The sequence below is a fragment of the Oncorhynchus masou genome, chromosome 17, assembly GCF_036934945.1.
Source record: "Oncorhynchus masou masou isolate Uvic2021 chromosome 17, UVic_Omas_1.1, whole genome shotgun sequence".
In the NCBI taxonomy this organism is placed as follows: Eukaryota; Metazoa; Chordata; class Actinopteri; order Salmoniformes; family Salmonidae; genus Oncorhynchus; species Oncorhynchus masou.
This window is the reverse complement of record NC_088228.1, coordinates 18,929,645-19,001,733: the sequence shown is the minus strand read 5'-3', so window position 1 is coordinate 19,001,733 and position 72,089 is coordinate 18,929,645. Positions and strand designations below refer to the sequence as shown.

The 72,089-nt window shown below is 42.2% G+C and overlaps 1 protein-coding gene across 1 annotated transcript; it reads left to right on the top strand.

The window, feature by feature from the left end:
• Positions 1–65,857: 65,857 nt before the first annotated feature.
• LOC135558646 (frizzled-8-like) lies at positions 65,858–68,321 on the top strand. Its single transcript, XM_064992619.1, has one exon. It carries the CDS (start codon positions 66,184–66,186, stop codon positions 67,933–67,935), a length of 1,752 nt encoding a protein of 583 aa, XP_064848691.1. The 5' UTR covers positions 65,858–66,183; the 3' UTR covers positions 67,936–68,321.
• The last annotated feature ends 3,768 nt before the right edge of the window (positions 68,322–72,089 follow it).

Genomic DNA, 72,089 nt, shown 5'->3' with positions numbered 1-72,089 from the left:
GAATTGAGGATGTTCTGAGGGCAAAAGGGGGTGTTCCTAATGTTTGGTATACTCACTGTACAACAAGAAACAATAAGAGTGAGCTGCACTAATAATGTGTATTTTGCTGATGCATGTTTCATACAGCAGCTAGTTTGTTTTGCACCTTTAGCCAAAATAAATGCACTATGGGATGCGCATGCTGAGCAGTATCAACAGTGGTTCGTGTAGAATGAATCCCCCAGAGTTTTATCTGTCTGTGTTTGTCTCAAATGGCACCCTATAGTGCACTACTTTTGACCAGAGCCTTATGGGTAGTGCACTATAAAGGGAGTAGAATGTCATTTGAGAGGCATGCTGTCTCTCACTGACTGCAGCACCATCTCCCTAACACTGTTTCTCGGTCCCTGGACACTGAAGTACTGATGTACTTCACACAGGTAGGAGAGGAGGCCTGTTGCTGCTGGTCCTGATCTGCTTCATACAGATGGGATGGGGGATTGAATTATAATTTCAGTTTGGAGGGTTGGGGGATTCTTTCTCTATTCTCTGCATTTCTCCTTGTACTGCCTCTTCCCTTCTCTCTTTCACTCCCTCTCTCCTTCCCTCATTCTTTTCTGCCCACTCTTTCTTTCTCCTTCCTCCACTCCCCATATCCTTCATCCCAGTCCCTCCTCCTCCCTCTCCTCTCTCTTTCCATACCCTATCTCCCCCCGTTTTTCTCTCTCCATTCCCACTCCCGTCTCTGCCTCTCTCCCTCCTCCCCCTTCTCCTCCCTCTGAGAGGCTGTGCCTCTGCTTTGTGCTGCTGTTCAGGGTCAGTGACATCACGGCAGGAGGCTTCAGTCTGAGAGTGTACCTGGCGGCTGGAGATGTTATTGGTTTCCCCTGACCTTTAAGACGTCCTGGCTACACTCCAAATGACAGCCTATTTCCTACATAGTGCACTACTTTTGACTAGGGCCCAAAAGTAGTACACTGTGTACAGAATAGGGTGGCATTTGGGAAGGAAACGTTCTCTCAGCAGCCCACCTCAGCCTCGGCTAGGCAAAGCCGTGAAAAGACTCTTCTCTCCGCGGCTCCTCACACACTGCGACTGAATAGAGACCGTAAGGAGAGTCCTTAACCTTACGGCTAAATAATTAATGCATTTTAAAAGCGATGCAGTAAGGTCTTCATATGGCTGGCTGACTGGCTGATATGGCTGGCTGACTGGCTGCTGTTACAGCTGTCTTTCAAGAGGGCTGGCTTAGCCTACTACTCCAAATATCCAATAACAGTGGGTGGCCAGAGCTCAGTTTTTATACAAAACAAGATACATTTGTCAGTGGGAATTATTCAAGCAATGTACAGAGTTTGTGGCTCACGGTCTCATTTTTTTTATTATTTTTTGCGTGTGTTTGATAACTCATAGAATCTTTTGCGAATATACTTTACATAAACAAACATATGTGGACACCTGCTCGTCAAACATCTCATTCCAAAATCATGGGCATTAATATGGAGTTGGTCCGCCCTTTGCTGCAATAACAGCCTCCACTCTTCTGGGAAGGCTTTCCACTAGATTTTGGAACATTGCTGCGAGGACTTGCTTCCATTCCATTCCATTCAGCCACAATATTAGGCCTGGCTCACAGTCGGCGTCCAATACATCCCAAAGGTGTTCGATGAGGTTGAAGTCAGGGCTCTGTGCAGGCCAGTCAAGTTCTTCCACACCGATGTCATGATATACTGTAGAGTTAATATTTCCCTTCATTGGAATTAAGGGGTCTAGCCCAAACCATTAGTCCTCCTCCTCTAAACTTTGGAGTTGTACTTTCACGGTTGAGCCTTTGTTGCTTTTAGACTTCAAAGTGTACTTACACTTGACTGGTGCAGCTCGAGCAGGAAGAGTTGACAAACTCTTCAGTGAGGCCTTTCTACTGTCAATGTTTGTCTATGGAGATTGCATGGTTGTGTGCTTGATTTTATACACCTGTCAGGGATGGGTGTGGCTGAACTAGCCAAATCCACTCATTTGAAGTGGTGTCCACATACTCTTGTATATATAGCGTATTTGGTTCATAGAGATAGACATCTTTGTATCTGTGCCGTTATTTCTTTATTTTATCTTTATTTAACTAGGCAAGTCAGTTAAGAACAAATTCTTATTTTCAATGCCTAGGAACAGGGGCAGAACGACAGATTTGTACCTTGTCAGCTCAGGGATTTGAACCTCTAGCATCTGTGACAGCATGGGCAATGCCATTGAGGCTATCTCTACTTGGAACATGACTCCAACAGGGTCACTTGGAGAGATCAGCCAATGAAGTTGGAAGTCCCACACAGTTGACAATATTAAAATGGTAGACACCCTCAATGGCGCTGCCCATGCTAATATAGCCTTTTGGTCACGAGAGCCTTCTATCATTCTCTGTGATCTAGTTCCTTGACCAATGGAGTGGCAGAAATACAGTAATAATTTAGTGACTAAAATATTAGTCAAACACCTATTTTTCAGTGGCAATTGAAACTGACAAAAAACCTATTACTAAATGAAAATGAGCCAAGACTAAATTATCTCCGTGACTAAAATCTGACTACTAAGGGGACTGGACAAGAGATTTTCAGTGAATCAGAATTAATATTAGCAGCACAGATGCGCAGCACAGTTCTTCTGTTCAGCAGCAGCACACACAGCCTACAGCAGCTGGTGAGCTGGGGGAGCAAGTGATGTGAGTGGGCAGACAGGCTCTGCTTTGGCTCCGCCTCCGACTATACACGTCGCGCAGGTTGACTCTCTTGCTTCTTTGAAGCTAACCAGTAACAATCAGCCTTTCAGTTAGCTACCTTTTGCCTGGTTAAGAAACACAAGCTGGTTTACAATAGCGACATTTTGTTTAATACTAAACCAACAGTCTAGCTATGTTTTTCTCTACCTTGAGGATAGAAAAGTAGGCTGTCTTTGAATTTGTCGTATCACTCAACCCTTCTACTTTCCCCACTGCATTTAATAGCCAGGTTCTGGAGCCAACATAGCCAATTAAGTCTCCCTATTTTCCTCAAGAAAATGGATGTTTCTAGCTCCTTAGATTGAAAAGATATGAGCCATAATACCGGCACTACGTTTTTTTGTCAGGCTGCATTTTACATAAAAAAAACGGGGCTACTTGTGGACCGGATCGTTAACCATTTGTTTGGGCTACACCTTGTCAGTCATGTTACCTCATTAGCTTTCTATAGCTGACAACCTGGGGCGCATTCATTTTGCAACATTCGGATAAAAATATGCTACGAAGAACAAACATGCCTCTCTGACATGTTGAATAAGGAATTGTGTAGGCTCTTTTCATGGAATTTCTATCTGCAATGTTCGACAACGTTTTGCAACTGAACGTGGACCTGGTAACATTACCAGTAGCCTATATACAAACATTTGGTGGCACAGAAAGGAAGGGAAAGAGATAGCAAACAATTTATTGACTAAATTCCTCTTGCAATGACACTATATCTGACTGGGTAAATACAGTTGAAGTCGGAAGTTTACATACACTTTAGCCAAAAACATTTAAACTCAGTTTTTCACAATTCCTGACATTTAGTCCTAGTAAAAATTCCCTGTCTTAGCTCAGTTAGGATCACCAATTTATTTTAAGAATGTGAAATGTCAGATTAATAGTAGAGAGAATTATTGATTTCAGCTTTTATTTCTTTCATCACATTCCCAGTGGGTCAGAAGTTTACATACATTCAATTAGTATTTGGTAGCATTGCCTTTAAATAGTTTAACTTGGGTCAAACATTTTGGGTAGCCTTCCACAAGCTTCCCACAATAAATTGAGTGAATTTTGACCCATTCCTCCTGACAGAGCTGGTGTAACTGATTCAGGTTTGTAGGCCTCCTTGCTCGCACACTCTTCTTCAGTTCTGCCCACAAATTTTCTATAGGATTGAGGTCAGGGCTTTGTGATGGCCACTCCAATACCTTGACGTTGTTGTCCTTAAGCCATTTTGCAACAACTTTGGAAGTATGCTTGGGGTCATTGTCTATTTGGAAGACCCATTTGCGACCAAGCTTTAACTTCCTGACTGATGTCTTGAGATGTTGCTTCAATATATCCACATCATTTTCCTGCCTCATGATGCCATCTATTTTGTGAAGTGCACCAGTCCCTCCTGCAGCAAAGCACCCCCACCACATGATGCTGCCACCCCCGTGTTTCATGGTTGGGATGGTGTTCTTCGGCTTGCAAGCATCCCCATTTTTCCTCCAAACATAACGATGGTCATTATGGCCAAACCGTTCTGTTTTTGTTTCATCAGACCAGAGGACATTTCTCCAACAAGTATGATCTTCGTCCCCGTGTGCAGCTGCAAACTGTTGTCTGTTTTTGTACTGGCGGTTTTGGAGCAGTGGCTTCTTCCTTGCTGAGTGGCCTTTCAGGTAATGTCGATATAGGACTCGTTTTACTGTGGATATAGATACCTTTGTACCCGTTCCCTCCAGCATCTTCACAAGGTCCTTTGCTGTTGTTCTGGGATTAATTTGCACTTTTTGCACCAAACTATGTTCATCTCTAGGAGACAGAACACGTCTCCTTCCTGAGCGGTATGATGGCTGCGTGGTCCCATGGTCTTTATACTTGCGTATTATTTTTTGTACAGATGAATGTGGTACCTTCAGGTGTTTGGAAATTGCCCCCAAGGATGAACCAGACTTGTGGAGGTCTACCATTTTTTCAGAGGTATTGGCTGATTTATTTTGATTTTCCCATGATGTCAAGCAAAGAGGCACTGAATTTGAAGGTAGGCCTTGAAATACATCCATACAGGTACAACTCCAAATGACTCAAATGATGTCAATTAGCCTATCAGAAGCTTATAAAGCCATGCCATCATGACATCATTTTCTGGAATTTTCCAAGATGTTTAAAGGCACAGTCAACTTGGTGTATGTAAACTTCTGACCCACTGGAATTGTGATACAGCGTGAAATAATCTGTCTGTAAACAATTGTTGGAAAAATTACATGTGTCATGCACAAAGTAGATGTCCTAACTGACTAGCCAAAACTATAGTTTGTTAATAAGAAATTTGTGGAGTGGTTGAAAAATGAGTTTTAATGACTCCAACCTAAGTGTATTTAAACTTCTGACTTCAACTGTAGTTTATTTTGAGGTAATGTGGATCCAGTAACTCAGGCTTGAGAACCTGGACCAGGACTCGAGCACTGGGACTCGGACTTGAGCACAGGGGACTTAGTGACTTGACTACATCACTGGGCGAAACAGTCATTAGCTCCTGTTCAAAGTTATTCGTCCCCTTTCTACTTCTGAACATCAATGTGGCTGCGGCGTCGGTGGAACATTGATAACAATGGCAATGAAGCTACCATACTTTGCGGCACTATCTGGTGATTGAACTGAATTAAATTGAGAAACAATTTGTCTCTCTCACACTGTTTGTTTTTTATGCAATGTGCAATATCTATGCAGGCTGAAAAAGGAATGTACATGACCAGATAATTATTATATGTTTGTCATATTTCTGCTGTTAAGTAGAGAATAGGATGTTATGCTGAAAAATATGTTGCTAGGACTTTGCTATGTATGTTGGCTATGTATGTGCACATGGAAGTGGGAGATCGATTTGATTGGTTTGCAAAGCTACCGGCTTCTAGTTTCACCCACCCAAAGTGAGAGGACTGCAGTGTGGAGATGACAGAGGGTTCCCTAGTAGTGATGGTGACTTCATTTATACACTGAGCTTTTAGCACCCGTATCATCATCAGAAGAAGCATCACCATCAAATCTGCTCCTCCCTCGTACCATCCAACTCAGCTGCCAGTAGTATGGTCCTGTGTGGCTCAGTCGGTAGAGCATGGCGCTTGCAACACCAAGCGTCGTGGGTTCGATTCCCGCTGGGGCCACCCATATGTAAAAGTAGTGGCCCCAGCCGACATGTAAGTCGCTTTGGACAAAAGCGTCTGCTAAATGGGATATATTATTATTATTATTATTATTTATAGAGGCCTTCACCAAGAGCAGGCACCACCTGAAGCTGTATATCTCCCATGTATTAATGTGAAAGCCTGCTCCTCCCAGTCTGGGTTGGGATGAGATGGAGAGACAGCCTGTGGGTGAGTATTAGCAGTTATTTACTGAAAGCACTAATCTCCTGTCTGCTGGGTGGAAACTATGTTGGTTCCTGCATCAGGTGCTTCCACAGAGACGCAACAACCCTGGTCACATAACTGTGTGGTCCTCCGCGGCTGGGGTTTTCTCCCTCTGTCTCAGGCAGCTGAACTACGTAACGGAAAGTTCTGGCAGCAACGCTTTCCTCTCTAAACACAAGAAGCACAACCTACGGTCCAAAGAAAACTGCCTCTGTGTAACTGAAACCATCAGTCACAATCCCCCGAAGAGCCAGAGAGCAAAGTTATACAGAAGTTCCCCACAGTGTGCATTTTACTACCCAATAGAAGAGCATATTTGGGTTTTTAAAAGTGATATATAAAGTTCAACCTACAGTTGAAGTCGGAAGTTTACATACACCTTAGCCAAATACATTTAAACTCTGTTTTTTCACAATTCCTGACATTTAATCCTAGTAATAATAAGGATCAGCACTTTATTTTAAGAATGTGAAATGTCAGAATAATAGTGGAGAGAATTATTGATTTCAGATTTTATTTCTTTCATCACATTCCCAGTGGGTCAGAAGTTTACATACACTCAATTAGTATTTGGTAGCATTGCCTTTAAATTGTTTAACTTGGGTCAAACGTTTCAGGTAGCCTTCCACAAGCTTCCCACAATAAGTTGGGTGAATTTTGGCCCAGTCGTCCTGACAGAGCTGGTGTAACTGAGTAAGGATTGTAGGCCTACTTGCTCGCATACACTTTTTCAGTTCTGCCCAGAAATCTTCTATAGAACTGAGGTCAGGGCTTTGTGATGGCCACTTCAATATCTTGACGTTGTTGTCCTTAAGCCATTTTTCCACAACTTTGGAAGTATGCTTGGGGTCATTGTCTATTTGGAAGACCCATTTGCGACCAAGCTTTAACTTCCTGACTGATGTCTTGAGATGTTGCTTTAATATATCCACATAATTTTCCTGCCTCATGAAGCCATCTATTTTGTGAAGTGCACCAGTCCCTACTGCAGCATAGCACCAACACAACATGATGCTGCCACCCCCATGCTTCACGGTTGTGATGGTGTTCTTCGGCTTGCAAGCCTCCTCCTTTTCCTCCAAACATAATGATAGGCATCATGGGCAAACAGTTGTATTTTTGTTTCATCAGACCAGAGGACATTTCTCCAAAAAGTATGATCTTTGTCCCCATGTGCAGTTGCAAACCATAGTCTGGCTTTTTTAAGGTGGTTTTGGAGCAGTGGCTTCTTCCTTGCTGAGCAACCTCACAGGTTATGTTGATAAAGGACTCGTTTTACTGTGGATATAGATACTTTTGTACCTGTTTCCTCCAGAATCTTCACAAGGTCCTTTGCTATTGTTCTGGGATAGATTTGCACTTTTCGCACCAAGTATGTTCTTCTCTAGGAGACAGAACGCCTCTCCCTCCTGAGCGGTATGACGGCTGCGTGGTCCCATGGTGTTTATACTTGCGTACTATTGTTTGTACAGATGAACGTGGTACCTTCAGGCGTTTGGGAATTGCTCCCAAGGACGAACCAGACTTGTGGAGGTCTACAATTTTTTTTCTGTGGTCTTGGCTGATTTATTTTGTGTCAGGCAAAGAGGCACTGAGTTTGAAGGTAGGCCTTGAAATACATCCACTGGTACACCTCTAATTGACTCAAATTATGTCAATTAGCCTATCAGAAGCTTCTAAAGCCAAGACATCATTTTATGGCATTTTCCAAGCTTTTTAAAGGCACAGTCAACTTAGTGTATGTAAACTTCTGATCCACTGGAATTGTGATACAGCGAGTTATAAGTGAAAAAAATCTGTCTGTAAACAATTGTTGGAAAAATTACTTGTCATGCACAAAGAAGATGTCCCAACCGACTTGCCAAAACTATAGTTTGTGGTTGAAAAACAAGTTTTAATGACTCAAACCTAAGTGTATGTAACCTTCCGACTTCAGCTGCATATTTCATTTTTATTAATAACTGAAATTAGTTTCAATTCAGTTTCATTCAGCTGTTTTCTAGGCAATGTACATTTATTCAATGTTGACAAAATAACGGAAGAGCACATGGACATCTACAGTACCTTCGGAATGTATTCAGACCCCTCAACTTATTCCATATCTTCTTTTGTTACAGCCTTATTCTAAAATGGATTACATTTTTAAAAATCCTCTGAAATCTACACACAATACCCCATAATGACAAATCAAAAACAGATTTTTAGAAATGTTTGCAAATGTATATAAAACAAACAGAAATACCTTATTTACACACCTGTCTATATAAGGTCCCACAAAACCAAGCCATAAGGTCGAAGGAATTGTCCATAGTGCTCCGAGACAGGATTGTGTCGAGGCACAGATCCGGAGAAGGGTACCAAAAAATGTCTGCAGCATTGAAAGCCCCCAAGAAGAGAGTGGCCTCCATCATTCTTAAATGGAAGAAGTTTGGAACCACCAAGTCTTCCTGGAGTTGACCGCCCAGCCCAAACTGAGTAATCAGAGAAGGGCCTTGGTCAAGGAGGTGACCAAGAAACCAATGGTCATTCTGATAGAGCTCCAGAGTTCCTCTGTGGAGATGGGGCAACCTCCCAGAAGGACAACCATCTCTGCAGCACTCCACCAATCAGGCCTTTATGGTAGAGTGGCCAGACGGAAGCCACTCCTCAGCCAAGCGTCACGTCTGGAGGAAACCTGGCACCATACCTACGGTGAAAACAGGATGGTGGCAGTGTCATGCTGCGGGAATGTTTTTCAGCGGCAGGGACTGGGATACTAGTTGAATGGAGCAAAGTGCAGAGAGATCCTTGATGAAAACCTGCTCCAGGGCGCTCAGGACCTCAGACTGGAGCGAAGGTTCACCTTCCAACAGGACAACGACCATAAGCACACAGCCAAGACAACTCAAGAGTGGCTTCGGAACAAGTCCCTGAATGTCCTTGAGTGGCCCAGCCACAGCCTGCACTTGAACCCTATCGAACATCTCTGAAGACCTGAAAATAGCTGTGCAGCGACGCTCCCCATCCAACCTGACAGAGGTTGAGTGGATCTGCAGAGAGGAATGGGAGAAACTCCACAAATACAAGTGTGCCAAGCTTGTATCGTCACACCCAAGAAGATTCGAGGCTGTAATCGCTGCAAACGGCACTTTAACAAAGTACTATGTAAAAGTGTCTGAATACTTATGTAAATGTTATTTCAGTTTGACATTTTTTATAAATTAGCAAACATTTCTAAAAAACACATTTTGCTTTGTCTTTATGGGGTAATGTGTGTAGATTGATGAAAAAAAAATCTATTTTAGAATAAGGCTGTAACCTAACAAAAAATGGAAAAAGTCAAGGGGTCTGAATACTTTCCGAAGGCTCTGTATTCAGCAGCTAGTTGTTAACATATTAGATAAGCTATGCGCCCCCTCAAAGGATAGCTCACCCAAATGACATATTGGTTGTCTTACCTTGTAAGCAGTCGAAGGACAAGGTATGACATCAATCCATGCTTTGGTTTTGTTTCCCTGGCCACTGTTTCAAATGCTTTTTAGCATATTTTCTCTTAAACACACAAGGACTAATTTGTTAGGGAGTGAAAGATGGATAGCGATACTATCTTCAGCACTAAGGTTATACAGGCCTCCAGGTAATACTGCTGTGACAGATTTATATACCACAGACCAGGGAAATGAAAGGAGCACAACATGTGCTCTCCAACTAGCCCAGGACATCAAGTCGTTTGGAAGGAAACTCCCTCATACCATTAATATCGTTCTGTTTTCAAAGAACAGTCCCTTAAAGTTACAAAGGCACATTTTTCTTAACCATTCAAATGTAAGTGCTCTTTGTTGGGGAATATTGTGCATTTGGACTGGTATGTTACCAAGAGATAAATAGAGAAGTCAGTGCCCTCATTATGATCACAGCATTGAACACTAACATGACATTTGTTACTGGAATACTAAAAATAACTAAAATCACTAACATTACTGTATTTCCCATTAGACTAAAGCCACAACCTAATGTGCTTGAGGATAACAACAGATACTACTGAAGTGTGCGTGTGTGTGTGGCATATTTGCACATGCGCCTCTAGCTCCCAACAAGGATAATCAGAGGGACTTTTCATTATGAGAATATTCTCATCTGGAGCCCAGTAAAAACAGGTTAATAAAGGGAACTGCACCGCTGATTTGTCCTCATTTTTTGGCTTGCTCTTCAAGAAATGCTGGCGGCCATGACAGAAGCCAAACATGAGATGGCTTGGGGGTGGGGTTGGATGTGGGTGTTTCTTGGGTGTTTCATTGCCACCAACAAGACACACAAATCTGTCAGAACATTGCTCGCAGCTGTTTGACCCCGCTCAATCACAACAAACAAACCTCCTGCAGGTTGAGTTCAATAACTACAGGCAGATGGTGAGATGTATGGTGAGATGCAAACGGAAACTTTGACTAGGTCAGTAGCCTACAGAGCAATATGAGAAGAATGCTATTGCTGAGTTTCTGTAGATATTCTAAACTAAGAGTTTTGATAACTTTTAAACGTAGTAACAGGTCAATGTAGAAAAAACAACCATTTACATAATACCATAGAAGCAGTGTTCTGCTAATATAACAACCCTTTACATAGTACCATAGAAGCAGTGTTCTGCTAATATAACAACCCTTTACATAATACCATAGAAGCAGTGTTCTGCTAATATAACAACCCTTTACATAATACCATAGAAGCAGTGTTCTGCTAATATAACAACCCTTTACATAGTACCATAGAAGCAGTGTTCTGCTAATATAACAACCCTTTACATAGTACCATAGAAGCAGTGTTCTGCTAATATAACAACCCTTTACATAGTACCATAGAAGCAGTGTTCTGCTAATATAACAACCCTTTACATAGTACCATAGAAGCAGTGTTCTGCTAATATAACAACCCTTTACATAGTACCATAGAAGCAGTGTTCTGCTAATATAACAACCCTTTACATAGTACCATAGAAGCAGTGTTCTGCTAATATAACAACCCTTTACATAGTACCATAGAAGCAGTGTTCTGCTAATATAACATAACAACCCTTTACATAGTACCATAGAAGCAGTGTTCTGCTAATATAACAACCCTTTACATAGTACCATAGAAGCAGTGTTCTGCTAATATAACAACCCTTTACATAGTACCATAGAAGCAGTGTTCTGCTAATATAACAACCCTTTACATAGTACCATAGAAGCAGTGTTCTGCTAATATAACAACCCTTTACATAGTACCATAGAAGCAGTGTTCTGCTAATATAACAACCCTTTACATAGTACCATAGAAGCAGTGTTCTGCTAATATAACAACCCTTTACATAGTACCATAGAAGCAGTGTTCTGCTAATATAACAACCCTTTACATAGTACCATAGAAGCAGTGTTCTGTCAGAGTAGTCATACAGTGCATTCGGAAAGTATTCAGACCCTATGACTTTTTCGATATTTTGTGACATTACAGCGTCATTTTTAAAATTAAGTTACTTTTTCCCCTCATCAATCTACACACAGTATCCCATAATGACAAAGTGAAAACAGGTTTTTAGCACATTTTGCAAATGTATATACAGTTGAAGTGGGAAGTTTACATAAACTTAGATTGGAGTCATTAAAACTCGTTTCTCAACAGCTCCACAAAATTCTTGTTAACAAACTATAGTTTTGGCAAGTCGGTTAGGACATTTACTTTGTGCAAGACACAATTAATTTTTCCAACAAGACAGACAGATTATTTCACTTAGTGGGTCAGAAGTCTACATACACTAAGTTGACTGTGCCTTTAAACAGCTTGGAACATTTCTGGAAATTATGTCATGGCTTTAGAAGCTTCTGAGTCAATTGGAGGTGTACCTGTGGATGTATTTCAAGGCCTACCTTTAAATTCAGTGCCTCTTTGCTTGACATCATGGGAAAATCAAAATAAATCTGCCAATACCACTAAAAAAATGGTAGACCTCCACAAGTCTGGTTCATCCTTGGGAGCAAATTCCAAATGGCTGAAGGTACCACGTTCACCTATACAAACAATAGTACGCAAGTATAAACACCATGGGACCACGCAGCCGTCACACCACTCAGGAAGGAGACTCGTTCTGTGTCCTAGAGATAAACATATTTTGGTGCGACATGTGCAAATCAATCCCAGAACAACAGCAAAGGACCTTGTGAAGATGCTGGAGGAAACGGGTACAAAAGTATCTTTATCCACAGTCAAACGAGTCCTATATCGACATAACCTGATAGGCTGGTCAACAAGGAAGAAGCTACTGCTCCTACACCGCCATAAAAAAAACTACGGTTTGCAACTGCACATGGGGACAAAGATCGTACCTTTTGGAGAAATTTTCTCTGGTCTGATGAAACAAAAAGAGAACTGTTTGGCAATAATGAACATCGTTATGTTTGGAGAAAAAATGGGGAGGCTTGCAAGCCAAAGAACACCATCCCAACAGTGAAGCACGGGGGTGGCAGCAAACCTGTTTTGGGGGTGCTTTGCTGCAGGAGGCACTGGTGCACTTCACAAAATAGATGGTATCATGAGGCGGAAAATTATGTGGACATATTAAAGCAACATTTCAAGACATCAGTCCGGAAGTTAAAGGTTGGTCGCAAATGTGTCTTCCAAATGGACAACGACCCCAAACATACTTCCAAAGTTGTGGCAAAATGGCTTAAGGACAACAAAATCAAGGTATTGGAGCAGTCATCACAAAGCCCTGACCTCAATCCTATAGAAAATGTGTGGGCAGAACTGAAAAAGCGTGTGTGAGCAAGGAGGCATACAAACCTGACTCAGTTACCCCAGCTCTGTATGGAGGAATGGGCAAAAATTCACCCAGCTTATTGTGGGAAGCTTGTGGAAGGCTACCCGAAACATTTATAATAATAATATATCCCATTTAGCAGACGCTTTTGTCCAAAGCGACTTACAAGTCGGCTGGGGCCACTACTTTTACATTTGACCCAAGTTAAACAATTTAAAGGCAATACTACCAAATACTAATTGAGTGTATGTAAACTTCTGACCCACTGGAAATGTGATGAAATTATTCTAAAATGATCTGCCGAAATTGTTGCAACCCATATTACTAGCCTGTTCAACCTCTTTCGTGTTGTCTGAGATTCCCATAGATTGGAAAGCTGCTGCAATCATCCCCCTCTTCAAAGGGGGAGACACTCTAGATCCAAACTGCTACAGACCTAAATCTGTTCTACCCTGCCTTTCTAAGGTCTTCGAAAGCCAAGTTAACAAACAGATCACCGACCATTTCAAATCCCACCGTACCTTCTCTGCTATGCAATCTGGTTTCAGAGCTAGTCATGGGTGCATCTCAGCCACGCCCAAGGTCCTAAACAATATCATAACCGCCATTGATAAGAGACATTACTGTGCAGCCGTATTCATCGACCTGGCTAAGGCTGTCGACTCTGTCAATAACAACATTCTTATTGGCAGACTGAACAGCCTTGGTTTCTCAAATGATTGCCTCGCCTGGTTCACCAACTACTTCTCAGATAGAGTTCAGTGTATCAAATCGGAGGGCCTGTTGTCCAGACCTCTGGCAGTCTCTATGGGGGTGCCACAGGGTTCAATTCTCAGGCCAACTCTCTTCTCTGTATACATCAATGATGTCACTCTCGTTTCTGGTGATTCTCTGATCCACCTCTACTCAGACGACACCATTCTGTATACATCTGACCCTTCTTTAGACACTGTGTTATTAACTAACCTCCAGACAAGCTTCAATGCCATACAACTCTCCTTTCGTGGCCTCCAACTGCTTTTAAATGCAAGTAAAATTAAATGCATGCTCTTCAACCGATCGCTTCCCGCACCTGCCCGCTGTCCAGCATCACTACTCTGGACGGTTCTGAGCTAGAATATGTGGACAACTACAAATACCTAGGTGTCTGGTTAGACTGTAAATTCTCCTTCTAGACTCACATTAAACATCTACAATCCAAAATTAAATCCAGCAGGTATATCTCACTGGTCACCCCCAAAGCCAATTCTTCCTTTGGCTGCCTCTCATTCCAGTTCTCTGCTGCCAATGACTGGAACGAACTGCAAAAATCACAAAAGCTGGAGTCTCTTACCTCCCTCACTAGCTTTAAGCACCAGCTGTCAGAGCAGCTCACAGATCACTGCACCTGTACATAGCTCATCTGTAAATAGCCCATCCAAATACCTCATCCCAATACTGTATTTATTTGTTTATCTTGCTAATTTGCACCCCAGTATGTCAACTTGCACATTCATCTTCTGCTCATTCTACCATTCCAGTGTTTAATTGCTATATTGTAATTACTTCGCCACCATGGCCTATTTATTGCCTTACCGCTCTTATCCTACCTCATTTGCACATGTTGAAAATATATTTTTCTACTGTATTATTGATTGTATGTTTGTTTATTCCATGTGTAACTCTGTGTTGTTGTATGTGTCGAACTGCTTTGCTTTATCTTGGCCAGGTCGCAGTTGCAAATGAGAACTTGTTCTAAACTAGCCTACCTGGTTAAATAAAGGTGAAATAAATCAAAAATAAAATGAAAGAAATAAAATATTAAATAAATCATTCTCTACTATTATTCTGACATTTCACGTTCATAAAATAAAAGGTGATCCTAACTGACCTAAGACAGGGAATATTTACTAGAATTTAATGTGAGGAATTGTGAAAAACTGAGTTTAAATATATTTGGGTAAGGTGTATGTAAATGTCGGACTTCAACTGTATATATATAGATATATAGATTTAAAAAAATACAATTTTTTACATAGAGTTGAGGTGGGAAGTTTGAAACTGTTCAAACGTACACATCACGCAGACAGCATCGTAAAGAATGCGCAGCAGCGCCTCTTCAACCACAGGAGGCTGAAGAAATTTGGCTTGTCACCAAAAGCACTCACAAACTTCTACAGATGCACAATCGAGAGCATCCTATCGGGCTGTATCACCACCTGGTACGGCAACTGCTCCGCCCACAACCGTAAGGCTCTCCAGAGGGTAGTGAGGTCTGCACAACGCATCACCGGGGGCAAACTACCTGCCCTCCAGGACACCTACATCACCCGATGTCACAGGAAGGCCGTAAAGATCATCAAGGACAACAACCACCCAAACCACTGCCTGTTCACCCCGCTATCATCCAGAAGGCGAGGTCAGTACAGGTGCATCAAAGCAGGGACCGAGAGACTGAAAAACAGCTTCTATCTCAAGGCCATCAGACTGTTAAACAGCCACCACTAACATTGAGTGGCTGCTGCCAACACACTGACTCAACTCCAGCCACTTTAATAATGGGAATTGATGGAAATTTATGTAAAATATATCACTAGCCACTTTAAACAATGCTACTTAATATAATGTTTACATACACTACATTACTCATCTCATATGTATATACTGTACTCGATACCATCTACTGCATCTTGCCTATGCCGTTCTGTACCATCACTCATTCATATATCTTTATGTACATATTCTTTATCCCTTTACACTTGTGTGTATAAGGAATTGTTAGGTTAGATTACTCGTTGGTTATTACTGCATTGTCGGAACTAGAAGCACAAGCATTTCGCTACACTCGCATTAACATCTGCTAACCATGTGTATGTGACAATGTTATTAGCCTACCTCCTCTTTCTCTCTCTATTGTTGCTTCATTTCTTCCTCTCTTTCAACAGTTAAATGAAACAAGTTTTGTTGTCCTTATCTTCATCATTCTAATGACATGCTTGAATGATATAGGACTTGAATTAGATGCAGAAGGCTTTCACTTCTCTTCATAAAGATTGAATTGTTATGGTCTGAATAAATAACTGCTTTAGCCTACCGCCATCGCACGTTCGCTCTTCTTTCAAACTACCTGTGACTTCTATTGGCTTCTGTATTTAACATTCAGCAAACAAGAGCTTGCATCCCCCTTCAAATAGTCTATTGGTATAAGAAATGCCCAAAAGATTATGTACCGGCAAGCTATTCTAGTCTAGCTTTTCCTGCATGGGACTCCAAGAGCTAAGTAGCGTTTTTTAAGGAGAGTGGCCTTCAGAGCACAGGTGCGTGCGTATTGCGCAAGAGACAGAGGCTGTAAGTTAGAAGCTTATTATGCATAACCTATCATTCATTAGCTAAATATAAGTCTAAAACTGCATTGAATGTATTATCTGAAAGAGGTAGGGCTATATATAGATGTCCTAGCCTATCAAAATAGTATAATCTATGTTGTATGCAATTTGAACAACATTGATGACTGATTTAAAGCAATGATATTCTAGTGATAGGCGGTTTTAAAACTGTGCAGCTGCAATTTTATATATATATATATATATATATATATATATATATATATATATATATATATATATATATATATATATATATCTTTACAATTAGAAAAGAAGGTTACCCCTGAAATCCAGATTTGTAAATTAGTCATGCATTCAGTCTTTATATTACTGTAGCATAGGCTATGCTGCAGCAAATGTAGGCCCACTTGCCTGTCACAATAAAAAATGTTTTAAAAAGATGATAGGTCTACATGTATTGTGAACTGTGCTTCATACTGAGATGGGCTGTCTGTCACCACCCTGAGAGTTGGTGATTCATCATGCAGAGCAGAGAGAAGGCCGTAGAGAAGATAGATAGACATCACATATAATTTAAGTTCCATTCCATTTCACGTTATGCTTTTCATTTCAATAATTTATAATTACCAGTCTCCCTGAGTTATCTATAACGGGAAAAGGGAGTGGTTTTGGACGGTAAGTCTCGGTAACCGGGTCCCCGACATTCAACCCTGATACACACAGTCACTGTTCTATTACCAATGGCAGTTAGGATAGGTAATATATGACATACAAACAGGTACTATGTTGAAGTTTGAACAGGTCAGATAAACCTAGCCAATTATGGTCTCCCCATCAAACGACTGAGGCTGCCGTCTGGCCAAAGCATCTCCAGTCCATCTGTAGAAATAGGCAGAGGTCATCAGTGACACACGGAATGAAAAGGGTGTTGTTTTTACTGGATATGTGTGCTGTACTATTAACAATCACCTCATTGTGGATGTGTTGAGTGCCAGGTCTTTCTGCATCTCATGCATCTGTGAACACATACACACAGTAATGGCAGTTAGGATAGGTGATATCTGACACACAAACATATACTATGTTGAAGTTTGAACAGGTCAGATTAAACCTACCTAATTCTGTTCTCCCTATCAACGACCGTCGGAGTGCAGGCAAGAGGTGAGGTCTTTGCCATAAAATGTGAAGTCAAATAAAATGGGGGACACAGCGATCAGGCTGTTTCCACCAGTCTAGGTTATGCCCTGGACATTATATGCATCTTAAGAAGTAGAAAATAAGCAACAAATAATGTCAGTTTACATAAATAATGTTTCCCATTTGGATTATCAAAGTATTTAAGTGGGTTACCTTCTGTATTTGATAATGAGCCTGTGAAAGCTGTTGCTGGCCAGATACTTGCCAACGTGTGGCTGACTGTTCCATCCACTGTTCCATTTGTGCCCTAGACATGGGTTGCACCTCGGAGGCTAATGTGACTGTTACATCTAAATTACATTAATTTAGAGAGGCCTGGAAATACGATGACTTTGCTAAAGTAGGTCGTTATTATTATGTCGTCAAATTTACTTTAGAGAGATGGCAATGTTGCCATTACAGTTACTAGCAAAGTTAGTCAAAAATAGCTAGCAATTTAACTAGCTAAAATACAGCTATGCTAGCGATGATAGTGATAATAATTATAGAAATATACAATACCAGATACATAACCTGCAGTCTATTGTCTAGCAACCGGTATACTCACCACCACTTGGGACCAACGAACTCCAAACACCTATTTTGCATAATAGGGGCCTTTGGCAGGGCATGCAAACCAGTTGGCTGTGCATCCTGCTTGAACCATGCATTGCATGGTTAATCCGTATAGGGCTTTTCAGTCTCAAACGTCCGTGATCCTTTGAGTGCATTGGGGGCGATGAAACAATGAAAGAAAGCAAAGTGTGCAGAGGGGCAATTTGCACATGGAGTTTGACAAAATGGGGCATGATTTCTTGACATAATTGTAATCCTAACCCAACCTTAATTTACTTGTGATGCACTGAGGTTCCAAACTCCGTTTTAGACAAGACTGACCAAAATGATCCTATTTACACTTTGCAGTCAATTTCGACACCAGAATAAATGCTTCTGACTCGTATTTAGTTTTTAACCTTTATTTAACCAGGTAGGCAAGTTGAGAACAACTTCTCATTTACAACTGCAACCTGGCCAAGATAAAGCAAAGCAATGCGACAAAAACAGCAACAGAGTTGCACATGGGATAAACAAACGTACAGTCAATAACACAATAGAACAATCTGTATAATTACAATTTAGCAATTAACACTGGAGTGATAGATGTGCAGATGAGGATGTGCAAGTAGAAATACTGGTGTGCAAAATAGCAGAAAAACAAAAACAAATATGGGATGAGATAGGTAGTTGGTTGGATGGGGTATTTACAGATGGGCTGTGTACAGCTTCAGCGATCGGTAAACTGCTCTGACAGCTGATGATTAAAGTTAGTGAGGGAGATATTGATGCCACTTAGGCCGTTTTGAAAGGAATTTGTTGTTTTTTAGGGGCAGTTAATCTTTAAAAAGCATTCAGATTTAATTTGCAACATTTCATTTTACCTCCCAAATTGGCACTTACAGCTGAATAAAAGGTATTCAGTTATTAATATAGTTTAAAACAAATACCATGATCTGCATCCCTAATGGCACCCTATTCCTTATATGGTGCACAACTTTTGACCAGGGCCTACGATGCACCCATAGGTGTAGGGAAAAGGGTGCCATTTGGGAAGTAACCACCATGTTTTTGAGGAATTAAAAAGGGTATAATATACACCTGTGTTTAGTCAGGAATTCATCCTCTGGGTTGTTTTCCCGGCTCACGCTGGCATTTTAGTCACATTCTTGGCAGCAGTACCACAACAGACAGACAGCTGCCTAGCTAGCCAGGATGGACTGAAACCTGCCCAGACATCTATCTAGATTTCGTCCCAAATGGCACCTTATTCCATATACAGTGGAGTGCACTACTTTTGACCATGGCCCAACTGGTACAATATATATAGAGAGAGAATAGAGTGATATTAGTGCCCTTTATAGGGAATAGAGTGCCATTTGGGATGCAAACTATTACTGTCAACAGAGATTGAAGACCTGACTTCAACCCAGCAGAGGCAAAACTCTCTGTTTGTATACTTTGCAACATATCATTCCCATGACACCTGGCATGATAGGGAGGTTCATGCTTAATCTGCCTCCGCAGCCACTTCATCTAACATCAGGATTCATTTCAATACAATGTGACTGACAGACAGAGGCGTGTGCTCAAACACGTACACACACGTTGACAGACAGACAGACAGACATAGACAGAATCATAGATGAGAGCAATAGACTTATTTCTTTGCAAACCTTAGATGATAATGACCTCTTCTGACCACGATAGTACACCTACAATATTCAGTTGGACCTGGGAACATTTTCAGATATATTATTATGACACAATTTTAAGATTCCACATCTAACACTTTCCAACAGCTCAGGAAAGTTTAGTTAATTATATGTTGTTTTTCCTGAACTGGTTTCCACCCTGGGCAAATGTGCAATGGCTGGGATCAGTAGCAGGACAGAACTCAGCCTCCAGCCCAGAGGGACCACATTACTTGGTGTTCTGGCTAGCATACAGTGTAAGAAGATAAGTGTTAAATTGAAGCAACTTTTCTCTTGGAGATTTAACGACCCCTGGTTAAACTAAATAATCCAATGCTGATCTATCAGCTTGGGCCGATGCTGGTGGCGGTGCATTCAGAAGGTCTATGTGAATATGTCTCCTGCACAAGGCATTGTCTGCACCCTATTTCCTATGTAGTGCACAAAAGTAGTGCACCGTATAGGGAATAGGGATTCATTTGGGACTTGTGGAGCCCACTGTTAAAGGCTGGATACAGATGGTGACATCATGCCTTGAGGTGAGTTGGTTACACACACTTCACTCTCCACTGCCAACAATTAAGACCATGTGGCTTCTGTTGTCAGGTAACAGATGAATGGTTGTTCTAGTTGTGGCACGCTCCTGCCAACTCTGAGGGAGGACTATATTCAGTGTGTGCGTGTGTGTGTGTGTGTGTGTGTGTGTCTGCGTCCATGTGTGTCTGCTTATGGTTGCATCCATGGTGAAGCTATGTGTTTTTGTTTCTATGTTTGTCACATAAAGACATAATCTACTGTCAATGTGCTATGGAACCATTGCCAAGGACAAGGGAAAGGAAACCCTGAACAGCAGTACTGTTAAGGCACATATGGTAATTCCGTATCAAATGCCTCTTTCTCTAAACAGTAGAGTGAGTTAGCCTATTATATGTGATGCTGACATGTCAAGGTAACTCTAAAAGTAATATACTTCCAGGGACTGTCCAGTCCAGGACTGCATGGGCTATTGGGTTACTCCTCGGCAGACTAACGTGCAATATCCTCCGAGTGTATTTAATTTCCATTTCCCATTTCACCAGCAGTGTGATTAGGGAGAGGGGGTGGGCATGTAGCCAAGGGTTACCAGTTTCACAGCAGACAGACAGAGGCTGGAATACAGCTGCTCTGCAATACGGTAGGTGAGAAAAGTGCCAAAGCAGTTTCACTGAGGAGCCGTCTCAAATGGCACCCTAATGCCTATGTATAGTGCACTACATTTGATGTTGCCAAGTATTTATCCAAGGATTATTGGAGGCTGTTGAATTAAATTCATTCGGTATTCAATCTTTTTTTGCATGCAGACAGGTGCTGTATGCACATGGGTTTTTCTTATGGGAGTGTGTTAGGGAAAGGGGGATACCTAGTCAGTTGTACAACTGAATGATTCAACTGAAATCTGACTTCCGCATTTAACCCAATCCCTCTGCCTTAATCGATATACACGTCACATACACAGGGAAAAGTGGGTTAACTGCCTTGCTCAGGGGCAGAATGACAGATTTGTACCTTGTCAGCTCGGGGATTCGATCCAGCAACCTTTTGGTTACTAGCCCAAACGCTCCTAACTGCCAGGCTACCTGCCGCCCCTGTTAGTAGTCTGACTGCCGTTTGGGTTTGTACATGCATTAAATACACATACAATGATGTGAATATTATCTAGTTAGTGCTCATGTTGATGTTTGGGCTTTACCGTGGATACTCTCTCAACAATCATTAGGTCAGCGATGGACTGGGAATACAGATATGCATATGTTAGTCACAGACACCTTAAAAAAACAAGTAGAGGCATGGATCAGAAAACCAGTCAGTATATGGTGTGACGACCATTTGCCTCATGCAGCGTGACACATCTCCTTCGCATAGAGTTGATCAGGCTCTTGATTGTGTCTTGTGGAATCGTGTCCCACTCCTCTTTAATGGATGTGTGAAGTTGCTAGATATTTGCGGGAACTGTCATACACTTTGATCCAGAGCATCCCAAACATGCTCAATGGGTGACATGTTTCGTGAGTATGCAGGCCATGGAAGAACTAGGACATTTTCAGCTTCCAGGAATTGTTACAGATCCTTGCGACATGGTGCTGTGCATTATCATGCTGAAACATGAGGTGATGGTGGAGAATGAATGGCACAACAATGGGCTTCAGGATCTCGTCACAGTATCTCTGTACATTCAATTGTGTTTTGTTGTTTATAGCTTATGCCCACCCATACCACAACCCCACCGCCACCACGAGGCAATCCATTCACAACGTTGACATCAACAAACCGCTCGACAACATGACTGCCATCTGTCCAGGTACAGTTGAAACCGGGATTCATCCGTAAAGAGCACACTTCTCCAGTGTGCCAGTGGCCATCGAAGGTGAGCATTTGCCCACTGAAGTCGGTTACGATGCCGGGGATGCAGGTGAGCTTCCCTGAGATGGTTTCTGACAGTTTGTGTAGAAATTCCTTGCTTGTACAAACCCACAGTTTCATCAGATGTCTGGGTGGCTGGTCTCAGACGATCCCGCAGGTGAAGAAGCCGGATGTTGAGGTCCTGGGCTGTCGTGGTTACACCTGGTCTGCGGTTGTGAGGCCGGTTGGACGTACTGCCAAGTTCTCTAAAACGATGTTGGCTGTGGCTTATGGTGGAGAAATTCTCTGGAAAAAGCTCTGTGGACATTCCTGTAGTTAGCATGCCAATTGCAACTCCCTCAAAACTTGAGACATCTGTGGTATTGTGTTGTGTGACAAAACTGCACATTTTAGAGTGGACTGTTATTGTCCCCTGCACAAGGTGTATGTGTGTAATAATGATGCTGTTTAACCTCTACGTGATGGGTGTCCACCCCACGGGATTGTAGAACGAATGTGCGCTAATGTGATTAGCATGAGGTTGTAAGTAACAAGAACATTTCCCAGGACATAGACATATCTGATATGGGCAAAAAGTTGAAATTCTTGTTAATCTAACTGCATTGTCCAATTTACAGTAGTTTTTACACCATACTATTTTTTGAGGAGAGTGCACAGTTATGCACTTGAAAATGTGTTGAAACCAATTAGGCACTTTTGGGCAGACTTGATACAACATTTTGAACAGAAATACAATGGTTCATTGGATCAGTCTAAAACTTTGCACATACACTGCTGCCATCTAGTGGCCAAAATCTAAATTGTGAGTAAACTGGAATAATACACTGCCGATTAAAAATCATCTTTAAAAATTAATGTTTTATCTTTGTATTATCTTTTACCAGATCTAATGTGTTATATTCTCCTACATTAATTTCACATTTCCACAAACTTCAAAGTGTTTCCTTTCAAATTGTATCAAGAATATGCATATCCTTGCTTCAGGTACTGAGCTACAGGCAGTTACATTTGGATATGTCATTTTAGGACAAAAGTTTTAAAAAGGGTCTGATCCTTAAAAGGTTTTAATAAGCTTCTTGATATGCCACACCTGTCAGGTGGATGGATTATCTTGCTAAATGAAAAATGTTCACTAACAGGGATGTAAACGCATTTGTGCATCAAATTTGAGAGCAAGAATATATTTGTGAGTATTGGAAAATTTCTGGGATCTTTTATTTCAGAAACATGGGACCAACACTTTACATGTTGCGTTTATATTTTTGTTAAGTGTATTTTTGTGAATCACTCAAGTAGGACACACCAAACTCGATAGCATGACAATGGCAACTGAAAAAGAATGTCCCGAATATGGAAGGATGGAGGGTGAGATGGACTTGACGAATAGACTGGAGACTTCACATAAATCATTTCCCCAGCAGTTCTCCGTTAACTCTCATCCTTTCTTTTCAGATGCTTTTACAGTGACGCTGTGAAAGCAGTCTTTGTTGCCACGGTCTGCAGCATATGAAAGGAGCTCGAACAAAACCCCAAGTGTACTGAGCCCCCAAGACTGGACCTGAATTAAATTCTCTGCTCAGCCACACAATGAGAAAACACTCATTTTTTTGTCAGCTTGAACTAATGGATAAGACAATATTTTCCAGAAAGGTGGGGTGGGACATGGGCAGGAGTTCACACTAATTTGCATTTAGGCAGTGTGAATCTATTTGTTTCCAAAAATACACAAAAATAAAAGAAAGCTTCAGTTGCACCTCAAGTGTTGGCCTGTTTTATTTTCCATTCCATTCTAAATGTGTTATCTCTTCTCTATTCAATCAATTCTCAGATTGCTTAAGCTCGGTCAGACTGAGAAAACTAGAGCTATTTGAAGATACATATCTCAATATCAGTGCCATGCAGGTGCACTCTTCAGATGGAAGACAAATTGTGTTTTATACAAGTGCACCAGGTGTTGTTTACTTCATGCAACATTTGTTTGATGGGATTGTTTATGTCTTGCAGCTACTGATAGCATACAACATGGCCTCCTGTGTGGCCTTATCCCATTTCACCATAAAAAACTAGTCTCTCAACTAGGACCCTTCACAGCTGCCATGTCAAGACACATTTTTTTTAATTTACCAAAATAATCCTAAACTTTTTCACTTTCAGGAAAAGCCTCAGGCTAAAATTCCTCTTGCTCATGAGTGAGATCAATGCTCAGCTGCTTTAATGGAAAGAGCTTTGACTAAAATGGGATCTGATGGTGTTGGTGGAGGCTATCCCCATACAGAGTGATAAACATCAAATCTAGTATAGATATCTTTTCACAATATCATTTCCTTAAATTGGATGTTATAGGTTCCTAATAACACTCTGATAATTATCAGGGTGCTGCTTATAAATGTAGCCATATGTATGGATCGCCACCATAGAAATCACTTCAAATGCAAATCTGTCATGACTGAACTGCAGACTTGTGTGCCTAGTCATCGCATCAAATTAACTAAACATGAAAGCTGCAGATTACGGTATTAAAATGAATAGAAGCTGTTGCTAGTCGAGAGTGTATTCACCTTCTAATGCTAAAGAGTGACTGGAGCACAAGAAAAGTTTCAATTGCTACTTTTTGTCATTGTGTTTTAGATGATGATCGGGAACATGCTTATTATTAGTAACACATTTTCCAAGGTGGTAGCTGCTGTTTTTGTCATTGATTAAAAAAATGTCTGATACTCAGCATGTACCTGCTTTTAATGGAAGAGATGAAGCATGTTTCTTCATGTGTGGATATGTATGATATAGACATTCTTCAAGAATCTGTGTGTGTGTGTGTGTGTGTGTGTGTGTGTGTGTGTGTGTGTGTGTGTGTGTGTGTGTGTGTGTGTGTGTGTGTGTGTGTGTGTGTGTGTGTGTGTGTGTGTGTGTGTGTGTGTGTGTGTGTAGTTGTTCATTCCAGCAACTACATCTATCCCATCTGTTCTACAACTGTATTCTATCTCCAGTCGGTTGCTCAACCCCTCCCGTAATAGTTTATCACTGGAAAATTCATAAAATAAATAATTTTGCAGCTTAGCTCAAGTTCCAATTTGAAAAGAGCACCCAGTCAGTCATATTTTCAAATAGATGATGAGAGGAGAACATCTCTGGAAAAAACGTGTCAAACCTGAACCTTGCAACCCTGGAAAACACATTCACCCACAGAGAAAAAAGTGACTTTTAGTAGAAGTAGTTACAGTGCCTTGCGAAAGTATTCGGCCCCCTTGAACTTTGCGACCTTTTGCCACATTTCAGGCTTCAAACATAAAGATATAAAACTGTATTTTTTTGTGAAGAATCAACAACAAGTGGGACACAATCATGAAGTGGAACAACATTTATTGGATATTTCAAACTTTTTTAACAAATCAAAAACTGAAAAATTGGGCGTGCAAAGTTATTCAGCCCCCTTAAGTTAATACTTTGTAGCACCACCTTTTGCTGCGATTACAGCTGTAAGTCGCTTGGGGTATGTCTCTAACCATCTTCCCTGTCCATGCTGAAGAAAAGCAGGCCAAAACCATGATGCTGCCACCACAATGTTTGACAGTGGGGATGGTGTGTTCAGGGTGATGAGCTGTGTTGCTTTTACGCCAAACATAACGTTTTGCATTGTTGCCAAAAAATTCAATTTTGGTTTCATCTGACCAGAGCACCTTCTTCCACATGTTTGGTGTGTCTCCCAGGTGGCTTGTGGCAAACTTTAAACAACACTTTTTATGGATATCTTTAAGAAATGGCTTTCTTCTTGCCACTCTTCCATAAAGGCCAGATTTGTGCAATATACGACTGATTGTTGTCCTATGGACAGTCTCCCACCTCAGCTGTAGATCTCTGCAGTTCATCCAGAGTGATCATGGGCCTCTTGGCTGCATCTCTGATCAGTCTTCTCCTTGTATGAGCTGAAAGTTTAGAGGGACGGCCAGGTCTTGGTAGATTTGCAGTGGTCTGATACTCCTTCCATTTCAATATTATCGCTTGCACAGTGCTCCTTGGGATGTTTAAAGCTTGGGAAATCTTTTTGTATCCAAATCCGGCTTTAAACTTCTTCACAACAGTATCTCGGACCTGCCTGGTGTGTTCCTTGTTCTTCATGATGCTCTCTGCGCTTTATAACGGACCTCTGAGACTATCACAGTGCAGGTGCATTTATACGGAGACTTGATTACACACAGGTGGATTGTATTTATCATCATTAGTCATTTAGGTCAACATTGGATCATTCAGAGATCCTCACTGAACTTCTGGAGAGAGTTTGCTGCACTGAAAGTAAAGGGGCTGAATAACTTTGCACGCCCAATTTTTCAGTTTTTGATTTGTTAAAAAAGTTTGAAATATCCAATAAATGTCGTTCCACTTCATGATTGTGTCCCACTTGTTGTTGATTCTTCACAAAAAAAATACAGTTTTATATCTTTATGTTTGAAGCCTGAAATGTGGCAAAAGGTCGCAAAGTTCAAGGGGGCCGAATACTTTCGCAAGGCACTGTATGTACATCTCTGCTGCATCTCCAATCCCCTGCCATTTTACTGTAATTGTGTTAAATTACAGAAGCTTGCAGAATATAAATTTAACTGAATGGAATGTTCTGTCTGTTCTCTATGTTCAGAACCACGCTGATGTGTCTATATATTTCAATGCTCTGTGTGTTGTTGTGTTGCCCTGTATGTTTTGCCTATAGATACTGGAAAGTGGGAAGAGAAATATCATTCTTATCTGACATTTTCACAGAACTCTATGTCACGAGTCCGACCGAGGATGGCTCCCCTTCCCGGTCGGGTGGCGCTCGGCGGTCGTCGTCACCGGCCTATTAGCTGCCACTGATTGTCTTTCCTCCTCCTCCTTGTATGTTTATTGTTAGCACCTGTTAGGGAATCATTAGTTGGGCTTTATTAGACAGCCGGCCCGCCTGTTTCTTTGTGCGGGATTAATTATTGTGACCTTCGGTTAGGTAGTAGAGGAACGTGTTTGTTCCTGGTCGTGTATTCTGCTGTACTATTTTCCTCCCCCGTGTTTGGGGCATTTTGGTTTTCAACACCCAGTGTTGCATTAGTGCATTAAAGAGCACAGTATTGCACTCTGTTTCCTGCGTCTGACTCCACACCCACGACACACGGAGTGTTACACTCTAACTGTCCAGGATCTCTGGGGTCAAGACTCAAAAGCTTAGATAATCAGCAATGTAAAGACACTGTTCCCTAGAAAGGGGGGGAAAATCTAGAAATGACATGGTCTATGCATTTTCATCATTATATACTGGAGCAGCAGGTTGCCTAGTAGTTAAGTATCGGGACAGTAACCGAAAGGTTGCTATATTGAATCCTCGAGCTGACAAGGTAAAAATCTGTTATTCTGCCCCTGAACATGGCAGTTAACCCACTGTTCCCTGGTAGGCCGTCATTGAAAATAGAATTTGTTCATAACTGACTTGCGTAGTTAAATAAATAAATATACATGGATTGAACCTGAGAGATTATGCCTACTGTGTTGGCTTTTCATTGTCTCTCAATGTATACCATGATAACTATCAATGTATAAAAATGAAGAGCTAAATTCTAGTCTCTGTGGTTGTCAATGACTAGAAGACGATGCCTTTAATTTTCTGATATAAAGTAATGGTACATGACATGTAACAAAATATACAGACCTCAAAACACCAGTCATACACAGAGACAGACAGAAGCCTAGTCTGTGTCGTGTGTATTTGCTTTCAGAACAATACCACAGACACACAAACACGCTTTACATGTCACTCCTTTAATTACGCAATGATTTGTTTGACTCTGTAATTGAGTAGGACTTTGGGTGGTCTAGTCTGTGTGACTCTCTGCAGCATAATCATAGTCTGCTTCTCAAATTGAATCCAATTCCCTATATAGTGCACTTATTTTGACCCGGGGCCCTGGTCAAAAGTAGTGCACTACGTAGGGAATAGGGTGCCATTTGGGACACATACATAATCACCCAGAACAGAGACCTGGGACGTGAGTCACTCCAGTTAACATTCCAATCTAAAGAGCAAGTATCTGTTCTCTATACTGAAGAACAAACATGTCACCTGTAAAACCTCTCCTATGATCATTGACACATTAGACATATTCAAATCTTTCAAATGAAATGTCTTTATATATAGTATATGATTGGAGATCTATGGGCATCTTTGTCCATTTCAGTGAGGTTACACACGTTACAATTAATAATAATGGGCCATGTCCAATACTCGTAGGCATACTTGCATTATAAATAGTAGACATTTTGGGTATACAAAAATAGAATGTTGCATTTATATTTTTGCTCAGTAGAGTACACTATACAGTCGAAGTCGGAAGTTTACATACACTTAGGTTGAAGTCATTAAAACTCGTTTTTAAACCACTCCACAAATTTCCTGTTAACAAACTATGGTTTTGGCAAGTCGGTTAGGACATCTACTTTGTGCATGACACAAGTAATTTTTCCAACAATTGTTTACAGACAGATTATTTCACTTATAATTCACTGTAATCACAATTACAGTGGGTCACAAGTTAACATACACTAAATTGACTGCCTTTAAACAGCTGGAAAATTCCCGAAAATTATGTCATGGCTTTAGAAGATTCTGATAGGCTAATTGACATCATTTGAGTCAATTGGAGGTGTACCTGTGGATGTATATCAAGGGTTACCTTCGAATTCAGTGCCTCTTTGCTTGACATCATGGGAAAATCAAAATAAATCAGCCAAGACCTGAGAAAAGAAATTGTAAACGCCTGAAGGTACCATGGTCATCTGTACAAACAATAGTACGCAAGTACAAACAACATGGGACCACGCAGCTGTCATAACGCTCAGGAAGGAGACACGTTCTGTCTCCTAGAGATGAACGTACTTTGGTGTGAAAAGTGCAAATCAATCCCAGAACAACAGCAAAGGACTTTGTGAAGATGCTGGAGGAAACAGGTACAAAAGTATCTATATCCACAGTAAAACGAGTCCTATATTGACATATCCTGAAAGGCGTCTCAGCAAGGAAGAAGCCACTGCTCCAAAACCGCCATAAAAAAGCCAGACTACAGTTTGCAACTGCACATGGGGACAAAGATCATACTTTTTGGAGAAATGTCCTCTGGTCTGATGAAACAAAAACTGTTTGGCCATAATGACCATTGGTATGTTGGGAGGGAAAAGGGGGAGGTTTGAACCCGAAGGACACCATCACAACCGTGAAGCACGGGGTGGCAGCATCATGTTGTGGGGGTGCTTTGCTGCAATAGGGACTGGTGCACTTCACAAAATAGATGGCATCATGAGGTAGGACAATTATAGGGATATATTGAAGCAACATCTCAAGACATCAGTCAGGAAGTTAAAGCTTGGTCGCAAATGGGTCTTCCAAATGGACAATGACCCCAAGCATACTTCCAAAGTTGTGGAAAAATGGCTTAAGGACAACAAAGTCAATGTATTGGAGTGGCCATCACAAAGCCCTGACCTCAAACCTATTGAACATTTGTGGGCAGAACTGAAAAAGCGTGCGCGAGCAAGGAGGCATACAAACCAGACTCAGTTACACAAGCTCTGTCAGGAAGAATGGGCCAAAATTCACTCAACTTATTGTGGGAATCTTGTGGAAGCCTACCCGAAACATTTGACCCAAGTTAAACAATTTAAAAGCAATGCAACCAAATACTAATTGAGTGTATGTAAACTTCTGACCCACTGGGAATGTGATGAAAGAAATAAAAGCTGAAATAAATCATTCTCACCACTATTATTCTGACATTTCACATTCTTAAAATAAAGTGGTGAACCTAACTGACTTAAGACAGGGAATTATTACTAGGATTAAAAGTAAGGAATTGTGAAAAACTGGTTTTAATGTATTTGGCTAAGGAGTATGTAAAACTCCGACTTCAACTGTATGTACAAAAGTATATAGTTACCCCTTCAAATGAGTGGATTCGGCTATTCCACCCTCACCCTTTGCTGACAGGTGTATAAAATCGAGCACACTGCCATGCACTCTCCATAGACAAACATTGGCAGTAGAATGACCTTACTGAAGAGCTCAGTGACTTTCAACGTGGCATCATCATATGATGGCACTTTTCCAACAAGTTAGATCGTCAAATTTCTGCCCTGCTAGAGCTGCCCCGGTCACTTGTAAGTGCTGTTATTGTGAAGTGAAATGTCTAGGAGCAACAACGGCTCAACCACAAAGTGGTAGGCCACACAAGCTCACAGAATGGTACCGCCGTCTGTCCTTGGTTGCAACACTCACTGCTGAGATCCAAACTACCTCTGGAAGCAACGTCAGCACTATAACTGTTTGTCGGGAACCTAATGAAATGGGTTTCCATGGCCGAGCAGCCGCACACAAGCCTAAGATCACCATGCACATTGCAAGCGTCGGCTGAAGTGGTGTAAAGCTCGCCGCCTTTGGACTCTGGAGCAGTGGAAACGCGTTTTCTGGATTGATGAATCATACTTCACCATCTTGCAGTCGGATGAACTAATCTGGTTTTGGCGGATGCCAGGAGAACACGTCCTGCCTGAATGCATAGTGCCAACTGTAAAGTTTGGTAGAGGAGAAATAATGGTCTTGGGCAGTTTGGGCTAGTCCCCTTAGTTCCATACAGAAATGGTTTGTCGAGATCCGTGTGGAAGAACTTGATTGACTGAGCCCTGACCTCAACCCTATCGAACACCTTTGGGATGAATTGGAACGCCGACTGCGAGCCAGGCCTAATTGCCAAACATCATTGACCGACCTCACTAATGCTCGTGGCTGAATGGAAGCAAATCCCTGCAGTAATGTTCCAACATCTAGAAGAAATCCTTCCCTGAAGAGTGGAGGCTGTTATAGCAGGAATGTTATTGCCAATGATTTTGGAATGAGATGTTCAACAAGCATAGGTGTGTCTTTTGGTCACCTAGTGTATGTAGTATGATCAGTTCATACACACCATGTCATTTTAGTAAGAAGTAGTCAAGACATATTTCAGACACAGCTATTTTGTTTAGGTTACAGGGAGAAAGAGCTAGTGAGTGGAGGTCACACAACTAGGTGGACAAAACCCTGGTGGACAGATAAACTTCATTACCTGCATTTTCCACTGACACCAAATATTTATTCAAAGTGATACGACATGATGTCAAAACGATTTCACCCCTGGTCTATCAGACAAGCATGCCAAATAACCAACCAGCACCTTTCCCATCGGCTCCAGATATCAGGCCACTGTCAAACCAGACATTCCCTTCCCTCTCTTCTTGTGTAGGAGATTGAGCCAGCGGAACCAGTTACAGTGAATGAATGTTAGCATCACCACTACACTACGCAACCCTAGAGTCCATCTCTGAGGGAGAGAGGTGGCTCCCCTCCCCTCACTCCTCTGGTGCTTTGACTCCTGCTTGACTCTAGGCTGGCTGGTGTGGTGCAACATTCCTGGGCCAGCCTGCATCAAGACAGGCAGACAGAAGTCTTCCTCTTCTACACACACACACACACACACTCATGCATGCACACACACACATGCGTATACACAGATACCACACACACACAAACACACTCCTCTATACAGCCTCACATCTGATTGGTCTTGCACAGGCCAGATAGTCAGACTACATGCCCTGGAGGGAAGTGGCAGGCCATACCACTCACCACGCCTCACTGGCATTCTGCTCATGGACTGAATACTAATTTATATGTAACAGGGGTGATATTAGAAAGTATATATGTTCTATCTAACCAATGGCTTTCTGTAGGTCACCAAAATATAATGTGTCAACCATGACTTGGTTGGTTGGCCGGTAGTAGTTGTTGTTCATGTTGTTTGTCAGTAGGGGATGCTATACACTTCTTAACACAATATTCTTCAAACGAACAGCACAATATCCTTCAAACGAACATCACATATTTTGACATAACGTTAAATTTCAGCTATCCCTCCAGCTGTTGAAAGACTCATCACATTTACCAGGATTGTATTCATCAACAGTGGTGATTTTAGCATGTATCTCTTGGTGGTACAAAACAAATAATGTTAGATGCCAGTAAAGCCACTACACAACACTAAACAATGAATTAATTGCACTATAATTGTGACAAACGGTGCCCACAAACTGTTAGGGCCCACATAAAGCTGTCCCAACAGCAGAGCTTTCTTTTCAGCACCACTGCTACACCTGGCTATCAGCAGAGCCTTGTCTGGCGGCGAAACAGATTAAACAAATGTGTTTTTTACTGACAGTTGAGATGTACAAACTATGGCATAAGGGGATGACAAGCGGATAAGAGGCAATCCGTAATTTCGATAAAGACATTAATGAGCGAGCGAGGATGGACGTAGTCAATGTAACTATTTGTTCAGCACTTTTGAAATGTGCAGCGACAGAATTCAGAACATGGACCGTTCTTACAGTATGCTCCCTGTACAAGTCAGAACCATAGGATAAATAAAGGGGGCATATAAGCAGACAATGAAAGCTCTTACATTATTTGATTATGACATTTCTCTAAAACATGCTATAGGCTCCATTTGCACCACCAAGTCAGAACAGTAGGCTAAGTTATGAGATGGAAGGGGACCAAATTATTAGGGTGAGGCACATGGCCTACTAACAGCTTACTACACAACATACAGTTAGTATTACTTTCTTAGCTAGAGTATACATACAGTGCCTTGCGAAAGTATTCGGCCCCCTTGAACTTTGCGACCTTTTGCCACATTTCAGGCTTCAAACATAAAGATATAAAACTGTATTTTTTTGTGAAGAATCAACAACAAGTGGGACACAATCATGAAGTGGAACGACATTTATTGGATATTTCAAACTTTTTTAACAAATCAAAAACTGAAAAATTGGGCGTGCAAAATTATTCAGCCCCTTTACTTTCAGTGCAGCAAACTCTCTCCAGAAGTTCAGTGAGGATCTCTGAATGATCCAATGTTGACCTAAATGACTAATGATGATAAATACAATCCACCTGTGTGTAATCAAGTCTCCATATAAATGCACCTGCACTGTGATAGTCTCAGAGGTCCGTTATAAAGCGCAGAGAGCATCATGAAGAACAAGGAACACACCAGGCAGGTCCGAGATACTGTTGTGAAGAAGTTTAAAGCCGGATTTGGATACAAAAAGATTTCCCAAGCTTTAAACATCCCAAGGAGCACTGTGCAAGCGATAATATTGAAATGGAAGGAGTATCAGACCACTGCAAATCTACCAAGACCTAGCCGTCCCTCTAAACTTTCAGCTCAATCAAGGAGAAGACTGATCAGAGATGCAGCCAAGAGGCCCATGATCATCCTGGATGAACAGCAGAGATCTACAGCTGAGGTGGGAGACTCTGTCCATAGGACAACAATCAGTCATATATTGCACAAATCTGGCCTTTATGGAAGAGTGGCAAGAAGAAAGCCATTTCTTGAAGATATCCATAAAAAGTGTTGTTTAAAGTTTGCCACAAGCCACCTGGGAGACACACCAAACATGTGGAAGAAGGTGCTCTGGTCAGATGAAACCAAAATTGAACTTTTTGGCAACAATGCAAAACGTTATGTTTGGCGTAAAAGCAACACAGCTCATCACCCTGAACACAGCATACCCACTGTCAAACATGGTGGTGGCAGCATCATTGTTTGGGCCTGCTTTTCTTCAGCAGGGACAGGGAAGATGGTTAAAATTGATGGGAAGATGGATGGAGCCAAATACAGGACCATTCTGGAAGAAAACCTGATGCAGTCTGCAAAAGACCTGAGACTGGGACGGAGATTTGTCTTCCAACAAGACAATGATCCAAAACATAAAGCAAAATCTACAATGGAATGGTTCAAAAATAAACATATCCAGGTGTTAGAATGGCCAAGTCAAAGTCCAGACCTGAATCCAATCGAGAATCTGTGGAAAGAACTGAAAACTGCTGTTCACAAATGCCCTCCATCCAACCTCACTGAGCTCGAGCTGTTTTGCAAGGAGGAATGGGAAAAATGTCAGTCTCTCGATGTGAAAAACTGATAGAGACATACCCCAAGCGACTTACAGCTGTAATCGCAGCAAAAGGTGGCGCTACAAAGTATTAACTTAAGGGGGCTGAATAATTTTGCACGCCCAATTTTTCAGTTTTTGATTAGTTAAAAAAGTTTGAAATATCCAATAAATGTCGTTCCACTTCATGATTGTGTCCCACTTGTTGTTGATTCTTCACAAAAAAATACAGTTTTATATCTTTATGTTTGATGCCTGAAATGTGTCAAAAGGTCGCAAAGTTCAAGGGGGCCGAATACTTTCGCAAGGCACTGTATCTCCATGGCATATTACATAATTTATGCAGCAGCATACAATATATTTTTGGACTCACCTTGTTGTGCTGTGCTCACTTGAACAGGAAGGTGGCGTGGCGTTCCTTCTTGTGGGTAAACTTTGTCATCAAAGTCTGGCATTCTCTGGATTTATTGTGCTTTCAAGACAACTGAGAACTCCGAAAAACACAAGATCGAATCATGATGTCAGTGATCTTCAAGTCGGAGCTCTAGAAAGAGGCCAGAGTTCCCGACTTGGAATTCCGAGTTGGATGACCGTTCAAAAAATATTTTCCCAGTCTGAGCTCATTTTTTGGGGAGTTCCCAGTTGTCTTGAACTCACTGAAGGCTGATATTTCCCAGTTCAGAGTTTCCAGTTGTTTTGAACTCAGCAGAAGTTATGCTGGATTGACAGCATGGCCAATGCATTCAATATTTTCTGGCCCATGGCGTTTCATGTGAATCTTTATCCTTTTAAGCTTGGAAAAGAGACCCCTAAACCCAGACTTGGACCACACACCCACCCCACTGAACAGCAGGCTAGTGATTGCTTTACAATGCTTGCAGTTAGCTACTGATTCCTTCCAAACCACTCATTGTTGAATTTGCGATTTCCAACTTGTTGTGTAATTTTTACGATGAGCTCTGATACATTCAATCTATATTTTCTATTCATATGACAAGGATTGGAAAGGATTTGCCAGTAGATTGTCGACTTGATTGATGATGATGAGTGCTTGTCTAGCTTGCTAGCTAAGATTTTGAAAGTATGATGTTGACATGATCAGTACATTCAAAGCTACGGTAGATATAACGTTATTTGACGACATTTTATCTGTGGCCAATGGCCTTGAGCCTTCATGGATGGGCACTTCTAATGTACAGTGCATTCGGAAAGTACTCAGACCCCTTGACTTTTTCCATATTTTGTTACGTTTCAGCCTTGTTCTAAAATGTATAAAATATTTTTTTCTTCTCATCAATCTACACACAATACCCCATAATGACAAAGTGAACACAGGTTTTTAGAAATGTTTTCAAATTTATTGAAAATAAAAAACAGAAATAACTTATTTACATAAGTATTCAGATAAAGCAAGAGAAGAACGCAAACGTTTTACATGCCCCCAACCGATTGTGTTTTTTTGTTTGTTTATTTCTGTTGCTTGTAACTTATTTTGTACATAATGTTGCCGCTACCATCTCTTATGGCCGAAAATAACTTCTGGACATCGGGACTGTGCTTACTCACCACTGACTGGTAGAATCCTTTTTCTCCTTTAATGAGTCTGACGAGCCCGACGCAAACGTGATACTGCTTTCTCGGGAACAGGCCCAGATCCCCGTGATTTGCGTGAAGAGGAGGGGGAGAAAAAGGGGCCAGAGGATGGGCTGCATTCTGAGAATTCGTAAGCGATCGAATAAACCCCCACTTAATTCCATTCTGCCAGCAAACGTGCAATCTTTAGATAATAAAATACATGACCAACGTGGAAGATTAAACTACCAACAGGACATTCAAAACTGTAATATCTTGTGCTTCACGGAGTCGTGGCTGAACGACAACACTATCAACATACAGCTGTCTGGTTATACGCTGCACCGACAGGATAGAACAGCGGCGTCTGGGAAGATAAGGGGCGACGGACTACGTATTTTTGTAAATAACAGCTGGTGCACGATATCAAAGAGATCTTCTGTTGAATCTGACAATTAATCTTAATGGTTGTACAGTTGTCTCAAATAAAACTGTGAAGGACCTCGGCGTTACTCTGGACCCTGATCTCTCTGTTGAAGAACATATCAAGACTGTTTCAAGGATAGATTTTTTCCATCTACGTAACATTGCAAAAATCAGAAACTTTCTGTCCAAAAATGATGCAGAAAAATCAATCCATGCTTTTGTCACTTCTAGGATAGACTACTGCAATGCTCTACTTTCCGGCTACCTGGATAAAGCACTAAATAAACTTCAGTTAGTGCTAAATACGGCTGCTAGAATCCTGACTAGAACCAAACAATGTACACTTAGGTTAATAATCTTAATATAATCTTTCTGTAAACAATTGTTGGAAAAATTACTTGTTTCATGCACAAAGTAGATGTCCTAACTGACTTGCCAAAGCTATAGTTTGTTTACAAGAAATTTGTGGAGTGGTTGAAAAATGAGTTTTATTGACTCCAACCTAAGTGTATGTAAACTTCCGACTTCAACTGTATGTTATTACCCCACCTGCCCTGAATGACGGGTCGCCACTGTTCATTAGGCACCCAATGGAAGAAAACAGACTGAAACTGGGAGGGACTACCTGAGCTCCAATAAGAAACACTTGTTTTCATATTCCATTGCAAGACATATTGTTTACGGTTTGCAGATACTACATACAGTAACTAAGGCAATACATAACACATTAAAGAAATATGTTTGGCTCTGTTCCATCACATGTAATCACATTTTCAATAATATCACTAAGCAATATAATGGCAATATAACAAAACTGTTTGTTTCCTTTACAATCTCTATAATGTAATTGAATACAGCGGCTTTAAGCGGGGGGAGTTGGAGCTTCCTTAAGTTTGCCTATTTGTTCAGGGGCTTGGAGGAATAGTATTCAGTGTGAATGGGAAGTCAGAGAGAATCTGCTTACATTGGGGTCAATTAACAAGACAATGGGGAGGATTGTAAAGAATCAATGAGGCTATTTGTCAGCACACATCTGATTTGTGTAAATTGGCTCCCAAACTATAATTATCACCTACAATTAGTGGGAGGAAATGTATGTTTAGATTGTTGACAAAACCGATTAACTGGTGAATTCTCCTCCACCCAAAGACTAACCGCTCTGTCTCCTGCAGCAAAGACCTAGCCTGTGTTCACAATGGAACCCTATTCCCTATATCAGGGCTCTCCAGCCCTGTTCCTGTAGGTTATCTAGCGCACCTGATTCTAATAATTAGCTGTTTGATAAGCTGAATCAGGTTAGTTACAACTGGGGTTGGAGCGGAAACCTACAGGAAGGTAACAGGGTTGGAGAGCCTTACCCTATAAAGTACACTACTTTTTCTCAAAAGAAGTATGAAGGGAATAGGATGCCATTTGGGACACAGAGCAAGAGTAGTCATTACTGCAATACACAGCCAGCATTAAAGACTGCAGTAATACAGTGCCAACTCTTTGATTCAATTCAAAAACACATGAGGACGAAAGGAAGAGCTGTAATGTCATATCGAATAGGTTACAATACATCATGCAATTATGCTCTACAATAACATACAGTTGAAGTCGGAAGTTTACATACACTTAGGTTGGAGTCATTAAAACTTGTTTTTCAACCACTCCACAAATTTCATGTTAACAATCTATAGTTTTGGCAAGTCGGTTGGGACATCTGCTTTGTGAATGACACAAGTCATTTTTCCAACAATTGTTTACAGACAGATTAGTTCACTTATAATTCACTGTATCACAATTCCAGTGGGTCAGAAGTGTACATACACTAAGTTGACTGTGCCTTTAAACAGCTTGGAAAATGATAGAAAATGATGTCATGCTTTAGAAGCTTCTGATAGGCTAATTGACATCATTTGAGTCAATTGGAGGTGTACCTGTGGATGTATTTCAAGGCCTACCTTCAAACTCAGTGCCTCTGCTTGACATCATGCAAAATCAAAAGAAATCAGCCAAGTCTGGTTGGGAGCATTTTCCAAACGCCTGAAGGTACCACATTCATCTGTACAAACAATAGTACGCGGCTGTCATACCGCTCAGGAAGGAGACTCGTTCTGTCTCCTAGAGATGAACGTACTTTAGTTCGAAAAGTGCAAACCAATCCCAGAACAACAGCAAAGGACCTTGTGAAGATGCTAGAGGAAACAGGTACAAAAGTATCTATATCCACAGTAAAACGAGTCTTATATCAACATGAAAGGCAGCTCAGCAAGGAAGAAACCACTGCTCCAAAACTACGGTTTGCAACTGCACATGGGGACAAAGATCGCACTTTTTGGAGAAATGTCCTCTGGTCTGATGAAACAAAAGCAGAACTGTTTGGCCATAATGACCATCGTTCTGTTTGGGGGAAAAAGGGGGATGCTTGCAAGCTGAAGAACACCATCCCAACCGTGAAGCACGGAGGTGGCAGCATCATGTTGTGGGGGTGCTATGCTACATATGAGGGACTGGTGCACTTCACAAAATAGATGGCATCATGAGGAAGGAAAATTATAGGGATATATTGAAGCAACATCTCAAGACATCAGTCAGGAAGTTAAAGCTTGGTCCCAAATGGGTCTTCCAAATGGACAATGACCCCAAGCATACTTCCAAAGTTGTGGCAAAATGGCTTAAGGACAACAAAGTCAAGGTATTGGAGTGACCATCACAAAGCCCTGACCTCAAACCTATTGAACATTTGTGGGCAGAACTGAAAAAGTGTGTGCGAGCAAGGAGGCATACAAACCAGACTCAGTTACACCAGCTCTGTCTGGAAGAATGGGCCAAAATTCGCCCAACTTATTGTGGGAAGCTTGTGGAATGCTACCCTAAATGTTTGACCCAAGTTAAACAATTTAAAGGCAATGCTACCAAATACTAATTGAGAGTATGTAAACTTCTGACCCACTGGGAATGTGATGAAAGAAATAAAAGCTGAAATAAATTATTCCCTCTATTATTCTGACATTACACATTCTTAAAACAAGTGTTGATCCTAACTGACCTAAAATAGGGAATTTTACTGGGATTAAATGTCAGGAATTGTGAAAAACTGAGTTTAAATGTATTTGGCGAAGGTGTATGTAAACTTCCGACTTAAACTGTACATCGGTAGTTGGCTGACGACAAGAGACATCAAGAGGAAAAACTAGATAATTAGATAAACTTTGCTGAAATCATCATAAGCCTTTTCATGCACTGAAACAAAGTAAATTCCAGTGGTTACCCAAACCTGAGAGTGGACTAAAGACACCCCAGGGCTAGTCAATGGCTCACAGGCTGTGTACCAAATGGCACCCGATTCCCTATATAGTGCATTACTTTTGACCAGAGCCCTATGGGCCATATGGTCAAAAGTAATGCACTACATATGGAATAGGGTGCCATTTGAGTTGGACGCACAGGACTATCTCAAAGCCTCTGCTTTGCGAGTGGGTCTCTACTCTCAATATAAACCACTGAGCTCAGCTGGGTAAAAACATGGCAATGAAATGAGAGAGCATGAATACACAACCTTTCCAAGCAGAAGATGCCGATCAAAATCTGCTCCAAAATGGCAATGTGGTAAACAGCATGGCAGAGTTGGATAGAGAGGGGAATAGAAAACTGATCTCATTTCACTTATCTTCCCTTTAGTTCCTCTGGTGTATCTTCGCAATATTTCTCAAATTCAGAAATGAAAAACCTTGAAATAAGAAAATATCAACCCACACTGAATGTGAACCCTCCAACAAAGCCAGAATAAACAACTAGCTCTTTGAATGGAATAGTGGAGGGTAAAAGGTTAAATGAATTGGTATTATAACACTGTAGATAGACATTTATAAATACTATGAAACCCAAATAGATGTCTCAATAGAGTAAATTAGATTGGAGTTATTTACAAATGTTGTTAATTTTATGGATTAACATGCTACTGTAAAACAAGCAGATAATGGGAATAATCTATATTTATTTAACACTACGTTATCATATATTCATAATCATATTTTAGTTTTAATAAATTCCAGGTACTAAACTAACCTAAACCTACTCATTCCAGGGTTTTTCTTTATTTTGACTGTTTTCTACATTGTACAATTATAGTGAAGACAACTAAACTATGACATAACACATATGGAATCATGTAGTAACCAAACAAGTCAAACCAATCAAATAAATATTTTAGATTTTAGATTCTGCAATGTAGCCTCCCTTGGCATACTCTCAACCAGCTTCACGAGGTAGTTACCTGGAATGCATGTCAAATAACAGGTGTGGCCTTGTTAAAAGTTCATTTGTGGAATTTCTTTCCATCCTAACGCATTTGAGCCAATCAGTTGTGTTGTGACAATGTAGGGGTGGTATACAGAAGACAGCCCTATTTAGTAAAAGACCAAGTGCATATTATTGGCAAGAACAGCTCAAATAAACAAAGAGAAACGACAGTCCATCATTACTTTAAAACATGAAGGTCAGTCAATGCGGAACAGTTCAAGAAAAGGAAGACCCAGAGTTTCCTCTGCTGCAGAGGATAAGTTCATTAGTGTTAACTGCACCTCAAATTGCAGCCCAAATAAATGCTTCAACAGACACATCTCAACATTAACTGTTCAGAGGAGACTGCGTGAGACTGTGTGGCCTTCATGGTCAAATTGCCACAAAGAAACCACTACTAAAGGACACCAATAATAAGTAGAAACTTGCTTGGGCCGAGAAACACGAGTAATGGACATCAGATTTTTGGTTCCAACCGCCGTGTCTTTGTGAGACGCAGAGTAGGTGAACGGATGATTTCCGCATGTGTGGTTCCCACCGTGAAGCATGGAGGAGGAGGTGTGATGGTGTGGGGGGGCTTTGCTGGTGACACTGTCTATGATTTATTTAGAATTCAAGGCACGCTTAACCATCATGGCTACCACAGCATTCTGCAACTATACGCCATCCCATCTGGTGTGCACTTAGTGGAAATATAATTTGTTTTTCAATAGGACAATGACCCAAAGCACACCTCCTCCAGGCTGTGTTAGGGCTATTTGACCAAGGAGAGTGATGGAGTGCTGCATCAGATAACCTGGCCTCCACAGTCAACAGACCTCAACCCAGTTGAGATGGTTTGGGATGAGTTGGACCACAGAGTGAAGGATAAGCAGCCAACAAGTGCTCAGCATATGTGGAAACTCCTTCAAGACTGTTGGAAAAGCATTCCTCATGAAGCTGGTTGAGAGAATGCCAAGAGTGTGCAAAGCTGTCATGGCTACTTTGAGAATCTCAAATATAAAATATATTTTGATTTGTTTAACACTTTTTTGGTTACTACATGATTCAATATGTGTTATTTCATCGTTTTGTTGTCTTCACTATTATTGTACAATGTATAAAATCGTAAAAAAATAAGAAAAACCCTTGAATGAGTAGGTGTGTCCAAACTTTTGACTGGTATTATATATATATATATATATATATATATATATATATATATATATATATTAATATATATATATATATATATATATATATATATATATATATATATATATATATATATGGGGTGTGAAGGCTGTGTGACAGCTACATCACTAGAAAGAGGGAAGGCATGATTTTATGGATAGGCATAGTTTGATGGAACAGCTATGCTGATCAAAACAGTAATTTAGCGGGTGAGATAAAATAGACAGATGTTGCAATTAATGAACGTGTCAATATAACAACATATATTGAACAAGGTTAGAAGAGTACACTAAAGACAATCACCAAAATAATGACAAATGAACAAATAACTGATGCACTGAAAAAAATATATAACGCATTGTATTTACCAGCTACTAATGAGGGGGTCTTTGTGAAGACACATTCAAGATACACGTTGTTAAGAAATGGTAGGAAGTTTGACTAAGCTAATGAAGGTTCTTTAAGTCCACATCTCTCCATCTAATGGTTCTTAAATGGAGGCACCCACCACCCAACACCCGTCCCCACCATGTCTCTATACACATTCCTTGTGTTTTCGACAATGGCAACACTTCCTTTTTGGCCTAATGGGCAGGGAGCCCCAGCCGTTTTGGCCTGATTAAGCTGGCCCATTCTAGGCTCAGCCTCTCTAATTGCTGTGGCTTTGTGTGGCTCCGCTACTGTAAGAATGAATGAGACACAATTAATCACCCTACAAGTCCCGGGCCTCAGCAAATCCCTGAGTACCCCCATGAAGAGCAGAGAGTGGAGGGAGAGAAATGAGAGGAAGAGAGAGAGAGAGGAGAAAGAGGAGCGCAGACAGGAGAGAGGGGGGAGTTGGGAGGAGAGAGAGGAGGGGACAGACGAGGGGAGAGAGTAGGAGGGGAGAGAAGAGAAGAGGATATGGGAGAGAGTAGGAGGGGATATGAGGGGAGAGAAGAGAAGAGGATAATGGGAGAGAGTAGGAGAGGAGAGGACGGGAGAGAGGAGGGGAGAGGGGAGGGGGGGAAGGGAAGGGAGAAGCTCAGACCTATTGTCCAAAAAAGGGCTGTGCCGTATTCTTTCTTAGTAATATAGGTGTTTTTACTCAAAGTCGCTCATAATTAGGCGCACAAGAGAGGAAGAGAAAAGGGGGTGAAAGGAGAAGAGGAGGGAGGGATAGGGGTGTTCAATAGGCAATTGCAAAAGGCCTGTAGGTACAAAGGCAAAAGAATGACATGTCAGATGACTGGAGGAGAGAAATGAAGAGAGAGAGTGGTGGAGGAATGAGAGGTAGAGAGGACAGGGAAGAAAGGGGACAAATAGATAGAGAGGTGAAAACACACAGCTAGCCAAAAGGAATAAAACCCTGACAGGACCTTTTCCTCTTTCTGAGCCCATTAGGATATGGGAATGCGCTGACATTGAGTGATGTGTATTCTGAGAGTGAAAGAAAGGCTGAAGTAGACCGCATGTTAAAGGGACCTTTGAGACCAGCCCATAGTCTGACTCAAGAGGGAAATGTTCCTGTGTTCTCCAGGCAGGAGCACGGTGTGGGAAGCAAGCTAGGCTGGTGCTGAGGAGGAGTTGGAGCATTGCTTCCAAATGGCACTCTATTCCCTATTTAGTGCACTACTTTTGACCAGGGCACATAGGGATCTGGTCAAAAGTAGTGTCCTAGGGAATAGAGTGCCATGTAGAACACACTCACATCTTTACTGAGGAGCTCTTGACTAGGACAACTCACAGCATTGTTCCCCTGGCTGAAGTTATATCGTTATTTTTCTCTGTCATTCAAGACTGGCAATTTTGAACAGTTCTTGTGTGAAATATACATAGCTCTTCCACTTTCTGGTGGCAGACTGAGACTCCTGAGAATGACACCTGTCCTTGTTAGACTTTCTGTCTATCAAATTGTATGTAAAATGCCTCTCTGCTTGAAACATATCCAGTGTCACATGCATTCTTAATCTACGTGAACAGCAAATCTAAATAATATATACAGTGGGTATCATAAGTATTCACCCCCTTGGATTTCTTCTCATTTTATTGTGTTACAAAGTGGGATTAAAATAGATTTAATTGTAATTTTTGTCAATGATCTACACAAAATAATCTAATGTCAAAGTAGAAGAAAAATCTAAATAAAACACTACTATACCTTGATTAGATAACTATTAGCCCCCCCTGAGTCAATACATGTTAGAAACAGTTTTGGCAGCTATTATAGCTGTGAATCTTCTTGGGTAAGTCTCTAAGAGCTTTGCACATCTGGATTGTGAAATATTTTCCCAATATTCTTTTCAAAATTCTTCAAGCTCTGTCAAGATGTTGGGGGATCATGGCTGGATGGCAATTTTCAAGTCTTGCCATAGATTTTCAAACATATTTAAGTCAAAACTGTAATTTGACACATCAGGAACATTCACTGTCTTCTTGGTAAGCAAGTCCAGTGTAGATTTGGCCTTATGTTGTAGGTTATTGTCCTGCCTGGAACCAAAAGGACCCTGAACAGCTTCTAACCCCAAGCCATAAGACTGCTAAATAGTTAGTTAAACAGTAAACCAATAGCCACCCGAACTATCTGCATTGACCCTTTTTGCATTAACTCTTTTGACTCATCACATACGCTGCTGTTACTGATTATTGTCTATCCTGTTATCTAGTCACTTTATCTCTACCTATATGTACATATCAAACTCAATTACCTCGTAGCCTGCACATAAAGCAGATTGAAGCAGGTTTTCCTCAAGGATTTCCCTGTGCTTAGCTCCATCTCGTTTCTTTTTATCATGAAAAACTCCCAGGTCTTTGCCGATGTCAAGCATACCCATACCTTGATGCAGCCACCACCATGCTTGAAAATAGGAAGGCATTCACTCAGTGATGTTTTGTGTTAATTTTCCCAAAACATAAGGCTTTGCATTTAAGACAAAAAAAATGTATTCCTTTGCTGTGTTTTTTGTAGTATTAAATCAAATCAAATTTTATTTGTCACATACACATGGTTAGCAGATGTTAATGCGAGTGTAGCGAAATGCTTGTGCTTCTAGTTCCGACCGTGCAGTAATATCTAACAAATAATCTAACCTAACAATTTCACAACAATTACCTTATACACACAAGTGTAAAGGATTTAATAAGAATATGTACATAAAAATATATGGATGAGTGATGGCCGAACGGCACAGGCAAGATGCAGTAGATGGTGTAGAGTACAGTATATACATATGAGATGGGTCATTTTTTCTTCTTTTTTTACCTTTATTTTACTAGACAAGTCAGTTAAGAACAAATTCTTATTTTCAATGATGAACTAGGAACAGAGGGTTAACTGCCTGTTCAGGGGCAGAACGACAGATTTGTACCTTGTCAGCTCAGGGATTTGAACTTGCAACCTTGCAACCTTTCGGTTACTAGTCCAACGCTCTAACCACCTAGGCTACCCTGCCGCCCTAATGTAGGGTATGTAAACATTATATAAAGTGGCAGTGTTTAAAGTGGCTAGTGATACATTTATTACATACATTTTTCCATTATTAAAGTGGCTAGAGTCGAATCAGTATGTTGGCAGCAGCCACTCAATGTTAGTGATGGCTGTTTATTAACAGTCTGATGGCCTTGAGATAGAAGCTGTTTTTCAGTCTCTAGGTCCCCGCTTTGATGCACCTGTACTGACCTCGCATTCTGGATGATAGCGGGGTGAACAGGCAGTGGCTCGGGTGGTTGTTGTCCTTGATGATCCTTTTGGCCTTCCTGTGACATCGGATGGTGTAGGTGTCCTGGAGGGCAGGTAGTTTGCCCCCGGTGAGGCGTTGTGCAGACCTCACTACCCTCTGGAGAGCCTTACGGTTGTGGGAGGAGCAGTTGCCCTACTAGGCGGTGATACAACCCAACAGGATGCTCTCGACTGTGCATCTGTAAAAATGTGTGAGTGTTTTTGGTGACAAGCCAAATTTCTTCAGCCTCCTGAGGTTGAAGAGGCGCTGCTGCGCCTTCTTCACCACGCTGTCTGTGTGGGTGGACCAATTCAGTTTGTCCGTGATGTATACGCCGATGAACTTAAAACTTTCCACCCTCTCCACTACTGTCCCGTCGATGTGGATAGGGGGCTGTTCCCTCTGCTGTTTCCTGACGTCCACGATCATCTCCTTTGTTTTGTTTACATTGAGTATGAGGTTATTTTCCTGACACCACACTCTGAGGGCCTTCACCTCTTCCCTGAAGGCCGTCTCGTTGTTGTTGGTAATCAAGCCAACCACTGTAGTGTCGTCTGCAAACTTGATTATTGAGTTGGAGGCGTGCATGACCACGTAGTCATGGGTGAACAGGGAGTACAGGAGAGGGCTGAGAACGCATGATTGTGGGGCCCCAGTGTTGAGGATCAGCGGGGTGGAGATGTTGTTACCTACCCTCCCCACCTGGGGTCGGCCCGTCAGGAAGTCCAGGACCCAGTTGCACAGGGCGGGGTCGAGACCCAGGGTGATTGCGGCGTCTGTGGACCTATTAGGGCAGGTAAGCAAATTGGAGTGGGTCTAGGGTGTCAGGTAGGGTGGAGGTGATATGGTCCTTGACTAGTCTCTCAAAGCATTTCATGATGATGGAAGTGAGTGCTCCAGGGCGGTAGTCATTTAGCTCAGTTACCTTAGCTTTCTTGGGAACAGGAACAATGGTGGCCCTCTTGAAGCATGTGGGAACAGCAGACTGGGATAAGGATTGATTGAATATGTCCGTAAACACACCAGCCAGCTGGTCTGCGCATGCTCTGAGGACGCGGCTGGGGATGCCGTCTGGGCATGCAGCCTTGCGAGGGTTAACACGTTTAAATGTTTTACTCACTTGGCTGAGGTGAAGGAGAGCCCACAGGTTTTGATAGCGGGCCGTGTCAGTGGCACTGTATTGTCCTCAAAGTGAGCAAAGAAGTTGTTTAGTTTGTCTGGGAGCAAGACATTGTGGTCCGCGATGGGGCTGTTTTTTCTTTTGTTGTCCGTGATTGACTGTAGACCCTGCCACATACCTCTCGTGTCTGAGCCATTGAATTGCGAGTCTACTTTGTCTCTATACTGACGCTTAGCTTGTTTGATTGCCTTGCGGAGGGAATAGCTACACTGTTTGTATTCAGTCATGTTTCCGGTCACCTTGCCCTGATTAAAAGCAGTGGTTCGCGCTTTCAGTTTTGCGCGAATGATACCATCAATCCACAGTTTCTGGTTGGGGAATGTTTTAAGAGACGCTGTGGATACAACATCACCGATTCACTTGCTAATAAACTCGCTCACCGAATCAGCGTATTCATCAATGTTGTTGTTCGACGCTATCTGGAACATATCCCAATCCACGTGATCGAAGCAATCTTGAAGCGTGGAATCCGATTGGTCGGACCAGCGTTGAACAGACCTGAGCACGGGTGCTTCCTGTTTTAGTTTCTGTCTATAGGCTGGGGGCAACAAAATGGAATCGTGGTCAACTTTTCTGAAAGGAGGGCGGGGGAGGGCCTTTTATGCATTGTGGATGTTAGAATAACAATGATCCAGGGTTTAGTTACTTTAGTTTAGTTCTTTGTTGCATACAGAATACATGTTTTGGAATAGTTTTCTTCTTTGTATTGTTCATCTTCTTTTCATTTAGGTAATTATTGTGGAGTCATTACAATGTTGTTGATCCATCCTCAGTTTTCTCCCATCACAGCCATTGAACTCCATAGCTGTTTTAAAATCACCAATGTCCTCAGTGTGACATCCCTGAGCAGTTTCCTTCATGTCCTGCATCTCAGTTCAGAAGGACTGTATTTTTCATATGTCTGAGTGGTTAAATACATCATCCACAGTATAATTATTTACTTGACCATGCTTAAAGAGATATTCAATGTCTGATTTGTTATTGTTACCCATATACCAATCACTGCCCTTCTTAGGCATTTGAAAAGCTCCCCGGTCGTTGTAGTTGAATCTGTGCTTGAAATTCAATACCTGAACAGATGTTGCATGTATGGGGGCCAGAGTAAGGGGTAGCCATTAAAAGAATAATGGCAACCAGGGCCTAAAATTAACGTTTTGGTCCACCAGCCACTGTGGGATGTATACTGAACAAAAATATAAACGCAACATGCCACAATTTCAACAATTTTACCGAGTTACAGTTCTTATAAGGGAATCAGTCAATTGTACTGTTAAATTCTCTAAAATGACGTTGGAGGCGGCTTATGGTAGAGAAATTAACATTAAATTATCTGGCAACACCCCTGGTGGACATTCCTGAAGTTAGAATGCCAATTGCACGCTCCCTCAGAACTTGTGGCATTGTGTTGTGTGACAAAACTGCACATTTTAGAGTGGCCTTTTATTGTCCCCGGCACAAGGTGCACCTATGTAATGATCATGATGTTTAATCAGCTTTTTGATATGCCACACCTGTCAGGTGGATGAATTATCTTGTCAAATGAGAAATGCTTACGAACAGGGATGTAAACAAATAACCTTTTTGTGTGTACGGAACATTTCAAGGATCTTTTATTTCAGCTCATGGGACAACACTTTACATGTTGCGTTTATATTTTTGTTCATTGTAGATTTAAAAAAAATCTACCAGCCAAAATCTCCCAGAATCTCAATTAAAATATCACATTTAAAAAAACAGAAGACCATGCTTTGGAATGTTTCTAAAACAAGAAATGCATTTGTAAGAAGTAATGTGGTATATTTAAGCAATAAGGCCCGGGGGGGTGTGGTATATGGCTAATATACCACGGCTAAGGGCTGTTCTTATGCATGATGCAACGCCGAGTGCCTGGACACAGCCCTTAGCCGTGGTATATTGGTCATATACCACAAACCCCCAAGGCTACCAACGTAATTAGAGCAGTAAAAATAAATGTTTTGTCATACCCGTGGTAAACGGTCTGATATACCACGGCTGTCAGCCAATCAGCATTCAGCATTTCCTTTAACCAAAATATCAGAGAGAAAATGTTCAGCTGCCCCTTTAAGAGTGGGAGGTTACCATGGTAACATAGCCACTCGGGTCATGTCATGGTGTGTCTGTCTGTGTGAGATTTTGGATCTGACTAGTAGACAGTGTCTCTTCGCTATCAGTTGAAGAAGCAGCAGACTCAAACTAACATTGAAAAACAACAGAGCTGTGAACAAAACATTGAAGACAAAGTCTCACTGTTGACTTTTGAGTAAATTAGGCCAAACTTTTAAGCCTGTGCGCAGCGCAGATTCCTTGTGATTATGTTCTTTGTTAAGCCAAATGTTACTCCTGAACTAATTTAAGCTTGCCTAAACAAAGGGACTTAATACTTATGCAACAACTCTATTTTAGTTAGGTCCCATATCATTTGATTAATTTTATATATGAAAAAAATATTTTCACTTTGACATTATGAGTAGGCTATTTTGTGTAGGTCAATGACAAAACAATCACAATTAAATATATTTCAATCCCATTTAGTAATGCAACAAAATGTTTAAAAAAATCCAAGGGGTGTGAATACATATGATACCCACTGTGCCTAAAGCATTTTATGGGTAATGATGGCAAAATATAATCTTATGATGGGTATCAGTATGAAATCAATCCAGATTCTCCTCAATAAGCCTCTCCGTTCAACTACTGTCCTTTATTTAATCATGAATTACCACAGGATATATTAGATTAGAACTATTTTAGAATTACTAATGATAACTGAAGTGAGGAGCTGAAGGATTTCAGGGTGGTGTTTTTTTAATAGCTTGGCAATGCAGTAGAGTAGAGTCATTTATTATTTTGTGTGATAATCCCAAACCAAGCAGGAAAGTAATTTCAGTCTTCTGGCTGTTATTTTATCTCAAACCCTCTCAGTCACATCTCTTTCCTTTCGTTGATCGCAACAGCGAACAAGACAACGATCTCAGTGAAAGTTCAGTCTGTCTGCACACTGGTCCCTCACACACCTTTGGGTGCATCCCAAATGGCACCCTATTCCCTATATAGTGCATTACTTTTGACCAGAGTCTGGGGGGCCCTATGGAGCCTTGTCAAAAGTAATGCACTATATAGGGAATACGGTGCCATTTGAGATGTACCTTAGTGCCTGGCCAAGTTCTTTTAGTGAGTGCTGCCTCTCAACTCCTGACTGAACCCCCTTTGTTTCCCCTGTGACCCTCTTTAGCACAGGTTGCAGCCTGCAGCCATTCCACTTTGGATTTGGACCCTATCATGTATCACATTGCTAAGTAGACCAGGCCTGGGCCTCACGCCATTCAGCCAGCCAGGATGGCCAGTCAGTGCTATTCGTCTGTCCTGTCCTTCCCATACCTGTCCAAACGGAAGGGAACACGACCACTACCTCGCTCTCCAGTCAAGGTGAATTAAATGAGGAGAAAACTGAAGTGAAGAGGAAATTCAGCAACTCTTGGAGGGCAGTGGAAGTGGATAAATGTGTGTCTTTATTGTTAAAGGTTTTAACAATAAAGAAGCTGTTTAATCCACTGCCACTGTTCTCCAAGAGTTGCTGAATCTCCTCTTCACTCCACATACCTGTCATCTAATTACTGCTGCCTGCCTCTACTCTGTCTCCCCTGTCTGCCAGCCTGCCCTGTCTCTCCTGTCTGCCAGCCTGCCTTGTCTGTCCTGGCTCCCCTGCCTGCCCTGTCTCCCCTGTCTGCCAGCCTGCCCTGTCTGCCAGCCTGCCCTTTCTGTCCTGGCTCCCCTGTCTCCCCTGTCTGCCAGCCTGCCCTGTCTCCCCTGTCTGCCCTGTCTCCCCTGTCTGTCCTGTCTCCCCTGTCTGCCTTGTCTGTCCAGTCTCCCATGTCTCCCCTGTCTGTCCAGTCTCCCCTGTCTGTCCAGTCTCCCCTGTCTGCCCAGTCTCCCCTGTCTGCCTGCCTGCTTGCTCTTACTCCCCTGTCTCCCCTGTCTGCCTGCCTGCTTGCTCTTACTCCCCTGTCTGCCCTGTCTGCCTGCCTGCCCTGTCTCCCCTGTCTGCCAGCCTGCCCTGTCACCCCTGTCTGCCTGCCTGCCTGCTTGCCCTTACTCCCCTGTCTCCCCTGTCTGCCTGCCTGCTTGCCCTTACTCCCGTCTCCCCTGTCTGCCTGCCTGCTTGCCCTTACTCCCGTCTCCCCTGTCTGCCTGCCTGCTTGCTCTAACTCCCCTGTCTGCCCTGTCTGCCTGCCTGCCTGCTTGCCCTTACTCCCCTGTCTCCCCTGTCTGCCTGACTGCTTGCCCTTACTCCCCTGCCTCCCCTGTCTGTCCTGTCTCTCCTGTCTGCCCTGTCTGCCTTGTCTCCCCTGTCCCCCATGTCTGCCTGCCTGCTTGCTCTTACTCCCCTGTCTTCCCTGCCTGTCCTGTCTCCCCTGTCTGCCAGCCTGCCCTGTCTCCCCTGTCTTCCTTGTCTGCCAGTCTGCCCTGTCTTCTTTGTCTGCCCTGTCTCCCCTGTCTGCCGTCTGCCAGTCTGCCCTGTCTCCCCTGTCTGCCAGTCTTCCCTGTCTGTCCTGTCTTCCCTATCTTCCCAGTCTGCCCTGTCTGTCCTGTCTCCCCTGTCTGCCAGTCTGCCCTGTCTCCCCAGTCTGCCCTGTCTTCCCTGTCTTCCCAGTCTCCCCAGTCTGCCCTGTCTGCCCTGTCTGCCCTGTCTCCCCAGTCTGCCAGTCTGCCAGTCTGCCCTGTCTCTCCTGTCTTCCCCGTCTCCCTTGTCTGCCAGTCTGCCCTGTCTCCCCTGTCTGCCCTGTCTTCCTTGTCTGCCAGTCTAACCTGTCTTCCTTGTCTGCCAGTCTGCTCTGTCTTCCTTGTCTGCCAGGTCTCCCCTGTCTGCCCTGTCTCCCTTGTCTTCCCTGTCTCCCCTGTCTCCCCTGTCTTCCCTGTCTCCCCTGTCTCCCCTGTCTCTCCTGTCTTCCCTGTCTCCACGGTCTGTCCTGTCTTCCCTGTCTACCCAGTCTCCCCAGTCTCTCCAGTCTCCCCAGTCTGCCAGTCTGCTCTGTCTGCCAGTCTGCCCTGTCTGTCCTGTCTTCCCTGTCTCCCTTGTCTGCCAGTCTGCCCTGTCTCCCCTGTCTTCCTTGTCTGCCAGTCTAACCTGTCTTCCTTGTCTGCCAGTCTGCGCTGTCTTCCTTGTCTGCCAGGTCTCCCCTGTCTGCCCTGTCTCCCCTGTCTGCCCTGTCTCCCTTGTCTGCCAGTCTGCCCGGTCTCTCCTGTCTTTCCTGTCTCCCCTGTCTGCCCTGTCTCCCCTGTCTGCCAGTCTGCCCTGTCTCCCCTGTCTGCCAGTCTGCCTGCCTGTCCTGTCTGCAACACATGGCTCTCTGTGTCTCTCGGTGTCCTAGTGAAGGGTCATCAATTTCTCCTAGTTATAATGTTTGAATAGTACTATTGCTTTGCTACAGTTGTGTGTCTCTTTGCATTTATCCTAGTTATATTGTTTGGTTGATACTTATTGCTTTATAGTTGTGTATTTTTGCATTTCTGCATGGAGGGCAAAGTGTTATTCATCACATGGTCTCTCCTCTGTTATAGGCAACTATGATACAACAACAGTGTAGTAAATATGGCCATAAAACATCATGGCTTTTATACGTGTGAAATGATAAGCATGCCACGCTGCATAATGGTGTAACCATTAACTAAAATAACAACCTACTCTGTTGTTCAAGTGCATGGATATGTCATCTGTCACTTTCCCTGGCTGACAATGATGTCACATTTAAAAAGGTGTTAACATTTACTGTTCTGTTGTTGCTTCCTACAAATCAGGACTGCATCCCAAATTGCACCGTATATAGTGCACTACTTTTGACCAGTGCCCTATGAGCTCTGGTGAAAAGTAGTGCACTAGAAAGGGAGCCATTTAGGACTCAAAGCCAGTTGGTGATAAAAGTAGTAGATTTACATTATGACGTACATGCATCAGAATCCAGCCACTCTATTGGACACTGAGATTTATTGCAGTTTCTGGAATTTTTAATAAAGAATTTCTTCCTGGTTTTATTAGCATGTATTTTATATCTTTATATCCTTTATGCAAAGTGTTGTAAAGTTTGAAGAGCTCAACGGGTCAATCTCTATAACAAGTGTATTGTACAAAACCTCCCTCAAAATACCATGTGTTTTCACTGCATGAGTACACATTGTACAGTATGCAAGAAAATATTTTTGCATGTGTCTGACTGCAGGAGATGCCTATCTAGTAAAACATGGACTCTCAACAGAAGCACGCGTGGACGCTTAGCAAGGCAGCCATAGACGGTCATGTGCAGGACTTTTACAGGCGTACCTTCCAGACAGGCCCAGAGGGTCCTCTTTGTGGCTGAACAACATGGGCAATAAGAACGGAGTTGAGTTCTTACTACTGGCTCAAAGGTCATTCTATAAATGCCATAAACCAAAATGACATCCACTTAATCACGGCGTGGTGTTGTTAACAATCGCTCAACTGTAAGTCTATATTGAAATATATCACACAATGATAAACCACATTTAGATGTTTTAAAGACATGCTGAAGTGTGACTGCTGAAATGGGAAATGCCTCATAATTGGGCGTTAAGTAAATACAGTGTGACACTAAAAATATCTCTGACATCTCGCAGAGGACCACAGGGAGTAATTGCATAGTTAATGTATGTTTCAACCACAGGCAGTCCAAGTCAATAGGTGTTTCTATCAGATGCCAGAAAAGGTATTTCCTACAGGTTTCCCTTTCTCTCTCCCTCCACATCTATTTAGTCCATTTTGAATTCAGCCTGTATCAACAAAATGTGGAATAAGTCGAGGTGTGTGAATACTTTCTGAATACCATCTGTTGATAGGTTCAGATAGGACAGTGCATTGTGCTACTGAACGTATATAGCCTATGTGGAACCAGCAATAGTACGATCAACATATGACCGAATTGATTCTCTCTCATTCACAATGGGCAACGAGCCTCTGTCACTTTCAGAGTGAACGTCAAACATATGTATCTACTTCCTGGACAGTAAACACCACGTTACATCCTTATGTCAAGGCACCCACTACAGAATAATAGAAACAATATCTCCATGGTAATGAAACACAGGATAGAAGCATACAGGGCTTCTCTGATTAGTAGGTACAGGCAGTCTGGAATCAGACTGGACTGTGTAACTTTGCAATATAATAGTTGATGGTACAGTACCAGTCAAACGTTTGGACACGCCTACTTAGTCCAATTTAAAAAAAAAAATTCTACAATTGTAGAATAATAGTGAAGACATCAAAACTATGAAATAACTAATAAGGAATCATCTAGTAACCAAAAAGGTGTTTTATATTTGAGATTCTTCAAAGAAGCCACCCTTTTCCTTCAAGTGCAGTCGCAAGTACACACTTAAAAAGAATCTATCGCAATACTCCTGACCTTTGACCTAGTCTTGGGAACACCCTCCTCATACCTTGTCTTAATACCTGTATTGTAGGCCTACAGCCATCTCCCTCTCTCTTCGTTAGCCTATGACAACACTAATGTTATCTCACTAATGCAGGTTCTGGCATCAGAGGAAACTGCGCCCTTCATTGACACTTCAACACAGCGATAGTAAGGCCTATTCTGTGGTGAGATAGCTTTAACGACTGAGCTAATGAACGCTGGACGTGTACTTAGTCATTCATAGACTGACAGACACCTCACTCTCACACACACTGCTCTGTGTTGATTTTTCTAAAACACAAATTCTGTCACACTGGTTTTCATTTATTCCCTCTCCTCTGCTCCCTCTCTCTCTGCTTATGCTCCTGTTTCAGCCACTAGAGCCTCAGCCGTGCTGTCTCAGGCTGGTTAAGCAGGTATACAGAACTACAACTTTTTCCAGTTTTATATTAACACTTTATGATAGGCTTTCCCTCTCTTTCTCTCTCCCCCAGTCCTCCCTCTCTCCTCATGCTCGTCTGGGGAGGCTGGTTCTGGAGCTCTCGGTTCAATGTGAAGCTGCCAGTGTGTTAGTCCGTGTTTGTGTCCCAAATAACACCCCATTCCCTATATAGTGCACTAAATTTGGCAAATACAGTGCACTCTGTAGGGAATAGGGTGCCATTTGGGACTCAACCAGTGTGTCAGGATTATTTCTCCCGTGGACCAAGGGGCTTGGCCCACAGCCGGGGCTGCCCGGTGCCGTCTGGCCTGGTCGGCTTGTCACGGCTGTGTGGAATGTGTCGAGTGGGTTCAACCCATAGGACCCTGCATCGTGTACATGCTGAAGTAGGGCTGCTGTTAGGCTGCTGTTTGGACCCTGACATGGGCAAACATAGCAGGGCATCGCTGAAGGTTAAGCTGGTCGGTCAACACCCTGGACTGCACTACCGGGGTGGGGCGTTTGTGTGCGTGCGTTCGTTTATGCGCACGTTTGTGTCTAGGTCAGGTGTTTTCAACTCTTATCATATGAGCTCCAGAGCCTGCTGGTTTTCTGTTCTACATGATAATTAATTCTACACACCTGGTGTTCCAGGTATAAATTGTTCCCTGATTAGAGGGAAACAATGAAAAAATGCAGTGGAACTGGCTTCGAGGTCCAGAGTTGGGGTTGAGGGGTCTAGGTGTTCCAAGATAATGAGGAAACATGCCTATTTAAAAGTGCAAGAAAATAATATGCTGAGCATTTTGATTTGCAATCTTCTCTCATGTTGTTACATATGATCTGATAACCATCTTGAATGAGTTTTCCAGCCCTGCAGCATTGGAAACCAGGGGCTGCATCCGTAATGGCACACTATTGCCTATTTAGTGCACTACATTTTACGTAGTGCACTAAATAGCGTATTGGGTTTCATTTAGGACTCAGCCCAGAGGTAAAGGGGGCAACAGGTTCACTAGTGGTAAAAACCCACAGTCTACACAGAGGGCATGATGCCAACTCCCCACTTGCCTGAGAGGATGAGGGCGAGGCTTTTTTACTTCTAAAGTGATGGGATGCTACAAATCTCCTCTTTAACCATAAAACAAAATGGCTTCCGGAGTATAAAGAGTATAAGAGAGTATAAAGATTTTCCAATAGCAGTATTTACTAGTACTAACTCCATTTATCAGAAATATGCTGTAATACATCACATTGACTTTAGAGACTGAGGGGGCACATTATCCCAGAGGTCACTACTGTTAAATCAGGACAAGATATACTGTAGCTTAGGATCCCATTATTACTGAGCTACTAGTCTCTCATGGCCATCCTTCCAAGTCTTGCCTCATTGACTCGACAATTTCGAACAGAACGTGAGAAGCCAGGGATTTCCGAGGTAACTGAAATGTAACCCTGCATAGAGATTGTGTGACACAAATGTATCATGTCCAGAAGATTTTAGTTCGATTCCAAGCTGGCTAAAATCTCTACCATGCTGGGAAAAGGGAAAAGTTATATTACAAAATGTCTTCCTTTTCCACAGTGGCTTATTACTGTGGTCTAATTACTCAGAGAAATTATCTCGGTGAGCAGTCGGACTGCCTCCAAAATGTGACGCTATTCACTATATAGTGCACTACTTTTTACCAGAGCCCACCCTATTCACTATATAGTGCACTACTTTTTACCAGAGCCCACCCTATTGACTATATAGTGCACTACTTTTTACCAGAGCCCACCCTATTGACTATATAGTGCACTACTTTTTACCAGAGCCCACCCTATTCACTATATAGTGCACTACTTTTTACCAGAGCCCACCCTATTCGCTATATAGTGCACTACTTTTTACCAGAGCCCACCCTATTCACTATATAGTGCACTACTTTTTACCAGAGCCCACCCTATTCACTATATAGTGCACTACTTTTTACCAGAGCCCACCCTATTGACTATATAGTGCACTACTTTTTACCAGAGCCCACCCTATTCACTATATAGTGCACTACTTTTTACCAGAGCCCACCCTATTCGCTATATAGTGCACTACTTTTTACCAGAGCCCACCCTATTCACTATATAGTGCACTACTTATTACCAGAGCCCACCCTATTGACTATATAGTGCACTACTTTTTACCAGAGCCCACCCTATTCACTATATAGTGCACTACTTTTTACCAGAGCCCACCCTATTGACTATATAGTGCACTACTTTTTACCAGAGCCCACCCTATTCACTATATAGTGCACTACTTTTTACCAGAGCCCACCCTATTCACTATATAGTGCACTACTTTTTACCAGAGCCCACCCTATTGACTATATAGTGCACTACTTTTTACCAGAGCCCACCCTATTCACTATATAGTGCACTACTTTTTACCAGAGCCCACCCTATTCGCTATATAGTGCACTACTTTTTACCAGAGCCCACCCTATTCACTATATAGTGCACTACTTATTACCAGAGCCCACCCTATTGACTATATAGTGCACTACTTTTTACCAGAGCCCACCCTATTCACTATATAGTGCACTACTTTTTACCAGAGCCCACCCTATTGACTATATAGTGCACTACTTTTTACCAGAGCCCACCCTATTGACTATATAGTGCACTACTTTTTACCAGAGCCCACCCTATTGACTATATAGTGCACTACTTTTTACCAGAGCCCACCCTATTCACTATATAGTGCACTACTTTTTACCAGAGCCCACCCTATTCACTATATAGTGCACTACTTTTTACCAGAGCCCACCCTGTTCACTATATAGTGCACTACTTTTTACCAGAGCCCACCCTATTCGCTATATAGTGCACTACTTTTTACCAGAGCCCACCCTATTCGCTATATAGTGCACTACTTTTTACCAGAGCCCACCCTATTCACTAAATAGTGCACTACTTTTTACCAGAGCCCACCCTATTCACTATATAGTGCACTACTTTTTACCAGAGCCAACCCTATTCACTATATAGTGCACTACTTTTTACCAGAGCCCACCCTATTCGCTATATAGTGCACTACTTTTTACCAGAGCCCACCCTATTCACTATATAGTGCACTACTTTTTACCAGAGCCCACCCTATTCACTGTATAGTGCACTACCTTTTACCAGAGCCCACCCTATTCACTATATAGTGCACTACTTTTTACCAGAGCCCACCCTATTGACTATATAGTGCACTACTTTTTACCAGAGCCCACCCTATTCACTATATAGTGCACTACTTTTTACCAGAGCCCACCCTATTCACTATATAGTGCACTACCTTTTACCAGAGCCCACCCTATTCACTATATAGTGCACTACTTTTTACCAGAGCCCACCCTATTCGCTATATAGGGCACTACTTTTTACCAGAGCCCACCCTATTCACTATATAGTGCACTACTTTTTACCAGAGCCAACCCTATTCGCTATATAGTGCACTACTTTTTACCAGAGCCCACCCTATTCACTATATAGTGCACTACTTTTTACCAGAGCCCACCCTATTCACTATATAGTGCACTACTTTTTACCAGAGCCCACCCTATTTGCTATATAGTGCACTACCTTTTACCAGAGCCCACCCTATTCACTATATAGTGCACTACTTTTTACCAGAGCCCACCCTATTGACTATATAGTGCACTACTTTTTACCAGAGCCCACCCTATTTGCTATATAGTGCACTACTTTTTACCAGAGCCCACCCTATTCACTATATAGTGCACTACTTTTTACCAGAGCTCACCCTATTCACTATATAGTGCACTACTTTTTACCAGAGCCCACCCTATTGACTATATAGTGCACTACGTTTTACCAGAGCCCACACTATTGACTATATAGTGCACTACTTTTTACCAGAGCTCACCCTATTCACTATATAGTGCACTACTTTTTACCAGAGCCCACCCTATTCACTATATAGTGCACTACTTTTTACCAGAGCCCACCCTATTGACTATATAGTGCACTACTTTTTACCAGAGCCCACCCTATTCACTATATAGTGCACTACTTTTTACCAGAGCCCACCCTATTCACTATATAGTGCACTACTTTTTACCAGAGCCCACCCTATTCACTATATAGTGCACTACCTTTTACCAGAGCCCACCCTATTCACTATATAGTGCACTACTTTTTACCAGAGCCCACCCTATTGACTATATAGTGCACTACTTTTTACCAGAGCCCACCCTATTCACTGTATAGTGCACTACCTTTTACCAGAGCCCACCCTATTCACTATATAGTGCACTACTTTTTACCAGAGCCCACCCTATTTGCTATATAGTGCACTACTTTTTACCAGAGCCAACCCTATTCACTATATAGTGCACTACTTTTTACCAGAGCCCACCCTATTCACTATATAGTGCACTACTTTTTACCAGAGCCCACCCTATTCGCTATATAGGGCACTACTTTTTACCAGAGCCCACCCTATTCACTATATAGTGCACTACTTTTTACCAGAGCCCACCAAATTCACTATATAGTGCACTACTTTTTACCAGAGCCCACCCTATTCACTATATAGTGCACTACTTTTTACCAGAGCCCACCCTATTCACTATATAGTGCACTACTTTTTACCAGAGCCCACCAAATTCGCTATATAGGGCACTACTTTTTACCAGAGCCCACCCTATTCACTATATAGTGCACTACTTTTTACCAGAGCCCACCCTATTCACTATATAGTGCACTACTTTTTACCAGAGCCCACCCTATTCACTATATAGTGCACTACTTTTTACCAGAGCCCACCCTATTCGCTATATAGGGCACTACTTTTTACCAGAGCCCACCCTATTCACTATATAGTGCACTACTTTTTACCAGAGCCCACCAAATTCACTATATAGTGCACTACTTTTTACCAGAGCCCACCCTATTCACTATATAGTGCACTACTTTTTACCAGAGCCCACCCTATTCACTATATAGTGCACTACTTTTTACCAGAGCCCACCCTATTCACTATATAGTGCACTACTTTTTACCAGAGCCCACCAAATTCACTATATAGTGCACTACTTTTTACCAGAGCCCACCCTATTCACTATATAGTGCACTAATATATCCCATTTAGCAGACGCTTTTGTCCAAAGCGACTTACAAGTCGGCTGGGGCCACTACTTTTACATATGGGTGGCCCCAGCGGGAATCGAACCCACGACGCTTGGCGTTGCAAGCGCCATGCTCTACCGACTGAGCCACACAGGACCACTACTTTTTACCAGAGCCCACCCTATTCACTATATAGTGCACTACTTTTTACCAGAGCCAACCCTATTCACTATATAGTGCACTACTTTTTACCAGAGCCCACCCTATTCGCTATATAATGCACTACTTTTTACCAGAGCCCACCCTATTCACTATATAGTGCACTACTTTTTACCAGAGCCCACCCTATTCACTATATAGTGCACTACTTTTTACCAGAGCCCACCAAATTCACTATATAGTGCACTACTTTTTACCAGAGCCCACCCTATTCACTATATAGTGCACTACTTTTTACCAGAGCCCACCCTATTGACTATATAGTGCACTACTTTTTACCAGAGCCCACCCTATTCACTATATAGTGCACTACTTTTTACCAGAGCCCACCCTATTCACTATATAGTGCAGTACTTTTGACCAGGACTCTGGAAATAGGGTGTGTTTTGGGACTGAGGGCCACTGAGTAGTCTAGCCCAGGCATTCCCTCAGATGAGAGGTTAGCAATAAACCATCATGGATAGCTCAAAGTGCACTAGCTAGTAGGATTCCAGCTTGTTGTCACAGTTCTGATGAATCCCTGGTTGTGTGAAGCCAGAACGGCCCTGTTTCCCTTACTGAGGACGCCATAGCAGCAGAAGAAAGAGTATAATTATAAACATGGCATAAATGTTTCCAATTGTTCCCTTTAAAATAGCCCCATGTTTCAGGGTTTATTGACGTTTAGAGAAGTGTTAATTTAGAAGGGCACACATGGCACCCTAGGTGTGTTGGGCTCACATGTTACTAAATTAACTATGTAGACTAGGAACATGTTCTCTATTTTTTTATCAGAGATCCATCATTAGCTTTCCAATGGATTTGTTTATTAGCCATTAATGATGTACCTGTTACAGTATGTTTTTCATTATCATGTTTACCAGCCAGGTACTTTCAGAGACTACATTCACAACAATCCCATCTTTGTAAAGGCAATGCACGCTGGCCAGCTCTCATACTATCCAACTATGTGAGTGAGCGCTAGGCCTAATCAGCAGATGACTGTATTCACTGACCTGCTCTGCTCTGCTCCTCTCAGCAGCAGACTGATTGGAGGGATGGGCCTTCTTTGTTAAGGTAACAAGCTGGAGTTATGCTCATTCAATAGATACAACCTTTGTCACCTCAGGGCTACTGGGGAGGGAAGTGTGTGTGTGTGTGTGTGTGTGTGTGTGTGTGTGTGTGTGTGTGTGTGTGTGTGTGTGTGTGTGTGTGTGTGTGTGTGTGTGTGTGTGTGTGTGTGTGTGTGTGTGTGTGTGTGTGTGTGTGTGTGTAGTTGGGGGCCCAGATACACCTAAAATAAAACACTATTTTATTTGTCACATGGACATGCACCAAACACAATACAGTGAAATGCTTTACTCACAGGCATTTCCCCAACGAGGCAGAGTTAAAGACGAAAAATAGAAAATTAGAAAAATGATTAGCAGCAAATCTCTGGGTATACAAAACAGACAGGGGTCTGCTACAACTACAGGTTGGGGAGTGAATCAGCACTTGGAAAGTGTTGGTGTTGGGGGTGTAGGGTGATGTTGACCTTAGACGCTGATCTTGGGTCAGTATAGCATTTTCCCCACTAATGGTTAAGGTTTTGGGGGAGGGAAAGCTGATCCTAGATCTGTACCTAGGAAGAACTTCACCCTGAAGCGAGGTGGGCAGTACTGAGAGGCACAGCTCGGCTATGTTTGTAAATTGGTTATTCATTGGGTGCTAAGAACTCAGCAACAGGGCAGTATCCCATCAGAGATGAAGGGTGGCATCCTAAAGACTGTGTGTTCAAACTGAAGTAAACAATGTTTTGAGAGAGAGGAGGCCCAACCTCATTTCAGTCCTAAATGAGATCTAGTTACTGTCAGCCCACTTTACTAATACACAAATGATTCCGCTTTACCTGAGGACCAAAATTACATGTTTATTTACTTTTCCCAGACTTCAAAAGATATTCTGAAACCTGATTTAGTTAGCAAAATAGGCCAGGATGCTCAGTTGAAAAATCCAGAGGAAATGCTAGACTAAGTGCTACAGAAATCAATCGTAAATTGTGTATTTATAAATCATTCGTAACACAACAATCGCAAACAAGTATCATCCTTGTAAAATGGTCCAAATATCCAATATGTTACAAATAACTGTGAGTACGTTTACATGCACAGTAATAATTCAATATAAAACTGATGATGGCTGTGGGCAGATTATGCAATAGTCATGTAAACACAATAGTAAGCATACACCGATTAAAACACCTGGCTTCATGAGCAATCTTTCAAATGATTAGGACATGTAAACACCTTAATCTGAGTTCCAGTTGTGTATTTGATCTGCGCTGGTGCTACCACTATCTGAGCGAGCCTCCCTCTTTAGCGCGACTTTGGAACAACTGAATGTATGCGTCTTAGACGTGGTTTTCGCATAGAAACTTTATGTGTCCGAACTCAGAATCAAATACTCTTCTCAAAAAAAACATGGTCGCTGTGGTTCAACATCTATGTGTCTCAAATTAGTCTTATTCCTCTCTCCCCCTCTCTTTCTCTAGTTCTCTCTCTCTCCTCCACTTCTCTCTCCCCCTCTCTTTCTCTAGTTCACTCTCTCTCTCCTCCACTTATCTCTCCCCCTCTCAGTCTCTAGTTCTCTCTCTCCTCCACCTCTCTCTCTCTCTCTCTCTTTCTCTCTCTCTCTCTCTCTCCCCGTGTCTCTCCCTCTCCCCCTCCTCTCTCTCTCCTTCCCCCGCTCTCTCTCTGTCTCTCCCTTACTCCTCCACCCCCCTCTCCTCCACCCTTCTCTCTATCCCTCTCCCTCCACCCCTTTCTCTCTCTCGCCTCAACCCCCCCTCTCTCTCTTTCCATGTGTGTCCCCCCCCCTCTCTCTCAATTCAATTTGCTTTATTGGCATGACGTAACAATGTACATGTTGCCAAAGCTTACTTTGGATATTTACAATATTAAGATAATAAGAATCAAAATTGTCAACGTGACGACAGTAACAACAGTAACCAAGGGTCAAAATAACCATACATTGAACAATAACAATAAGCATACAGTAGAGGACATGTGCAGGGTGTTTGGTCTGTCAGACACTGTCCCTCATCTTATGGCAGGCAGTAATGTAGTGCGCTGCCAACCCACAGCTCTCTGTGTCCTCCCCCAACAGGACGGGTAGCCTACTCTCATCAGAGAGATCTTTGAAATCTTTGAATAAGGGCTTCAAATTTGGGGAAATTACACTAATTGTTTTATATTTTTTACATTTTGTCAGGAAATGCAGCTCTGTCTCAGGTTCTGCTGTTGTGCAGTGGTTGCACAGCCTTTCCTCTACAGGGAGCCAGGTTTTCCTGTGTCTACCCTTCTCAATGGCAAGGCTGTACTTTGTCAAGGTTTTTCTAAGGTTTTGATCAGTAACCATGGTCAAGTAGTTAGCCATGGTGTACTGTCGATTTAAGGCCAGATGCACTGCATTTAGCTTTGTGCTTGTTTTTCCCAAATAAGAAATGTAGTTTTGATTTGACTGTGTTGTAATTTGTTTTATTCTGATTGATTGGATGTTCTGGTCCTGAGGCTTCAGTGTGTTAGTAGAACAGGTTTGTGAACTCAGCCCCAGGACCAGCTGGATGAGGGGACTCTTTTCTTTGCCCTAATTCTGCCCTGCATGCATTGTTTGTAGTTTTCCTCTGGACATGTAGGAGAATCTTACAGAACTCTGCATGCAGGGTTTCAATGGGGTGTATGTCCCATTTGGTGAAATCTTGTTTTGCAAATGGATCCCACACCTCGCTGGCATAAAGTGCAATTGGTTCAATAACATATTTAATGGAGAAGAATGCCCTGCGTGCTTTCTCTCTCAGTTCATTCACTGCATCGTTAAGGTGTCCAATTGAGCTTATTTTAAAACCTAAGTAATTGTAGTGTGTGCAGTACTCTATATATTTTGTACCAATTGAAAACTTTGGTCTAATTCCCTGAGATCTGGATCTTCTCTGGAAAAATATTATTTTAGCATTTCTGGGGTTTACTGCCAGGGCCCTCTCGCTCTCTATCACCCCCCCCCCCTCTCTCTCTCTATGTGTCTCTCCCTCTCCCTCCACCTCTCTCTCCCTCTTTCTATGTCTCTCTCTGTCTCTCTGTCTCTGTCTCTCCCTCCACCTCTCTATCTCTCTGTGTCTCTTTCTCTCGCCATCATTTTTCTATCTCTTTCTCTGCCTTCCACCTTTCTCTCTCTCTGTGTCTCTTCCTCTCACTTTCTCCTCCACCTCTCTATGTGTCTCTCCCTCCCTCCCCACCCCTCTCTCTCTCTCCTCCACCCCTCTCTCGCTCTCCCTTTCTCTAGTTCTTTCTCTCCTCTCTCTCTCTCTCTCTCCCTGGCATCATGAACTGTGAGAGCCCTGGGAGAACAGGCCAGAGAACATAGAGTAGAAATTGAGTTTTAAACAGATGCAGTAATTCAATTTCCACCCTTTTAAATTTGGAATGCAGGGGGCCATATGTAACCCAACACTTGCTATCGCAGTTAAAAACAGGGGCGGCGTTTCAACAGTTGGTGGCTGGACTGCACCGCTATCTGTCTTTTAATCAATACAGGGCCCTATGACTCTAATATACACAGGTTGCATCCCAAATAGCACCCTATTCCCTATTTAATGCTCTACTTTTGGGTGCCATTTGGTATGCAAACACAATCAGGGTAACTGATGCTGATCCTCATCCGATAGTCTCCATTATGTTGGCCTTTGGCCCTGATACTGGACACCTGTTATGTTCTGCAGCTTTCACCTCCAGTTCACAGCTTGTGTACATCCTAAATTGCACCCTATTCCCCATATAGTGCACTACTTTTGACCAATGCCCATAGGGCTCTGGTTAAAAGTAGTGCACTATGTAGAGATTTGGGTGCCATTTGGGACACAAACCCTTGTAATGGGGGCAGGGAAGGAGGTGAAGCACTCACAGAAATCTATCAGATAATGTCAATGCAGAGTAGCCAGTGGCAGGTGTTGGAAGCACAGCTCTGCCAGATTTCCTTGAAACAAAATGCATGAAGACCACATAAGCGCCATACCTCAATGTTTTAAATGATGTGCCTGTCCTCCTCCATTCTATGGTGATCGTAGCCTATTGGAGAATGATGGTGAAAGAGAGGAAATATGTAGATAAGACCAGGAGACTTGGGCAGTTGGTCACTGTAGTAAAATAACATTATGACTTTGCTTGAGATTACCCTAACCAATTAGTGCGCCAACAGAATCACGTTAATGACAGCCATCACATATATTTCCAATCTATCAGCTTTGTTCATCTATTTCCCCATAATCCATCGACTTAGACTATTGACACATATCCTCAGGAAGTTTGTTAGGCGTTGACAGGCATTTCGGTAATCACCTCCTCAGCATGGGGCCTATACAAGCACTAAATGAAACATTGGCACCACAATTAAGACCTCTTTCTTTAGTTTTGGACAAAGCCCTGGGGACTCCTACCTCTCCCACATTAACCCCCACTGTCTCCACACTGCCCCAAAGTGTGATGAAATGTGTTCCTTGGGTCTATACCGAGCACAGTGTTAAAGGTTTCCAGTTTATGTGTTACATTTAAAATCACAGATATGCCCCAGGTCATGAATATCTCCATATTTCTCAAATTGTATCCATGATTGACTGAAATGTAAATATCCTTTTGAATGTGTTGAGGCGTCAGCATGCTCCAGTTGGGCTGGCGCCTAACCGAATCCAGCTAGCAGAACCGAACAAGTGTGCTGGCATACTCTCCTAAAAGACATTTGCTAGTTTTTCAAGCGAATGTATTTTCAGGGAGTATGCGAGCACACTCGTTTGGTTCGGCTAGGCGCCAGCCCAACTGGAGCATGCTGACGCCTTTAGGTGTGCCTCGTGCAGTGTTTCCCTGGCCTAGTGCATGATTACGCTGTGACCTAATAAGGACCCTGTGAAATAGGCCTTCATTTACCTAACAATTATTGCAATGCAACAAATCAATCAGCAAAAATGTTTATATTTCGGAAGCTTAGGACTGTGTTAATTTACCCACAACACAAGTTCATGTAAAGGTACAATTCAATTCACTGCATAACGAGAAGAATAAACAAAGACGAAGTCATTAAAAAAAGATTATTCTATGGAGTGGAACATGTAAACAAACACCTTTGAGAAACACTTGATTGATTTACACTGGTTCCCCGCCCCTGTCGCTCTGTGATTAGGCGCTCCAATAGAGGGAGTGACTTCGCCTCCCTCCATATATATCCCATTCAATGCATCCGCCAACAACAGAGCATGTAGAGCGATCAAAAACAATGGTGCCATTTACGAACATGGGGAGAAACCGAATGGTATCGGCGCGTAAATCATAGTCTGGCAGTCAATAGTAGACGGAGAAGAGTGGTCGATTTTTACAGAATAACGTCAAATCAATATATAATAAATCGGTGTGCTGTGTGGATTCCTACCATTTTATCAGACAGACGAGACACCCACAGGCTACTCCCCAAGAACACCGTCTGCGCCAAGGATGAGTTTATCAGCATCTCTTGATTAATCGTACTTCACAACCTACTTGCAAGCGCTAATTCGTTGGCACTTGGAAGCAGACGAATTCAACAGTGAGTGATGATGGAGTGTAACTTGTTGGGTTTGGGATGGTGCATGTTTTTTGCACTCGTTCTACACAGGTCGAGCTGCGCCGCGGCGAAGGAGCTACAATGCCAGGAGATATCCGTGCCCTTATGCAAAGGAATCGGATACAACTACACCTACATGCCCAACCAGTTCAACCACGACACACAGGACGAGGCAGGGCTGGAGGTGCACCAGTTTTGGCCCCTGGTGGAAATCAAGTGTTCTCCGGACCTGAAGTTCTTTCTCTGTAGCATGTACACTCCTATTTGCCTGGAGGACTACAAGAAGCCCCTGCCGCCTTGTCGGAGTGTCTGTGAGAGAGCCAAGGCAGGCTGTGCGCCTCTGATGAGACAGTACGGGTTCCCGTGGCCAGACAGGATGAGATGCGATTTATTACCAGTGCAAGGTAACCAAGATACACTATGCATGGACTACAACAGAAGTACGACGACTGTTTCTCCAGTGGTTGCAAAGCCCACACATCGCCCTGTTAAACCAGTAAACCCACGAAAGAAAAATGGACAAGGCCGTTCTAACGACCCCAGTAAACACAAACCTCCGAGTTCTCCATGCGAACCCCAGTGTCACTGCCGCGCTCCCATGGTTCCAGTCAGCAACAGTAATCCTCTATATAACAGAGTTAAAACAGGACAGATACTCAACTGTGCCATGCCTTGCCACAACCCTTACTTCTCCCAAGACGAAAGGACATTTACTGCATTCTGGATAGGATTATGGTCCGTGTTATGTTTTATCTCTACTTTTGCAACAGTGGCAACTTTTTTAATCGACATGGATCGTTTCAAATACCCGGAGCGACCCATTATATTCCTCTCTGCTTGTTACATGTTTGTCTCGGTCGGCTACATTGTCAGACTAATTGCTGGACATGAACAAGTGGCTTGTAACATGGAGCATGATACCGAACACATCCACTACGAGACCACCGGCCCTGCGCTTTGTACTATTGTTTTTCTACTTATCTACTTTTTCGGCATGGCAAGTTCTATTTGGTGGGTCATTCTGTCTCTTACCTGGTTCCTGGCTGCGGGGATGAAGTGGGGAAATGAGGCCATTGCCAGTTACTCCCAGTATTTTCATTTAGCTGCCTGGCTGATACCCAGCATGAAATCAATAGCTGTGTTGGCGTTGAGTTCAGTGGATGGTGACCCTGTGGCAGGAATATGCTATGTTGGCAATCAGAATTTGGATAATCTCCGGGGCTTTGTTTTGGCGCCTTTGGTTATCTATCTTTTCATTGGAACTATGTTCCTCCTGGCTGGGTTTGTGTCACTGTTCCGGATCCGGAGTGTTATAAAGCAAGGAGGGACGAAAACAGACAAGTTGGAGAGACTGATGATCAGAATAGGTATTTTTACAGTGCTTTACACTGTCCCAGCCACGATTATAGTAGCCTGTTACTTCTATGAGCAGCACAACAGACAGACTTGGGAAATGACCCACAACTGTTCATGCTTGTCGGAGCATGACATGCAGAAGCCGGACTATGCTGTGTTCATGCTGAAATATTTCATGTGCCTTTTAGTTGGCATCACGTCCGGCGCGTGGGTCTGGTCGGGAAAAACTCTGGAATCCTGGAGGACTTTTTGTACCCGCTGCTGCTGGGGCAGCAAGGCCACGAGCGGGTCAATGTACAGTGACGTTAGCACGGGATTGACGTGGAGGTCCGGTACAGTGAGCTCTGTCTCTTGTCCCAAACAGATGCCATTGTCACGGGTTTGAAAAGGAAGAATGGACCACTAATTGCGTTGGGATTGACCATCAGCGTGTTCCAATTAGCACATTAACGAGCACCTAATGATTTTTCTTGCACAATGAGACCCGCATCCAGTTTAGAACCATATAATCAGAAGAATTAGAGGCTTTGCCTAATTTTTACCTACAAAATGAGCTTTTCACCTGCAAAATGAGCTTTTCAAAGATGATTTGAAGTAGGCTATGCCTTAATGTCATACGGGTTTCGTTGGTGCTTAATGTATTTATATAATTATTGATGTACACACATTGTAAATTTGTATATACAATTTATACGAGATTGAATATATGTATAATTCACTTTGATAGAAGATCTTTATTTTGGTAATAAAAGTAATTTGATTACATTTTTACCCGTGCGTCTTGATAGTCATTCTGCGCCAAAGCTGCGCACCACTTCTATATTTTGCAAATGTAATTTTTGCTTTTCTGTCTTCATGCCGTGATACGAGATTTTTGGATAAGTAGAACCCCCTATTCATATTTGTCAAAGTGATCTAATTATTAATTCATATAAATGTAATAGGCCTACACAACAGTTGGTTGTTGGGATCAACAGTTGGTATTCTAGATGCAACCACAAGCAGTGGGGTACGAGGAGGATTCATAAAAACGTTGAAATGGCAGTGAAAGCCCTACATGTGGTCTGTTCAAGTAATCCTCTCTTGAGGGAACCCCTCTGTGCAACAATTATGTTACAAACGCTGCGTAATCTGCCCCCAATTAATACTGATGACCCAGTGAAACATGTCACACACTGACCTGCATATGAATATGAAATCAAAGGGATTCTACTACTATCCCTATGAAGGTTTGTGCGGGGCAGAGTTCTGGATACTCACCACTCTTACTGTCAAGATGTCATAGGGCCTTATAATTAAGATGTTAGACAGTGAGGGAGGGAAGACAGTATGAATCCCAAATGACACCCTGTTCCCTATATAGTGCACTACTTTTGACCTGAGCCACATGGGCCCTGGTCAAAAGTAGTGCACTATATGGGGAATAGGGTGCCATTTGCGACTCAGCCCACACTCAATAGGTGACCCTATGTTTTCCCAGTCTGGTCTCATAGATTATTCATAGTGCACGTAAATCCGGGACACTCAAAATAGTATGATATGTTACATTTGGTATGGTTTTATTTAACAAGGCAAGTCAGTTAGGAACAAATTCTTATTTAGAATGACAGCCTACACCAGCCAAACCCTCCCATAACCCGGACGACGCTGGGCCAATTGTGCGCCGCTCTATGGGACTCCCAATCACGGCCGGTTGTGATACAGCCCGGGATTGAACCAAGCTCTATAGTGACGCCTCTAGCACTGTGATATAGCGCCTTAGACCACTTTTGAGCCACTTTTGAGCGATTATGGTTACATAAGACAGATGGTTACTTGTCCGGGTGGTTGGATAGGTGTATAGCGCGAATGTCTAGGTTGTGAGTCCGAATCTCATCACGGAAAACTTTAGTATTTTCACTAAGTAAGAGCTATTCAACTACTTTTTAGCCACTTTGCAACTACTTAGCATGTTAGCTAAACCTTCACCTAACCATAACCTTAACCCTTTTAGCTAAACTTTACCCTAACCTTAAGCCTTTAACATAACTCTTAACCCTAATGCATAGCCTAGCTAACTTTAGAATTCATAACATATTATACGTTTTTCGAATTTGTAAGATATTGTACATATTGCTAATATTTCTAATTGGTACAGAATAACACAATGCTCTGGGACCAGGCTGCAGCTCATGGTTAAAAGGTCATTAAGACTCAGTGTGTGGTCGGTTTACTGTGTATCTGACCATAACAGCGCTTAAACAGCTGGATTATCTTCTTAACAAGCATAAAGAAACTATTGCATTTGAAAACTGCAAATAGCACCACTGCTGGGTGCGAACACACGTGTGTTTTAGAGGCCCAAGCTTTCAAAATGAGGCCTGTGTTTACTTGATCAAAGTTTAGCCAATACCCAGATATATATAATATATAATAATATGAAATAAAAATGATTTAAATTCAAATGTTCTTATCCATTTGGAGATTTAGAAGAGGTCATGACCATAACAAATCATTGGCTTACCTCTTAAAACTGTCCAACCAAACAGGGACTTTACAGCATGATGTTGGTGGGACCCAGTTGTAATTGCTCTCATCCTAGTTCATAAACTGCAATCCTGACTTAATTTGACATTTATTTAAAAGATAGACTGTATCAACTTGGCTACTGCAGTCAGTGATACCATACTGCCACCCTGTGGACAAAGAATATCCCCATGAGTTACAAGCTTTCAACAAACCTGTAACAAGCACTTAATAAACATTATTTCAAAATAATAAAAATATATTAAATATGCACAATATCACATTATCAATTGAATACATTTAATTATTTTGTTTTTTCAATACCTTTAAGTAATTGACGTTCCAATAAAATATAAAACAATTGGTAGGCCTATGCTATTTTAACAATACATAGGGAACAAACAGGTGGCTACAACTATGCTTCAGCTCAGAGACAAGCTCATATGTTGCTTCCCAAATTGCACCATATTTCCTATATAGTGCACTACTTTTGACCAGCCCTAGTCATTTGAGACATAGCCAGAGATTCTTCCAATCCAATGTAGAGAGGTCAGGGCATGCGCACGTGTGTGTGTGTGTGTGCAGGTCAGGCTGTGTACACTCTAGGCTAAAATCAACAGAGGAAATGAGATTATGGAGGTCACGCCAGATCCACCTCCTGCCAAGATAAACAGGAAGTTCACTAGTGGGTACAGGAAGGGACCATCACTTAGAGGCCATCCATAGTATGTGTCCCAAATGGCCCAGGTCAAAAGCAATGCACTTCATAGGGAATTGGGTGCCATTTATTAATAAGGGGCACATTGAATGGTGTCTTTGTCTACTGATTGATTGAGAAACCTCTGTTGAAATTGAATACAGAAGTAAGATGGTGCCACAGTTAAAAAGGCCACATAACTGTGACAGAAAATCCAAACGTATACAGAATATTGTACATCAACGTATACAGTACATTGGCTAACATCGAGACAATTCCATAAGGATTCTGCAAGGAAAACATCAAAGCAAGTATTTTATTCAGTTTTAGATGAACTGACTACTGATTTCAGCCAGAGGGACTGCTGGCCACCCCTCAGGTTTTACTAGGATCTGTGTCCCAAAAAAAAAAAAATTGTATTTGTTACATGTAAACAACAGGTGTAGACTAAGAGTGAAATGCTTACATACGGGCCCTTCCCAACAACGCAAAATATATAAGAAAAATAATAACAGAGGGAATAAATACACAATAAGTAATGATAACTTGGCTACAGACACGGGGTACCAGTACCGAGTCAAACCGCAGGGGTACGAGGTAATTGAGGTAGGCAGATATATGTACATATACAGTACCAGTCAAAAGTTTGGACACACCAACAGATTCAAGGGTTTTTCTTAATGTTCTACTATTTTCTAGCTTGTAGAATAATAGTGAAGACATCAAAACTATGAAATAGCACATATGGAATCATGTAGTAACCAAAAAAGTGTTAAACAAATCAAAACATTAAACATTTTAGATTCTTCAAAGTAGCCCCCCTTGCCTTGATGATAGCTTTGCACACTCTTGGCATTCTCTCAACCAGCTCCATGAGGAATGCTTTTCCAACAGTCTTAAAGGAATTCCCACATATGCTGTGCACTTGTTGGCTGCTTTTCCTTCACTCTGAAGTCCAACCCATCCCAAACCATCTCAATTGGATTGAGGTCAGGTGATTGTGGAGGCCAGGTCATCTGATGCAGCACTCCATCACTCTCCTTCTTGGACAAATAGCCCTTACACAGCCTGGAGGTGTGTTGGGTCATTGTCCTAGTGTGGCAAATGATAGTCCCACTAAGCTCAAACCAGATGGGATGGTGTATTGCTGCAGAATGCTGTGGTAGCCATGCTGGTTAAGTATTCCTTGAATTCTAAATAAATCACTGACAGTGTCACCAGCAAAGCCCCCCACACCATCACACCTCCTCCATGCTTCACGGTGGGAACCACACATGCAGAGATCATCCGTTCACGAACTCTGCGTCTCACAAAGACACACGGTTGGAACCAAAAAT

Excerpts from the sequence above, each read along its gene's own strand:
- LOC135558646 (XM_064992619.1), top strand. The coding sequence starts at position 66,184 with ATGATGGAGTGTAACTTGTTGGGTTTGGGATGGTGCATGTTTTTTGCA.